Source organism: Budorcas taxicolor, chromosome 15, assembly GCF_023091745.1.
Source record: "Budorcas taxicolor isolate Tak-1 chromosome 15, Takin1.1, whole genome shotgun sequence".
In the NCBI taxonomy this organism is placed as follows: domain Eukaryota; kingdom Metazoa; phylum Chordata; class Mammalia; order Artiodactyla; family Bovidae; genus Budorcas; species Budorcas taxicolor.
Window position 1 is genome coordinate 79,997,752 of NC_068924.1, and position 71,560 is coordinate 80,069,311.

Sequence of the window (71,560 nt, forward strand, 5' to 3'; positions counted from 1 at the left end):
TAGAAAGTGCAAGAACACAGTTATGAGATGTTCTTGCTGTGGAATTAAACCCGAACCTGACCAAGACTCTTGATCTAACTGCGAGCTTACAGAAAGTTCAGGTGGTAGAGAACAGGTTAAACAACATGTAGGCTTTGGAAAAACAAATTAAATTCAGAATATGGGAAAATCTACAGGACAAACAACCCAATTTTCTTCAACACATAAATGGTGATAAAAAGAGAAAAAAAATGATGGAGCTCTTGTTTGAATTTTTATCCAATCAAATCAACTATAAAGAGATGCTTGTAAGTAAATTGAATGCTAAATAGACATTCTAAAACAGCCAGAAACTGCTAATTACTTTATCTGTGTTCACTGCACTAAGTATATAAGAATATTTTATTTAATTTTTTATATGTATATTTTACAGATTTGTTTACTCATCTTTTGGCTGCTCTGGGTCTTTGCTGATGTGCCTGGACTTTTTTCCAGTGGTGGCGAGCGGGAGGCTGCTCTGCAGCTGTGGTGCAGGGGCTGCTCCTCGTGGTGGCTTCTCGTTGCAGATCTGGGCCCTAGAGTGCAGGCTAGCAACATTTGTGCACGTCTCCTATCTTGATGGACATACTTGTTTCAAGGGTTTCCTGAATGTTTCCAGTGAAATTGTAACAACAATGATAAAAATTTGTTGATTATTTACCAAGAATCAGACACTGTGTTCAGTAGTTTATATGAATTCTTTAATTTGTCCTTAAAGCAAGTCAGTAGGATGTGTGCTGTATCTCTTCAGATTCTACAGATGCTAATCTATAAATCTGTAAAGATTCTGGTTTTAAATACAATTTTAACACTGGAACATGGAAAAGTGGCTGATTCCATTTTGGGGAAAAGCAGTTCTTCGTAAGACTTAACTAATTTTTTAATTATTTTTAGTGTTAGAGATTTTCATGCTGGAAAGCAAGAAAATACTTAAACATTAATAAGATCATGTCAAATGAACACAGCAGTTGACCTATAAGGGAAACCCCTGGCCAAAGTTATAATCTGAGTGTGAAAAGAAGACTAATGCTTGTAAAATACAGAAATGCATTCATCTGAAGAAACACAAGCTGGAATCAAGATTGCCGGGAGAAATATCAATCACCTCAGATATGCAGATGACACCACCCTTATGGCAGAAAGTGAAGAGGAACTAAAAAGCCTCTTGATGAAATTGGAAGTGGAGAGTGAAAAAGTTGGCTTAAAGCTCAACATTCAGAAAACGAAGATCATGGCATCCGGTCCCATCACTTCATGGGAAATAGATGGGGAAACAGTGGAAACAGTGTCAGACTTTATTTTGGGGGGCTCCATAATCACTGCAGATGGTGACTGCAGCCATGAAATTTAGAGACGCTTACTCCTTGGAAGAAAAGTTATTACCAACCCAGATAACATTCAAAAGCAGAGACATTACTTTGCCGACTAAGGCCCGTCTAGTCAAGGCTATGGTTTTTCCTGTGGTCATGTATGGATGTGAGAGTTGGACTGTGAAGAAGGCTGAGCGCCGAAGAATTGATGCTTTTGAACTGTGGTATTGGAGAAGAGTCTTGAGAGTCCCTTGGACTGCAAGGAGATCCAACCAGTCCATCCTGAAGGAGATCAGTCCTGGGTGTTCTTTGGAAGGACTAATGCTGAAGCTGAAACTCCAATACTTTGGCCATCTCATGCAAAGAGTTGACTGATTGGAAAAGACCCTGATGCTGGGAGGGGTTGGGGGCAGGAGGAGAAGGGGACGACAGAGGATGAGATGACTGAATGGCATCACTGACTCAATGGACGTGAATCTGAGTGAACTCCGGGAGTTGGTGATGGACAGGGAGGCCTGGTGTGCTGCGATTCATGGGGTTGCAAAGAGTCAGACACGACTGAGCAACTGAACTGAACTGAACTGAACCCACAATAATACACAGAAAATTGCAGAAAGAAAATTAATAGAAATGAGTCTAAAACAAGTTGATGAGTATTATTGATTATTCTTATCAAAGGATAATCTGAAAGCTTCTAATGCTTAATAATGCTTTAAAAATTATATGTTGGAAGAATTTCAAACTTATTAAAGTTGAAGAATTGTAAAATGAATACCAGGTACTCTTTACCTAGAGTCACATTATTAAAGTTTGGAACATTTTCAGATTTCACCCTTTAATTTTTAAATATGTCGTGTATCTTATAGGTACAAGGGTGTTTTCTCATATAACCACAAAAAGAGGAGAGAAACTTTATTAGACTTTATCTTTTAGAGGAGTCTTGGATGGAGTCTAAGAATTCTCAAATAATGCCAATGATGCTATTTTGGGGACCACACTTTAAGTGACTAAAATAAGTGTGTGCACACACAGTTGAGGCAAATTATGGACAAAAGGACACAAAAGACCACAAACACCCAACTGCTACTGCTTCAGAGCTGGGAGCAAAAAGAGTACTGAGCATGCGTGTATGTGTGCATGCATGTACTGAGTATGTGTGCATGTGTGTGAGTAGAGGCCCTAACCTCCAATTGCAGAGCCGAATTTCAAGCTTAGACGGACCAGCGGAAGTAGGTTCTTGATCAGGTGATCACCCTCGTGCAGGTGCTATTTGCTGCCGGCTCTGGTGCTCAGGCTGTTGTGGGGCTGGGGCAGGAAGCTCTCCCCCGAGCCCATCCCGACCAGATGGAACAGCTCGGCACACCAGCAACCAGACTCTTCCATGAGACAACGGTCTGGCCCGCACAGAGCTGGGCATCCTGAAGGGAGGTGCCAAGGTCACGAGGACCAGCAGAAACCTGCGCTGTGCCACCCTGCCCTCAGCTGCATCCTCAATAGATCCCCGCCTTGCTGGGTCTGGCTGTGCCCACTGTCCTCTCCCCAAACTCACTCACGCTGTCCCTGTCACAAGCCGCTGAGCTTTGTACAATTTAATTTGTACAATTAAACACAGCACAGCATCTCTTTATTGTCTGAGGGCTTCTGGTGGCTTTAAGAAGCTCAGCTTTCAGAAACAACATTGAATCATTTTCTCTGGAGTGACCGTAGAGAGTGGGCAGGCTAACAGATACGTCTTTTTCTTAGTAAGGCTCCCTGCTATATCACGCATATGGGTGTTTAGCGTAATGTCTCATGTATCCTTGCGTGTAACGTGTTTCATGTAGCTGTCAAGCAGGAAGAAGAGAGGTGACCGCTGCAGACCTAGCGAGTGGTTTACTTGCTCTTCACTAAGGGAAAAGCCGCCGAAACTCGGGACTAGGTCATAAAGGCCAGGAGGTATTATCCTTCCCTGGACAAAGCGGTGGGGCTCTCCCCACTGCCGCCCCAAGAGTCCCAGGGGAATCCGTTCAGGGCAACATGTGGCTGATGAGCAAGCCTGGCAGGGGTGCCGGGAGTGTGGGGAGCAGAATGTGTGCACCCACCACAGGAGGACCGGCCGCTGCTGGTGTGGAGACCTCTGAGGCAAGCGTGGCACGACGTGAGTGCAGGGCCAGGACTGGGCCTGTTGGCCATTCACACGGCCTCCCCGGGGCCCCAAGCACACACGCCTTCACAGGGACCGCAGCCACACGCCTTCACAGCGATCGCAGCCACACGCCTTCACAGGGATCACACCCACACGCCTTCACGGTGATCGCAGCCGCAGTTTATTCTCCCCTCCACCGCTCTGCCCCCCTGTCACGTCCTCAGGCCTCCCCACCCCGGTTCCCGCTCAGGGCCGGTCACAGAGGCTCACAGTTCCACTGGTTCCAGTCGCAGGGCATGGGCACGTGGTTGAGGCTCTGACTCATCTTCTGCATGATCTGGTTCTTGGGGTCCACGTGAGAGTACACGGGGAAGCCCCGCTTGAGCAGACACTGGGCCTGCTGGTAGATGGCGTGGGTGACAAGCCCCTGGGCCCGGTACTCAGGCAGGGTGCCTGCCATCCGCATCTCTCCCGTCTGGTCCATCAGGGACCAGGACACAGGGGTCCCCTCAGGCCCCAGCAGGCAGAAGTTGGGGAAGCTCTGGATACAGCGCTCAATGAACCTCAGGCTCCTCTCGTTGCCGCCGAAAAGCCAGAATCTGTTCACCAAAGCCGCATGGCTAGGATCTGCAGACGAGAGCTTAAACGTTTCTGGGTCTCTGTGGGTGTTCCAAGAGAAAAGCACAGTCTGTGAGCTTAGAGGTTTGCATCTGTCCCCACCTCTATTATCCCGAGAGACAGAGGAGGCGGAGGGGAGAGGGCACAGAGTCCTGGACTGTGGCTGAGCTTGTGAGGATGGGGGATGAGAAAGAGGCTGGTGCTGCTGGACTGCGTGAGCTAGAAAGGCAAGACGGGTGAGAGAGGGCAGCGAAGGCCTGCCTGGCTTGCTCCACAGGAGACGACCTGGTGGCCTGTTTTCAGCAGGAGAGAGACATGGCTTGTATTACATTTTTTAAAAAGCTTATTCTGGCTGCTTTGAAGAAGATGGATTGTGGGGAGCTAGGGTAAAAGCAGGCAGAGAAGGCTGGACGCTACTTGCGTGATGAGAGGTGTAAGTGGTGCAGGGTAGCTGCTATCAAACTCACACGGCCTTGGGTTTACCATCTCCGACTGGTAAGTTCTTTACATCCAGCAGGGATGGAGTCAGCTCCTTTATTGTCTCAGATGCCATATAGAGAATGTTTTTTGATCGCTTGACTTTGAAGGATTTCGTGGCTGCAAGATTTTGTATTACTTCATTCAGGCTGGACTGTGTACCTAGATGGGATTATAAGGAGACATGCCATGATTTAAGTCCATTCTAAGGAAAAGCTCTCTGGTGGAGTAGGAGTATCTGAGGGTTTACAGACAGAGAACTTTGGGGATGGGCTTGGGGCTGCTTCCCTGGTGGCTCCCCAAGTAAAGAATCCGCCTGCAATGCCAGAGACCCGGATTCAATCCCAGGGTTGGGAAGATCCCCTGGAGAAAGGGATGGCAACCCACTTCAGCATTCTTGCCTAGAGAATTCCACTGACAGAGGAGCCTGAAAATCTACAGTCCATAGGGTCACAGAGAGTTGGACAGGTCTGAGCCCCTCACGCTTTGGTGTTGCTGCTGTGTGACTGGGGTTATGTAGTCAAGATCTGTACAATTTTCCTTGTTTTACAAAATTGAAAACATGTCTAGGAATTCATTCAGTCATGGTCATACCAAGACCTAAGTTTCCTGGGCTACATAACCATGTGGTTCTGATGACCGAAGAAGGTGAGCTATCATCGTTATAGTTGCCACCATCTATGGAGAACTTACTGTGTTTCCAGTATGGTAGATGATTACAGAGATGATTGCAGGAATGGTCCTCACTTTGCCCACATGTCCTTGTGTCCATTCCTTGGAATAGTCCCCCTCCTGCACTGTATCTGACCTTGACCATATGACTGGATTTCACCAGTTGGGAAAGAGTATATTGCTGCAGGGAGGGGCTCAAAAATGCTTGCACAGTGTGGCTCACCATCTCTTTGCATTTGGGGCAGGAGGAGAAGGGGACGACAGAGGATGAGATGGCTGGATGGCATCACCAACTTGATGGAAGTGAGTTTGAGTGAACTCCGGGAGTTGGTGATGGACAGGGAGGCCTAGCATGCTGCGATTCATGGGGTCGCAAAGAGTCGGACACAGTTGAGCAACTGAACTGAACTGAACTGAACTGAGATCAACACCGCATAAATAGGCCGAGGCTAGCTCGCTGAGGACGTGTGCGCCTACAGTGGTATGACCACAAAGTAGCCAGCCCTGACAGTCAGGCCATCATTCAGACATACATGAGGCCATGCCAGAGAAACCAGCCCATGGCCCAACCATCAGCTGACTGCAGTTGCATATGTAAACCCAGAGGAGACCAACAGAACAACTGCCTTGCCAAGCCCAGCCCACCTGCAGTGAAATGAACTGAAACATCCGGGCATTGTACTCAGCAATTCCTGGTCAAGATTTCACTGAATCTTTTCAACACTGCTGTGTTTTGGGTCCTTCATTGGAAGGACTGATGCTGAAGCTGAAACTCCAGTACTTTGGCCACCTGATGCGAAGAACTGACTTGTTTGAAAAGACCCTGATGCTGGGAAATATTGAAGGTGGGAAGAGAAGGGGACGGCAGAGGATAACATAGTTGGATGGCATCATTGGCTCAGTGGACATGAGTTTGAGCAAGCTCTGGGAGTTGGTGATGGACAAGGAGGCCTAGCGTGCTGCAGTCTATGGGGTCACAAAGAGTCGGACACAACTGAGCAACTGAACTGAACTGATCCTTCTCAATTCTATATGCATAAATCATGATCTCAGATAATGTCTCTGGCTAGGATCACGTAGCAAAGTCACAGGCAAATGCCATGCTAGGCGGTCTGACTCTGGAGGGGGTGCTCATGACCATGACACCTGTTCTCTGTGACCTGAGAGGTGAGCTAAGAACGGAAGTCTCTGGGGCAAGCTCTGCTCTGATACCCAACCACCCTAAGGCACCCTGGTTATGTCTGCAAGTGAAGTGAAAGTCACTCAGTCATGTCTGACTCTTTGTGACCCCATGGACTGTATAGATTCTCCAGGCCAGAATACTGGAGTGGGTAGCCGTTCCCTTCTCCAAGGTATCTTCTCAACCCAGGGATTGAATCCAGGTCTCCTGCATTGCAGGGGGATTCTTTCCTGGCTGAGCCACAGGAAAGTCCCTGGGGCAAGCTCTGCTCTGATACCCAACCATCCTAAGACATTCGGCTTATGTCAGCAAAGTGTGGCACAAATCCTTGGCTATCCGGGGACTATGTACAGTCCTCTATAGAAGCCCATACAAGCTTGGAGGGTGTTTCTTCCCCTTTACATGTACAGTTGTAGCTGAACAACAACAACAAAAGTGTTGACAGTAGGCTGAGGGTCTGGAGCTTGGAGAAAGGACAGATGACAAGAAGAAATTGCTAGGATGGAGATGGGAGCCCATTCCTGTTACTTACTTTGGATCTGCAAATGCTGTTTCCAGTTGATGACTTCTGGTAAGTCAAGGAATTCCTGACAATTCTTAAGATCTTCAGAGTAAACATGGTAAGTATTAGTGTAGTGATCAAGGTCATCTTTCATGTCCTGTTATCATAAAGAAATGGGGGACAAAATAAATTTCTTAGTTTTCATAGTTTTAATACTATTTCCCTAAAATCTACTAAACTGTGGTATTTTTAAGTACTAAAATATTGTTGTCTGTATTTGTGCATTACAAATTTTTCTGAATCATTTAAGCTATGAGGTATAAGCTAGAAACTATTCATGTATTCAACTTATGATGAAAAACTGAAGAATCTTATATACATTGTGTCAAAATTTCCACTCAAACAAAGGCACAACTATCTAGAAACCACTTTTCTATATTTTCATTTCCTCAACAGGGATAAAAACAATTGACAAGGAAAAGTTTCTGTTGCAAGAATAAATTTTTCTTATTTCAAATACTGATTGATTATACCAACTAGAGGATGACAATATTAAATTTAGATATTGATAATTCTGGGTTGAAATTTCTATCTATACTTAATTAGGACAAAGAAGATGAAAACCTATTAGAAATGCTTACTTACAATATTACTCTAGTTGAATAAACTGTAATTACAGAAAAACAATGAAATCACTTATGTAGAGAAATCCTGTCAAATTATTTTAAAAAAGGGTGAGATTATTTGGAAGAAAAAGTCACAGAAAAACATAACAGCTAGTGCAGAATTATAGAATTTAAAAAATGTTTGGAATATGTTTCACAAAAATACATTCACAACTCAGCAATTACACCATTAACAAATTTTGTTTCTTAATATCCCACTGAAGATAAAAGATTAAATAATTTTATTTTAGTTCAGTTTTTATCAATATAAACTTATTCATTAACTATGTTTTTTTTTCCGGTTTTTAAACAACATTATTTTCAGGAAAAGTATATTTATGTATTTATAAAGCTATAATTTTACTGGATATTTTTAATGAACTTAGAATGTTTTGTCTTTGAAATGTATGAACTATTTATATTACTACTTTTTAATATTTTTCCAAAATGCATACAGAAATTCTAAGTTTGCTTTTATTATCACTTGTCTTGTTTTATACCTTCCTATTTTTGTCCTTGCCACTTTCTCTGGTTAGAATGTTCTCCATTCTTTTTTGACCTAACAAAGATGTATTTATCAACCAAATCCAGTTCCGATGAAACATCCATTCAGAGGTGTCTCCCACCTGATTCTGTAACTTCCATCTTCAACCTCCATAGCTCATCAGTTTTCACCAGTGATTTCTTTGTATGCTGTACATTTTCTGTTCTTGTACACTTAATGCTAAATTATGATTTATTTATCTATCTATGTTTCCCTCCAGACTCTGAGGTTCTCGAGGAGAGGGACCTGTTCACTATCACTGCGTTTCATCTCTGTATCTCCAGTGTTCACCACACTGCCAGGCACATGCTAGGCACACAGCAAAGATAAACATAAGACATTCATTCTGCCCTTGGCCCCTTACCTGCTCCTGAGGGCGGATAACCACTGTCCTAAAATCAGGCCACTTGTCCACCAAGGCCTTTAGGTTGAATGGGTTTCCATGGTTCATGTGCATGACAGTCCCATAAACCTGTAGTTTGCAGAGAAAGTGAGGGGGTCAGCTTACCAGGAAGGGATGGCAAAGAACTTTCTTTGATCAGGACAAGGCTTATTTCTATGAATCATGAAATTTTATAGTGGAAAAAAGACAAATAGGGCATCTATGTCAAAAATCTCCACATGAAACCTTTTTCTTTTTTAACGTGAAATGAGAACTTTTTCTTCCCATCTAATATAAATCAAATTGCCAACATCTATTGGATCATAGAAGAAGCAAGAGAATTGCAGAAAAACATCTAATTCTGCTTCATTGATTACACTAAAGCCTTTGACTATGTGGATCACAACAAACTGGAAAATTCTTCGAGAGATGGGAATAGCAGACCACCTTACCTGCCTCCTGAGAAACCTGTATGCAGATCAAGAAGCAACAGTTAGAACCGGACATGGAACAACAGACTTGTTCCAAATTGAGAAAGGAGTACATCAAGGCTGTGTATTGTTGCCCTGCTTATTTAGCTCATATGCAGAGTACATCATGCGAAATGCCAGGCTGGATAAAGCACAAGCTGGAATCAATATTTCCAGAAGTATCAATAATCTCAGATATGCAGATGACACCATCCTTATGGCAGAAAGTGAAGAAGAACTAAAGAGCCTCTTGATGAAAGTGAAAGAGGAGAGTGAAAATGCTGTTTTAAAACCCAGCAGTCAAAAAACGAAGATCATGGCATCTGGTCCCATCACTTCATAGCAAATAGATGGGGAAACAACGAAAGCAGTGGCAGATTTTCTTTTCTTGGGCTCTGAAATCACTGTGGATGGTGGCTGCAGCCATAAACTTAAAAGATCGTTCTTTGGAAGAAAAGCTATGACATATGTAGACAGCATATTAAAAAGTAAAAACATCACTTTGCTGACAAAGGTCTGTCTAGTCAAAGCTATGGTTTCTCCAATAGTCATGTATGGTTGTGAGAGTTGGACCACAAAGAAGGTTGAGCACCAAAGAACTGATGCTTTCAAAGTGTGGTGCTGGAGAAGACTCTTGAGAGTCACTTGACCAGCAAGAAGATCAAACCAGTCAATCCTAAAGGAAATCAACCCCAAATATTCACTGGAAGGACTGATGCTAAAGCTGGAGCTTCAATACTTTGGCCACCTGATGTGAAGAGCTACTCGTTGAAAAAGACCCTGATGCTGGGAAAGATTGAGGGCAGGAGGAGAAGGGGTCAATAGAGGATGAGATGGTTGGATGGCATCACTGACTCAGTGGAGGTGAGTTTGAGCCATCTCTGGGAGATAGTGAAGTACAGGGAAGCCCGGTGTGCTACAGTCCATGGGCACCCAAAGAGTCGGACACGACTGAGCAACAGAACAACAACAAGTATAAACCATACATGCATATGGCAAAATATTTGGACAAATGAAGTTAGTGATCTTAAGAACATCACTTTTTTTTTTTTGGTAGGATTTATTGTTATCCTTTCCTAGACTGTCTTCTAGTCATACCCATGTGCTATGCTTAGTCACTCAGTCATGTTTAGCTCTTTGCCACCTCATTGACTCTTGACACCTCCTGTTTGACTCTTTGCCACCTGCCAGGCTCTTCTGTCCATGGGATTCTCCAGGCAAGAATAGTGGAGTGGGTTTCCATGCCCTCCTCCAGGGGATCTTGCCAACCCAAGGATCAAATCCAGGTCTCTCACAATGCAGGTGGATTCTTTACCATCTGAGCCACCAGAGAACTTCATGGACATACACAGTTTTACAAACATAAAATGATCAGATACATGATCTTTTCCCCCACTGAATAAATCGTGAAAGTACTTCTATGTTCATAAATATAAAAAATTTTAAATTATGTTCTAATTGCTGCAGAGGATTCCATTATACGGAATCAATACCACAGTTCATTTGTACCTTTGCCTGTTAAAGGTCATTTCAGCTGGTTTCAAATTTTCATTTTAACAGATAGTTCTTCAAAGAGCATGCCTGCACAGATATCTTTGCATGGGCACCTGCTATTTCCTTACATTATTCAGAAGGTAATTGCTAGTTGAAAGGTTATGGACATGTTTAAAACTCTTTCACATGTCTTCATAACCCCTTGGAAAGGCAATTTTCTCCCACCAATAAGCAAAGGCTACAGCAAAACGCTCAAGAGAATGGACTGTGGAATCCGGTGGCCTGAGTCCAGTCTTGGAATCCCAACCCCACCGTGTTGCACAGGCTGTTGAGAGCGAGGGAAAAGCAAGGAGAGAATGCATGAGGGCACCCATGGATCTTAAACACTCTAGTTGTTTGGGGGTTGGGGAATGCAGCAGTGAATAAATTCTACCATGGGCCTCGTGACTCGTGTGGACATGAAACCTCTGCAGATACCAGCATGGAAACTGCCAGAGACCAGAGGTGAAAAAAAAAAAAAGTTATCCAGTTGAACGACTTCTACCATGGTTAATGATGAGCAAAGAATTTTCAACATCTTTCCCTCCTACCACTCTCCACCTCACATGAACTATTGATGTTAGATCGTGGAGAAAGAGGAGCAAAGTCTATGTTGACTGATATTACCCAAATTTATTGTTTTCAGCCATGAATGGACATTGAGCGGGGTCTGACAAAATACAGGTGTTTTTACACCTCAGCATTTGGGGGCTGTAACACTATTTTATGTGCTGTGTTTAGTCGCTCAGTCATGTCTGACTCTCTGCAGCCCCATGGACGGCAGCCCACCAGGCTCCTCTGTCCATGGGATTCTCCAGGCAAGAATACTGGAGTGGGTTGTCACTTCCTACCCTAGAGGATCTTCCCAACCCAGGGATCGAACCTGCATCTCTTGCATCTCCTGCATTAGCAGCAGGATTTTTTTACCTCTAGCACCACCTGGGAAGTCTGTAAAACCATTTTATATTAATATATGATTCATTACAAGATCTGAAAATATGTGTAACTGTTACTCTTTCTTATTCCTCTGGCTGAATTAATTAAAACATTTTTTTTCTATTGAACTCAGAACATAGTGAGTCAGGCAACTACTTTAAATGGACTCAACTGGAGTTGACACACACAATAAAATGTACTGAATATCCGACACTTAGAAGGACATATGGACATTACCTGAACTGAGACTCAAGCATTGAGTTCCAGGTTATAGTTCCATTAAAAGGACCTGGCAAATAACTACTGTAGATTTGAACTAGGGTAAAATGTGCATCTCTAATAGACAACAAATGCTATTTCTTCATGAAAGCTGGGGACCCAAGAGGACCACCTTTTCTTAACACAGAGATGCTCCAAATCAGGGCCCTTAGGACCCACCAAGAGTTTTCTCGAAATGTTTGGAGTCCACTTAACCTGAGGAGAAAGTTTTAGGCTGAAGAATATTAAAAAATTGCTACTCACCATAAAAAATATCTTAAGCAAATGTTCTTAAAATGTATAACTGATGTTATCTCTAAGAAAAATTGACTGTTTCTCTGAGAGTTTGCCTGGATCTTGAGGATTTATCAAGGGAAAGAAGTTCTCTAAAACTAGGTAACAGATTCGTATTTAGTTGGATCCACTGAAGGGGGTGGTTTTTTAGTTTTAAATTAGTTGATCTGGAGTCATTTTCAGACAGTAATTTAAAGACAGGGTGAGTTGTTTCACTCGTCTATTTCTCTCTTTTTCAATATTTATGTGGCTGCCCCAGGTCTGAGTTGCAGCATGCCCATCTCTAGTTGCTGCCTGTGCCCCTTTCGCTTGGCACGTGCGATCCAGTTCCCTGGCCAGGGATCGGAACTGGGCCCCCTGCCTTGGAGTGTGGTGTCTGAACCACCGGACCACTAGGGAGTACCCCCATTAGTCTATTTCTAATAAATGAAGCCATATGATCTAGAAATAAAATACTGCTAACATTTTCCACCTTTATACTGAAAGAAGAAGCAGAAAAATCTATTAGAGAGTGAGGGGGTGAAAAATGCATTTACCTAATCTCAACTGTATGCATCTTGTAGGAGTGTCTGACAAAACAGTAGAAATCGAGTTTCTAATTCGGCTTAAAAACAAAAAATATCTCAGGGAAAAACGATTGTTACACACACACACACACACACACACACACACGTTGTTGCTGTTGTGCAGTCACTCAGTCGTGTCTGACTCTTTGCAACCCCATGGACCACAGCACGGCAGACCTCCCTGTCCTTCATGATGGCCCAGAGTTTGCTCAAACTCCCGACAGACACATGGTTGCATTTAAATTCCCCTGGAACGGACACCATCCCTTTCATTGCTAACGAATAGCACAGGCGAGGACCTCAGCCAATCAGTAGAGCTGCTACGGAGCAGTTCTGGGAGGGGGCATTTATGAGTATTCCCTATTTAATCCTAACGTTTCTGATCAATTGTACTAGGTGAACAGAGATCCTCAGTGTCAGCCTGACTATCAAAATAGTCTGATGTGCAGTATGTTCAGAGAAACTTGGAAATTGAAGTCAAATAGAAATTGATTCATTGGTAATTTCAAAGGAGGCTCGTGATCTGGCAACAGTTCCTTTAGGGAGAAAAAGTTAAAAATTAACATACAGTCTCAGTCTTAGCTAATTTTGTAGGAGAGCTCTGGGCAAATTCCCAGTGCTATTATGGAATGTTTCTTGAAAAGGAGCAAGGGAACACTTTTTGATTCAACTTGGAGAAAAAAGCCGTGTTAGGTCTCAGGCATTCCTACGTTCATACCATAGCACTACAGCTCACTATCTGGGGTACCAGGCAAGTCACTTCACCAAGGCTCCATCTTCACAGCAGTGACGTGGGCATAACAGCGAACATCTTCCAGAGAGGTTATGCACACTAAACCGGAGGAAACATGCTCTAAGGCCTGGCACAGAATAGGCACTCAGCAAACACTAGTCTCTCTTCTTCATTCGCAGGAACTTCCTAGGCCTCACTCCTCAAGGGGAAAACGCCCCAAGAATTTGCCATTCTCACCTTTAAGGACACAGGAAGGCTCTTCCTCAAGGATTTCTCCAGCATCTGCAGCATCTGGGCGCCTTGCAACAGGAACATTGTGCAAGACACCTAAGCCTAGAGAGACAACCGGGAAACAGCCATGAGTGAGAGGAGCTGGAGGAGATTCAGGAGCAAGAGTAGCAAGTTCTATGCTGATTGCCAGAGCCCTCTTCGGTATCTCTTTTATTTCTCACATGTATACACTGTATAGTCTAATCATCTCTAGTTATAAACCAACATATGCATATTGATATAGAAAAACCACGCAAATACATAGTCCCATTTTCAATACCTAAAAATGAAATGTCTATTTTGATCTGTGTGTCAAAGAACTGGCTCATTCATTCACATTGTATTTGTTTTTTAAAATTTTTTGTTGGCGTATCGCTGATTTACAATGTTGTGATAATTTCTACTGGACGGCGATCCCTGTTTATTTCTTACTTCAGACAGAACAATCACTCCCTTTTCTCGGCTCTAGTAAGTGCTTTTGCATACCTGCAGTACAAAACTTGTTACTCTGGGCTAGAGTTTACTTTTCCAGACTGTATTCTCCTCTGGGGCAGGAACCTCATCTTATTTATTATCCTGTCTGTTACGTTTCTTGCACTCAGTTCAGTTCAGTCGCTCAGTTGTGTCCGACTTTTTGCGACCCCATGGACCGCAGCACGCCAGGCCTCCCTGTCCATCACCGACTCCCAGAGTTTACTCAAACTCACGTCCATTGAGTTGGTGATGCCATCCGACCATCTCATCCTCTGTCATCTGGAACATAACATGCCCTCAGTAAGTGGGTGATGAGGATGATTTGATGCAAGAAATGCTGTACTTACCTGTTTAGTAACTCCGCCTTCCAGAGACATAGATAGAGGTTGATTAATCCAATCAACACATATGTACTGAGTAGGTAATATATGCTGGACATGGGAAAGGTTTCCAGTTGTTTTGTACCAAGGTATGTCTTGAAGAAAAGTCCAGACCCTTGTTGTGTATTGGAGGATTTTTTTTTTTTAATTTATTTATCTATTTAATTTTTGTTTTACTGGGTCTTCGTTGCTGTTCAGGCTTTCCTCTAGTTGCAGCGAGCCAGAGCTGTTCTCAAGTTGCAGTGAACGAGTTTCTCCCTGCGGTTCGCGGGCTTCTCCCTGCAGTTCTCGAGTTTCTCCCTGAGGTGAGCGAGTTTCTCACTGAGGTGCGCAGGTTTCTCACTGAGGTGCGCAGGTTTCTCCCTGAGGTGCGAGGTGCGCGAGTTTCTCCCTGCGGTGCGCGAGTTTCTCACTGAGGTGCACGAGTTTCTCACTGTGGTGCGTGAGTTTCTCCCTGAGGTGAGCGAGTTTCTCACTGAGGTGCATAGGTTTCTCACTGCAGTGCGCGAGTTTCTCACTGAGGTGCGCAGGTTTCTCCCTGAGGTGCGAGGTGCGCGAGATTCTCCCTGAGGTGCGCGAGTTTCTCACTGAGGTGCACGGGCTCCTTGCAGTGCGCGAGTTTCTCCCTGAGGTGCGAGGTGCACGAGTTTCTCACTGAGGTGCATGGGTTTCTCACTGCAGTGTGCGAGTTTCTGACTGAGATGCGCGAGTTTCTCCCTGAGGTGCACAAGTTTCTCACTGAGGTGTGCGAGTTTCTCACTGAGGTGTGCGAGTTTCTCCCTGAGGTGCGCGAGTTTCTCACTGAGGTGCGCGGGCTCCTTGCAGTGCGCGAGTTTCTTCCCGGGGTGCGCGAGTTTCTCACTGAGGTGCGTGAGTTTCTCCCTGCGGTGTGCAGGTTTCTCCCCACAGTGCGCGAGTCTCTCACTGAGGTGTGCGAGTTTCTCCCTGAGGTGCGCGAGTTTCTCACTGAGGTGCGCGGGCTCCTTGCAGTGCGCGAGTTTCTTCCCGGGGTGCGCGAGTTTCTCACTGAGGTGCGTGAGTTTCTCCCTGCGGTGTGCAGGTTTCTCCCCACAGTGCGCGAGTCTCTCACTGAGGTGCGCGAGTTTCTCACTGTGGTGTGCGAGTTTCTCCCTGAGGTGCGCAGGTTTCTCCCCTCCGTGCTCGAGTTTCTCCCCGCAGTGCGCGGTTTTCTCATTGCAGTGCGTGAGTTTCTGCCCGCAGTGCACGGGCTTCTCCCCGCAGTGGAGTCTCTTGTGGCAGAGCATGGTTTCTGGGCGCGTGAGCGCCAGAGCACAGGCTCAATAGCGGTGGTCACAGGCTTGGTTGCTCCATGGCACGTGGGATCTTCCAGGAACAGGGGTAACACCCGTGTCACCTGCATTGGCAGGCAGAATCTTTTTACTGAGTCACCAGAGAAGTCCTATTTGAAGGTCTTAGGACTGTAAAAAGGGTAGCATTCCTGAAGGCTAATCTTACCTTTTATCTCGAGGCAACTCACAAGGAAGTTACCTGAGTATAAAATGGCCCCTGTGGGGTGAGGTCCGAATAGCCACCGTGAAAAAGTCTACGAATAGTAAATGTTGGAGAGGGTGTAGAGAAAAGCGAACCCTCCTCCACTGTTGGTAGGGATGTAAATGGATGCAGTCACTATGGAAAACAGTATGGAGAGTCTTCAAAAAACTGAAAATAGGGTTGCCCTTTGATCCAGCAGTCCCACTTGTGGGCATATAGTCAGACAAAATTATAACTCAGGAAGATACATGCACCTCTGTTCACAGCAGCCCTGTTTATACAAGCCAAGACATGAAAACACCCTGAACGTCCATCGAGAGATGAATCGAAGGAAGATACAATATGATATATGTACACATGCACACGCATATATGTATATATATATATATATATATATATATATACACACACAGTGGAATAGCATTCAGTCATAAAACAGAACGAAATAATACCATTTGCTGCAACATGGACAGATCTAGAAACTATCATGCTAAGAAAGTCAAAAAGAGAAAGATAAACACTGTGTGATATCACCCGGAAGTGAAATCTAGAATGTGACATGAGGGAAGATACGTGTGCATCGGAAACTGACTCACAGACATGGAGAACTGACCTGCGGTTGTCAAGGGGGGATGGTGGTCGGGAAGAGAAGGATTGGGAGTGTGGGGTTAGCAGATGTGAGCTATTACATACAGGATGTCAGGGTCAAAAACAAAGTTCTACCATACAGCACAGGGCACTATACTCAACATCCTGTGATAAACTATAGTGGAGAGGAATGTGAAAAGGAATATATAAAAATATATATGTATTCAATATGTATAACTGGATAATTTTGCTGTACAGCAGAAATTAACACATTAGAAATCAACTATACTTCAATAAAGTTTTTAAACTAGCTGTGGGGTGTAATATCACCATATTTCCTGAAAAGCATAGACTTTAGAACCATCCTTCAAGGATGCACACAGGAACCAACAACCATGCTTGGTGGGTAGACTGAAAACAACTGAGCGCGAGATTTATAAATCAAGTAGACTGCAAGCAACCGAGACAGGAATCTGGACAGACTACAGGGCTTTGGACACGCTCACCGTGAGCAGCAGAACTGGGTAACAGGCAGTGTCCTGGGGAGTGAAATCCGAACTTTTGATGTAGTTATTCCCAGAAGAAGAAATTAAGCCAAAGAAAACAAAAGGAAGAAAAAATGCTCTCAGCAGAAACTGATTAAGCTACATCATCATGAGCAAGGACTGAACAAAAGTGCAGTGTGCAGCCACTGAGAAAGGAAATGTAAACTGACACACCTCCACGATAGTCACCTCATTCTTCACACATAGGGACAGGTGAGAGACAGTTAAAATAAAATGAGAAAATGTAGGCCATAAAGCAGCTCAGACACCACATACGCAGGCATAAATTCAACAGAGAACGCAAAAGAATGGATTGTGGTAGTAGCAGTATAAGTGAATTCTTTAAAGCAAGTTTATCACAGCAGATCTGTTCTGTATTCTTGTCCTTACTCATCTGCTCATTTCCTCTCTGACATGAAGTACAACTTTCTTATCATTCAAGGAGACAAAATGCTGCCTATCTTAAAATATGACCAGAAGGATTAAACAGGGTGATATTGAGAGTGTCGTCTTCACATATTAAGGGCTCCATTTACCCACACACTTCTGGGAAATGCCCAGATCTTTCCTCATTCCTTTATTAGTTCAGATCTGGAAAATGCAAGATTTTTTTCATGGTGCCTAACAAGTTGCGTTTTCCAGAATACGTGCCAGATACACTTTTCTTAAGTTGAAGCTATTCCTTTTCCTTATATTTATCATCGTATTCTGAGCATAGACAATATGAGCACTTTGATTTGTCTTACGTAAGTGGAGAAGATGTCACAGAGCAATGATTATCCTTTTTTTTTGGAACGGGTGCTTACCTGGAATGCTGTCTTCACACAAGCTTTGCAGGAACACCTGAAGAGGAGCACTCTGTAGATGATGAAATTTCTCTTAGATGCAGTCAGTTTGGTGGTGTCTTGCTGAGTGCCTTTAGGGATGTTTTCTGCAGAGATTGCTAAGTGGAGGCTTGCGATGTGGACCTTGCACTAAGGCAAACAGGTAGGAGCTGGTGTTCGTGAAACCCAGCCCTTGCTGTCTGGGTCTCGTGTTGCAGAAACGGGTCTGAGAGGTTGGGAGGCTGCCAGTGTGCACGTGAACTCCTCTTTATGAAACACCAGGCTGCTCTTTGCCCACAGGCCCTGTGGTTACTCTGAAATCCAAGCTGCACGAAACCAATAGGCCAGACCCCAGGTCACACTTGGTAGACAGTACCACCCTCCTCCCCTTCCCGGTCTCTGTTGTTCCTGCTGTTTAGTTGCTAACTCATGTCCAACTCTTTTGCAACCCCATGGACTGTAGCCTGCGAGGCTCTTCTGTCCAGGCAAGAAACTGGAATAGGTTGCCATTCCCTTTGTCAGGGGATCTTCCCCACCCAGGGATCAAACCTGCGTCTCCTGCACTGGCAGGTGGCTTCTTTACCGCGGAACCACCAGGGAAGCACTTCGCATTCTCAGGCACCTGCAATGAGTAAGATATTAGGAACGATAGGGCTCCAGTGGGATTTGCATAATTTATCTCTCTTTTTACATATAGTTCCGCCCATGGCAAAGGCCATGCGGTTAAGGGGCTGGACAGGCAAAGGCAAGTCGGGCCTTAAGGGAGCCTCGCTGGATCTGCTCGTGCATCTGCCCCAAAACCAGAGTCTGCCTGCCTTACTGCACTGTGCTTTCACCCATACTTCTGACATTATACAGGGGGCTCTCCCCCACCACCTCTCTCTGAGAAGGAGTTAACTTAGGACTCCAGTTAATAAATCTCCTGGGCATGAAAAGGATGTTTCAGCCCAAAAACCTCTCTGCTGGCAGACTAGCTTGTGTGACAGAATTATCCACACTCTTGCTACTACGTACATGATTGTTTACAACCTCTCAACCATAAACAGCACAGAGAGTTTGGAGTATTTTGATACTCTTAGTTAGTATAGAGTTTTTCTAAAGATAAAAATAAAGTTGGTGAAGAGTTTCATTGCTGAGTCAATGATTGCCGCCAGGCCTCCATATCCTTAGGCACCTGGGAGCATGTTAATCGATGTAATTGGAATGTAGAAAAAGAAATATCATAGTTTTGATGTTAGCAATACTAGACTTTTGAGTTGATGAATTTTCTCTTTGTTATAGATCATTGTACTCTTCTTTCTTTCTTATAAATCATTGTGTCCTTCCTATGTAAGAATGTAACTTTATCACTATCTTAAGACTAAGTAGATCTTAAGGGGAAACAAGTTTTCTGATTGACTAAACCTTTATCAATAGAAAGAAAGATGGGGCCATAAAATGTTAATCGGTCTTCAGACCAGAGGATATTGTAAACAAATGTAAGACCCTTGTAAGAACAAAGATATGCTGAGAACACTGTCTTTAGATAAGGGTCAGAGCAGCTGATGCTGTGTGACACTGTTTCTTACATTTATCTCTATGTATAACTAAAAGTATAAAAGCCGACCTGGAAAATAAAGAAACAGACCAGTTCCTGGAAAGACTGGTTTCCCGCGTGTGGTCTTTTCTTGTTCTCTTCTTTTCTGGCTGAATTCCCATCTGGAGCGCGGAGGCTCGCCAAGCCTACTAATTTTGCCTGGGCTTCTAAGATCTGAACGGGGGGGAGGGGCACTTTGTGTCCCCACTCCTTCGGGAGACCGGGAAGACGCCTATGAGCTATGTAAGTGGTGCAAACTCCTTGTCTTGGAGTTTTATTGGTTTTCTGCGTAAACCAAGTTATTCAGCCTCTTTTCTCCACTTATTTTCCTACTACACTATTTCTTTCTAATCTCCCTCCATATCTTTAATTAAACAATTAATTCCTCAGACGTCGACGCTGTCCCCACTTTGAACTACCCTGGATCCACCGGGGCTGGACTCCCGCAATGCAGAGCAGATAATTTGCAAGAATCCTAAAGCTGTAGGATCCTCCTTTTCTTAGGATGAGCTGTGTTCTCTTCCCTGTCCATTCTGAGGCTACAGTGAAACATCCCCACAATGGTTCAACTTGGGCCTGAGTTTCACTTTTATCAAAAAGGAAACTAAGGGTCAGTGTGGCTGAGTTAGATAGAATTTCAGCCCAGCGCCTTTCACTCCAAAGTGCCCTGGATCCCACACGAACACTTGTCCTGCCATCCTCAGAAAGGAAAGTCGGTTCATAGAGAAGATAGTCCACTGGGTGAAGCAACTAGGCAAGGATGTTTGACTTTGTCTGGGTCCTGGTCCTTGTCACTCTTATCCTTGTTTACAAGTTAGTGAACAGTTTCTTTATGGAAGGAAGGAGTCACTCTGATCAGAGGAGCAGGGACGAGGGTGATTCATGTCTAGAAAGCTGGAAAAGCCTGTATGCTCCTTCAGTCCATAGACCAGCACAGCATAAGTTTACACATGGTTACCTCTGCCTTCCTAGAATATTATTGCTCCATCTTGTATCCTAGGGTTGAAGTTTACTAAATTATTCATTACTCTTCCTCCAAGGTTAAAGGCTGTTGAAGCGCTTTTGTCTCAGAATGGCCGTCATCAAAAAGTCTACAAATAACAAATGTTGGAGAGAATGTGGAGAAAAAGGAGCCCTCCTACATTTTGGTGGGAATGTAAATTGGTGCAGACACCATGGAGGATGGTATGGAGGTTCCTTAAAAAAACTAATGGAGGGACCATATGGTCCTGCAATCCCACTCTTGGTCATATATATGGACAAAACAAAACCTCTAATTCAGAAGGATACGTTCACCTCAGTGTTCGTAGCAGCACTACATACAATATCCAGGACATAGAATCAACCTAAATGTCCACTGACAGATGAAATGAAAAAGACATGGAATGGGTATATATATAATGTGGAGTGTATATACATACATACATACATACATACATATAATGTGGAGTATGTATATACATACATATGCATATAATGTGGAACACACATATATGGAGTATCACTCAGCCATAAAAGGAACGAAATAATACCATTCACGGCAACATGAATGGACCTAGAGATTATCATGGTAAGTGGAGTCAGCCAGACAGAGAAAGACCAGCACAATATGATATTGCTTGTATGTGGAATCTAATAAAAATGATACAATACAAATGCACTTATTTATAAAACACTCTCCAAACCTAGACACACCAACTCAAAGCTAATAAACAGCTCAGTCCCCCCTTGTGCGAAACACAGAGGCCAGTTGACAGGGCCCTGGACACCAGGGGAGGATGAGACCAGCATATCGTAGCCAACGGGGAGACACATGGTGCCGGGGTCCAGCCCTGCTGGATCCAGGGAATTCGAAGGTGGGGATGGCGTCGGCATCGGCGTCCTTGGAAAAATATACATATTTAATTACAGATATATAGAGAGATTGGAAACGGATAGTGTAGTAGGAAAATTAGTGGAGAAAAAGATGCTGAATAACTTGGTTTACGTGGAATAGCATCCATGCTCCAGATGGGAATTCAGCCAGAAAAACGGGGAGCAAGAAAGAATCGACATGGGGGAATCAGCCTTTCCGGAAACTGATCCGATTTCTTTATTTTGGGGTTTGCTTATATACCTTTTGTTACACATAGGGATGAATACAGAGTCACGTGGGGGTCAGCAGTCCTGACCTTTATCAAAATCAGGTGCTTCACATAAATGTATTTAAAAAAGGTCTTAGGGATATTACATCATCTTCTGGCCTTGAGACCTGCTGACATTTTATGATCCTTTCTTTCTGATAACCAAAAAACTTATTTTTTCCAAGGGTATTTTTTCTTAAACCAGGCACCACCCTCCAAATAAAGTTGCATTCCTATAGGGTGAGGGTGTAGTGAGTTACAATCAAGAAAGGAATTTATTTAACCCAAGGTTAACATGTTTAATCTTAAAGGTTAATACTTATTTCTCCTATATGCTAGTTATATTCGTTATAAGGGCAGGGAACATGGAGATTTAGCAGCAAACATCAACCCAACAAATGAAAATCCTTTCACCAATGTTCCCCTTAAGATGTATTTAGTCTTAAGATAGTGATAAAGTTACATTTTTACATAGCAAGGGCACAGTGATTTATAACAAAGTACAGTGATCTATTACAAAAGAGAAAATTCATTAACTCAAAAAGTCTAGTATTGCTAACCTTAAAAACTACTATATTTCCTTTTCTATATTCCAAATACATTGATTAATATATTCCCAGGTGCCTAAGGATATGGAGGCCTGGCGGCAATCATTGACTCAACAATGAGAAAAGCCCTACGCTAATTAAGACTCTCAAAATACTCCAAAACTCTCTGTGCTGTTTATGGTTGAGAGGTAGTAAACAATCATGTGCAATCATGTGTAGTAGCAGCAGTATGGATAATCCTGTCACACAAGCTAGTCTGTCAGCAGAGAGGTTTGACCTGAAACACCCTTGTCACACCCAGGGTGGGGAATTAGCAGCAATTATTGGCACAACAAATGAAAAACCCTTCACCAATATAATTCCTAACCACCCCACTATACTAATAATTTCCAACTCCCCAAACGAATTTGCCTTTAGTAAGTCTGAAACATCTCGTGCCTCTCATATCGGGAGGCTGTAAACAATCACATGTGGCCAGATGAACCTATACAGGCGGGCTAGATAACCTTCAGAGGAGTCCGTAAGCTGAAACACTCTTGTCACACCCAGGAATTTTTATTGCCTTGGAGCTGCACGTTTACTCCTTCTCCGAGAGAAACGGTTATGGGGGAGAACCCCCGTAAAGTCAGAGGTGTAGGTGAGAGCATAAAACAGAGTCTGGTTTTGGGGTAGATGCTTGGGAACAGGGGGTTTCCTGAGGCTTGATCACGCCTTTGCGTATGCCAAGCCTCCTTCCTCATGACCTTTGCCATGGGTGGAGTTCCTCACGCTGGCCCCCGGCAACATGGCACCTTCATGCCATCACCTCCCAACCGGGCAGCACAGCACTTCAGGCTGGGAGGAAGACCCCAGGTCCCAGCTTGTCCCTGGGGAGAGAAGAGAGCTGGACCACAGAGCCAGGGGTCCGACTTTGCAGCTTGCCTGAGTCTGAGAATCAAAAGGAAAGAGCCCTGTGTTTGGAACCACTGAGGACAAGGCGCTGGTCTGAGCTGGTGCACACCCCCCACCCATGGTTTGAGCTGTCCCTGCCACACCACCCCACAGCATAACGCCAAACAGGCATACCAAAACCCTCGAATTCCAGCTTTTCCCAAAAGCAAAACTAAGATGTGTTCCCAGGGATGGAGAGAAATCCAGCCACTTGCGTGTTGGTAGGAATGCAAAACGGCACAGACACTATGAAAAGCAATACAGCAGTCTCTCAAAAACGTAAAACTAGCGCTGTCACATGATCCAGCAATTCTGCTTCTGAGCACACAGACAACAGAGCTGAGCTCAAGGGCTGGAATAGCCGTCCTCACTCCGATGTTCGTTACAACATTATTGACAATAGCCAAGATAGGGAAGCAACCTAAATGTCAGAATGATGGATAAAGAAAGTGTTGTACATACCTACAGTGGAACATTAGTCAGCCTCAAAAAAGGAGGAAATGCAGCAATATATGACAAGGTGGATGAGACTTGAGGACTTTATGCTGAGCGCAATAAGCTAGTCCCAGAAGGACATGACTCCACTTACATGAGGTATCTAGAGTAATGCTGCTCATGGAAACAAAAAGTAGAGTGGTAGGAGGAGAGGGAAACAGGATGAGCTGCTTATCATTGAGTATAAAGTATCCACTGTGGAGGATGAAAAATTCTAGAGGCCTGCTCTATGATACTGTGTTCACAGATAACAACACTGACCCATACACTGAAATATTTGTTAAGATCTCATACTATTTTTCAACTACAGTAAAATAAATACATACAATTTAAAAGTAAGAGGACAAAGCAGTCAGAAACACAAAAGGCATATTTCATTGAGGGAACGGCAAGAATTGCTGTTGGCTTCTTATCGCTACAAAGTTAAGAGAGCACGGCATTGACAACATGAAAAAGCCTCCGGGAAAAACACTGAAAAAAATTCTGCATTCAGTGAAAATGTCCTTCAAAGCAAGCAGTTAATGTAACTTATGACCAGAATCTGTGCTGTTTTACGTTCTCAGTACTCAGGAAACTCCAGTGATGTGACGATGATCACAGACGTGATATAGAAACCCTGTCTTAGATCAGCACTTTCAATTTATCTTCCTGAAACGAGGAAGTGCTTCTTCCTCAATGTATCGGCTTGGAGAATATTTTTTCTACCACTGATACATCCCCAGGATCTTTCTTCTCGGATAATCATACCCGTGTTACACTAATTCATTAGAGCATTTTGTTGTTTGAAGGTTTGTGCTCTGCTGTGCTTAGTTGCTCAGTTGTGTCCGAGTCTTTGCGACCCCCTGGACTGTAGCCTGCCAGGCTCCTCCGTCCATGGCATTTTCCAGGCAAGAATACTGGAGTGGGCTGCCGTTTCCCCTCTAGGGGATCTTCCCGACCCAGGGGTTGGCAGGTGGGTTCTTCACCACTGAGCCCCCAGGGAAGCCCCGTATACCCTCTAAATGGAGATACATTCGACAGTGCTGGGAACTGTAGTGCCCCGCTGGAGCAGGGAGCTGATTCGCCCTTTATTGATTGTGGGCACTGTCCTCACTAGCCATATATGTTACGAGAAACTTACGAACCTGTAAAATAAACCAGACAGAAACAGGAATACTGCCAGATGGTATCACTTAGACATTTTTTTAACGTTTCTTCAAAGCATTAACTTTATTTTTTTAATTTATTTCTTAATTGGAGGAAAATTGCCTTACAACGTTGTGTTGGTTTCTGCCATACAATAGCATAAATCAGCCATAATATACATATATCACCTCCCTCTTTACACATGGGGTCTTAAAAAGAAAAAACGTTGAACTCATACAAGCACAGAACAGTGTGGTGCGTGCCAGGGTTGGAATGTGGAGGAAGCAGGAAGGTGTGCAGGACCCAAAGGGAAGTCCGTGGGTGAGCAGTGAGCAGGGACTCTGGGGTCCTGTTGACTGTTCACCACTCTCCCACCCCAAACAGCCCACGCTGCTTCCCCGCTGATGACGCTTCATTCTTCCTTCCCGCCCAGCCCTCTGCCTCTCTGGCCACGTGTCCAGCCCACCCGGCACTGTCTTGAGGGGAGGTCCACTTCACAGCGGCTCACAGTTCCACTGGTTCCACCCACAGGGGATGGCGATGTGATGCAGGTTGTGGCTGATTCTCTGAACGATTTTGTTGGCTTTGTCTGTGTGGTTATACGCGGGGATGCCAAGCTGGTCCAGAGCCCGGGTGTGGACAGCCAGCATGTGGGAGATGAGCCCGTGGCCACGGTACTCGGGCATCGTGGCCCCCATCCGGATCTCTCCCGTCTGGTCCATCAGGGACCAGGAGGCGGGGGTCCCCTCGGGCCCCAGCAGGCAGAAGGTGGGGAAGGTCCGGATACAGCGCTCGATGAACCTCTGGCTCCTCTCGTTGCCACCAAAATGCCAGAATTTATTCACCAAAGCGGCATGGGTAGGATCCATGGATGAGAGCTTAAACATCTCCTCATTACTATTGAGAAGAAGGAAAAAACAAAAAACAAAACTCGTAAGTCACACATGCTATGAAGTATTGCACATATTGTTTGCCCCTAAATGGTCTTCAGATGATGCATTTGAGAGCGCAGGGAAAGGTACAGATTCTGCAAAGAGGCTACCCAGATTCATAATTCAAAAGCTGTGTGATTTCAAACAGGCAACATACTGTCTCCTTCCTTTATAAAGTGAGTCTATCAATCGTACCTTCTCAAAAACTTATATAAGAGCAATTACACCATAAGGACCCAGGACTTGTGCCTACCCGCAGTCAGTTCAGTTCAGTTCAAGCGCTCAGTTGTGTCCGACTCTTTGTGACCCCATGAGTCACAGCACACCAGGCCTCCCTGTCCATCACCAACTCCCAGAGTTCACTCAAACTCATGTCCATCAAGTCAGTGATGCCATCCAGCCATCTAATCCTCGGTCATCCCCTTCTCCTCCTGCCCACAATCCTTCCAAGCATCAAAGTCTTTTCCAATGAGTCAACTCTTCACATGAGGTGTCCAAAGTACTGGAGTTTCAGCTTTAGCATCATTCCTTCCAAAGAAATCCCAGGGTTGATCTCCTTCAGAATGGACTGGTTGGATCTCCTTGCAGTCCAAGGGGCTCTCAAGAGTCTTCTCCAACACTACAGTTCAAAAGCATCAATTCTTCAGCGCTCAACCTTCTTCACAGTCCAACTCTCACATCCAAACGTGACCACTGGAAAAACCATACACTTGACTAGATGGACTTTGCTGGCAAAGTAATGTCTCTATTTTTCAATATACTGTCTAGACTGCTCATAACTTTCCTTCCAAGGAGTAAGCGTCTTTTAATTTCATGGCTGCAATCACCATCTGCAGGAATTTTGGAGCCCCCCAAAATAAAGTCTGACACTGTTTCCACTGTTTCCCCATCTATCTGCCATGAAGTGATGGGACCAGATGCCATGATCTTCGTTTTCTGAATGTTGAGCTTTAAGCCAACTTTTTCGCTCTCCTCTTTCACTTTCATCAAGAGGCTTTTGAGTTCCTCTTCACTTTCTGCCATAAGGGTGATGTCATCTGCATATCTGAGGTTATTGATATTTCTCCCAGCAATCTTGATTCCAGCGTGTGCTTCTTCCAGCCCAGCATTTCTCATGATGTACTCTGTGTATAAGTTAAATAAGCAGTGTGACAATATACAGCCTTGACGTACTCCTTTTCCTATTTGGAACCAGTCTATTGTTCCATGTCCAGTTCTAACTGCTGCTTCCTGACCTGCATACAGGTTTCTCAAGATGCAGGTCAGGTGTTCTGGTATTCCCATCTCTCTCAGAATTTTCCACAGTTTATTGTGATCCACACAGTCAAAGGCTTTGGCATAGTCAATAGAGCAGAAATAGATGTTTTTCTGGAACTCTCTTGCTTTTTCCATGATCCAGCAGATGTTGGCAATTTGAACTCTGGTTCCTCTGCCTTTTCTAAAACAAGCTTGAACATCAGGAAGTTCACGGTTCACATACTGCTGAAGCGTGGCTTGGAGAATTTTGAGCATTACTTTACTAGCATGTGAGATGAGTGCAATTGTGTGGTAGTTTGAGCATTCTTTGGCATTGCCTTTCTTTGGGATTGGAATGAAAACTCATCTTTTCCAGCCCTGTGGCCACTGCTGAGTTTTCCAAATTTGCTGGCATATTGAGTGCAGCACTTTCACAGCATCATCTTTCAGGATTTGAAATAGCTCAACTTGGATGCCATCACCTCCACTAGCTTCATTTGTAGTGATGCTTTCTAAGGCCCCCTTGACTTCACATTCCAGGATGTTTGGCTCTAGATGAGTGACCACACCATCGTGATTATCTGTGTCGTGAAGCTCTTTTTTGTACAGTTCTTCTGTGTATTCTTGCCACCTCTCCTTAATATCTTCTGCTTCTGTTAGGTCCAGACCATTTCTGTCCTTTATCAAGCCCATCTTTGCATGAAATGTTCCCCTGGTATCTCTAACTTTCTTGAAGAGATCTCTAGTCTTTCCCATTCTGTTGTTTTCCTCTATTTCTTTGCACTGATCGCTGAAGAAGGCTTTCTTATCTCTCTTTGCTATTCTTTGGAACTCTACATTCAGATGCTTATATCTTTCCTTTTCTCCTTTGCCTTTCGTTTCTCTTCTTTTCACAGCTATTTGTAAAGCCTCCTCAGACAGCCATTGTGCTTTTTTGCATTTCTTTTCCATGGGGATGGTCTTGATCCCTGTCTCCTGTACAGTGTCACAAACCTCTGTCCATAGTTCATCAGGCACTCTATCTATCAGATCTAGTCCCTTAAATCTATTTCTCACTTCCACTGTACAATCATAAGGGATTTGATTTAGGTCATACCTGAATGGTCTAGCGGTTTTCCCTACTTTCTTCAATTTGAGTCTGAATTTGGTAAAAAGGAGTTCATGATCTGAGCCACAGTCAGCTCCTGGTTGTTTTTGCTGACTGTATAGAGCTTATCCATCTTTGGCAGCAAAGAATATAATCAATCTGATTTTGGTGTTGACTATCTGGTGATGTCCATGTGTAGAGTCTTCCCTTGTGTTGTTGGAAGAGAGTATTTGTTATGACCAGTGCATTTTCTTGGCAAAACTCTATTATCCTTTTCCCTGCTTCATTCCGTATTCCAAGGCCAAATTTGCCTGTTACTCCAGTAAGAAGTATCTGAAAGTTAAGTATGGTTGCTGTCGGCAAAGCAGTGACTCAGTATTTAATGAGGGAATTGATAAGGCACCGTTTAACCGATAATAAAACTAGGTAAACAGAAGATAGATGAGTGCTCCAAAGCACATGCTAGCAACTGTGTGTAAAACCAGAGCTTAGGGATCATGGAATCATAGAATGTTGCTGTCAGAGGGTCCTTGGCCACTATGGGAACTGAAGTGCAGAGAAAGGGAGTGATGTGGAGTGCAGACAGCCCCTGAGGCACAGAAGACTGAGCTTGATGTCGTCTTCAGGCTGTGAAGGGGCTTTGGAAGGGGTCTCGAGATGGGGGACTAGGGCATCTGTACTCAAGCCCATCACACCCTTAATTCTCCACGTGACCCGAGCAAGCTATTTCATCATCCAAGCTTGTTTCTGTCAGGAAAATAGGGATAATATCTCCTATCTTGTGTACCTCTGGGGTGGACAACAGAATCAAGTGAGACTGTAGATGTGGAGGCGTTTTCAGGTGTACTATGGGGTTGTTGCTCAGTTGCCGAGTCATGTCCAACGCCTTCATGCCTCCACGGACTGTAGCATGCCAGGCTCCTCTGTCCTCCACCGTCTCCTGGAGTTTGGTCAAATTCAAGCCCATTAAGTCAGCGATGCTGTCTAACCATCTCATCCTCTGCCGCCCCTACACCCCTTCATGAATCACAGCCTTGTCATGGCGAAGGGGCTTATGTAACTCAATGAACCTATGAACCATGCTGTGCAGAACCAACCAAAACAGATGGGCCATAGCAAAGAGTTCCAATATAACATGATCCACTAGAGAAGGAAATGGCAACCCACTCCAGTATTCTTGCCTGGAGAACTCCATGGGCAGTGATGTATGATACTGTGAGTAAAGCTTTTCCAGTCATTTTAACACACAGAGGAACATAGGACTGGGCATCTCTGAAGAAATGGCATTTGAGAGTATGAATGACAATAAAGAGGCAAGTATATGAAGATCAGAGGGAAGACAAGGTGCAAATGCAATGGCCCAAAGCCAGGCGTGGGTATGTGAGATCAAGCTGCATAGAGCGGGTCAGAGCTGCTGGTGGGAGTAAGCAAGAGCAACAGGATAAAGTCCAAGAGGTGATGAGTCCCAGGTCTCATAAGACCTTGGAAGTTCATAAAGGAGTTTGACTTTGATTTTATTTTCATGGGCTCCAAAATCACTACAAATGGTAACTGCAGCCACACACACACAAAAAATCTTTCTCATTGGAGGAAAAGCTATGACAAACCTAGAAAGCATATTAAAAAACATCGATAACGACTTTCCTCACAAAAGTCCATCTAGTCAAGGCTATGGTTTTTCCAGTAGTCGTATATGGATGTGAGAGTTGGACTGTAAAGAAAGCTGAGTGCCAAAGAATTAATGCTTTTGAACTGTGGGGTTGCAGAACACTCTTGAGAGCCCCTTGGACTGCAAGGAGATCCCAACCAGTCCATCCTAAAGGAAATCACTCCTGAATATTCATTGGAAGGACTGATGCTGAAACTCCAATACTTTGACCACTTAATGTGAGGAGCTGACTCATTGGAAAAGACTCTGATGATGGGAAAGATTGAGGGCAGGGGGAGAAGGGGTCGACAGAGGATGAAATGGTTAGATAGCAGCAATGGACATGAGTTTGAGCAAACTCCTGGAGATGGTGAAGGACAGGGAAGCCTGGCGTGCTGTAGTCTGTGGAGTTGCAAAAAGTCAGACACGATTTAGCAACTGAACAGCAACAGCAAGCTGAGAAACCTCAATGGAACGGCTTTTCGACAGGTGAATGGATGTGATCCACGTTCCACTGTAAAAGCATCACTCTGGAAATGCGTTGCGGGGAGCCAAGAGTGACTGCAGGGAGAGAAGTCGGGAGGCTGCTGCAACAGTGAAAGAGCGTCTTTTTCAAACTCACATGGCTTTGGGTGCGCCGTATCCAACAGGTAAGTTCTTTGTCTCTAGCAGGGAAGGAAGAAGTTTCCTCGCTGTCTCAGGCATCACATAGAGAATGCACTGTGTGTGCTCGACCTTAACAAATTTAGTGGCTGCAAGACTCTGTATCACCTCATTCAGACTGGACTGTGAACCTAGAGAGTAGTTAGGGAGAAGTAAGTGCCCTTGTAGGTGCTTCCGGAAGCTTCCCAACAGACACATCCAGGATCGAAAGTCAGCAACTTAGATTCTGGTGTTGCAAGCGACCATGTGACCTTGGCCACATCACTGCCTCAACCTGTTTGCACTTACCCAATACAGAGATAACGCTAGAAATACTGTGGAATCAAGGACACGTGGCATTTAAAAAATCATAGCCAAACTTGGGCTTCCTTGGTAGTCCAGTGGTTAAGAATGTGCCTACCAATGCAGAGGTCATGGGTTCAGTCCCTGATCTGGGCAGATGCCTCGGAGGGACTAAGCCTGTGTGCTGCGGCTTCTGAAGCCCACTCTCTTAGAACCTGTGGTCCACAGCAAGATGAGCCACGGCAATGGAAGCCCACACAGCGCCACCAAGAGCAGCCCCTACTGGCTGCAACTAGAGAAAGCCTGTGGGCAGCAACAAAGACCCAGCACAGCCAAAATAAATAAAAAAAAAACACACAGTAGCTAACCTTGCATGTATACGGGTGGCATGCCCTGGTATTGGTCTAATATCACATTTAATCCTGACATTAACCTTATGTATTGCATACATGCTCAGTCATGTGCAACTCTTTGCAACCACATGGACCACAGCCTGCCAGGCTCCCCTGTTCATGGGATTGTCCAGGCAAGAATACTGGAGTGGGTTGCCTCCTCCAGGGGGATCTTCCCAACCCAGGGATCGAACCCACGTCTCCTGCATCGGCAGGCAGATTCTTTACCACTGTGCCCCCTGGGAAGCCCAGCCACAAGTTTCCGGTGCTTCTATTATCTTCATTGTTGATACGTGAGGGGACTGAATAATAGATACGTTACACTACTTGCTCAAGACCACGAAGCAAATAGTAGGCAGAACAGGGATGTCACCCAAGGGAGCCTGATTCCAACAGTGACAGGTTTTCCTGTGACTGGGGACATGCTCTATGGCACAAGGACTTGTCATTCCAATTGTGGCTCAGTGGCAAAGAATCCACCTGCCAGTGCAGGAGACACAAGAGCCGCAGGTTAGATCCCTGGGTCAGGAGGATCCCCTGGAGAAGGAAATGCAACCCGCTCCAGTATTCTTGCCCGGAAAATCTCATGGACAGAGGAGGCTGGCGGGCTGCAGGCCCTGAGATTGCAGAGTTGGACACGGTTTAGGAACTAAACAACAAACTACAAGAAGGCCAGAGGGGAGCTCTGCTCTCATACCCAGTTACCCTAAGGGATCTTCAGTACGTCTGCAAAATATATCAGGAATCCTCATCTAACAAGAACTTACGTTACTCACATTTTCTTAAAAGAACCCTATAGTTTGCAATGTTTGAATTCCACTCCACTGAAGAGATGGTGTTAGCTGACATAGGGAGTGACCATCAAGCTGAGTGTCTGGGGTCTAGTAGGAAATACTGATTGTAGGGGATGTACTCAGGATAAAGAGATGCTCCAGGTGTAGATATGAGCAGTCCCCTCAGTGGGTAGATCCCAGATCCCTTACGTACCTTGGATCTGCAAATGCTGTTTCCAGTTGATGACATCTGATGTGGCAAGGGACTCTTGACAGCTGTTGAGATCCTTAGAATAGATTTGGTAGGTATTGGTGTAATGATCAAAGTCATCTGCCATCTCCTGTGTGGTTGGGTAATATAAATAAATCAAACTGATGATCCCCAGTGATTGGAATACTTGTTTGGTATTTCATGATACAGTGCTATTTTACAAACTATACATCGCTATTCTTCTTGGTGTGCTATCATCATTTCCGAATCATTTTCACCATACGACTAAGTCAGGGATTTAATGAATGATTCCACTTACTAGTAAGAAAAACTTGATGAAGGTATTTTTCTGTTGCATAACAATTTCAAATCAACCAAACACTTACCAGTTTAGAATGTATTCTTCAGTGATTCTACAATCCTCAGGAGAAAGAACGAAATTTAAAGACAATCTTCTGTTGCAAGAGTAAATGTTACTCTGTTTCAAAGAGTCTCAGAACAAATGGATTATGAGGACAATATTGAAGGACGCAGGTAATGTTGCATTAGAATTCTCACACTGATAAAGCTGTGCAGAATGGAGACCCAGGATGCCTTAAGAATGTAAACTGCAACACACTGTTTAAAAAATAATTCATATTTCCAAAAAAGCTAAAACACAAAATTTGCTCAAAAAGGTTGTCTCAAAATTAACAAATAAAAGATGATGAGATTATTTTGAAGCTGAAGGAAGAAATCAAAGAACAACTACCCAACAAGGGCAGAATAGCTGGAAATTGTTGCCCAGAAATGCCTTTCCCATTAATACCACCAACAATCTGTTTTTTAAAGATTGCATTAAAAAGTGAGTATTATTCCCTTTTTAGATTTCAATAACGAAAGTATCTTTACTTTTGTATTCTGTTTAATTTGGTACTTAAAAAAATCACTATACATTTAAATTTTACTTTCAAATAATTCATCAAATGATACTATACGGTTACTTATTTTTGCATGTGGGAATTTTTATACTTTATTTTCAATATGCTTATAACATATTTATATTTGAGACAGATTAACAACTTAGTTTGAGTGATTTTTAAAAGTCCAGTACTGAAAATATATTCCCAAATACAAGCATCATAATTAGTTATTTTTATTTCACTAACGTTATCATCAGAGAAGGAAATGGCAACCCACTCCAGCGTTCTTGCCTGGAGAATCCCATGGACAGAGAAGCCTGGTGGGCTGCCGTCCAAGGGGTCGCAGAGAGTCGGACATGACCGAAGCAGCTTCGCACACAACATTATCATATTTACCTTCACACATGTTGGGGTGTTCCTTTCTCTGCTTAGAATGCAACCTCTGTTCTTGTCAACCTGTCAAAAACCTACTATTCTTCAAAATTCCCTTTTGGCAAAACGTCTTCCGTGGACGCTCTCTGGCCCTTGCCCCTGTCCTGACGTCGACAGTCTGACTGTCTCTTGGCCAGCGCTGCTCCTGAATCTCGCGTATTCACCGTACCTTGTCACACCTCCCTGTCTTTGCTTTGCTTGTCTGTTTCCCTCCAGACTCTGAGGTTCTTGGGCACGAGGGCACACACACTGTCACTGCGCTTCGCTTCTGTATCCACAGGGTCTACCCCACTGCCAGGCACGCAGTGGGCGCAGAGCGAATACAAACACAGATGCACGTTCATTCTGCCCCTGGCCCCTTACCTGCTCGTGAGGGCGGATAACCACGGTCTTAAAATCAGGCCACTTGTCCACCAGGGCCTTTAGATTGAATGGGTTTCCCTGGTTCATGTGGAAGACGGTCCCGTAAACCTGCCGTATCCCGAGAAAGTGAGAGGGTCAGCTTATCAGGAAGGGGTGGTGAAGCACCGTATTTGATTAGGACAAGGCTTATTTCTATGAAACCAGGTTAAGTACCTAATAGGGCCTTTATTTCGGTCTTCAGGTTCTACTTTATGACTCCAAATGGAAATAGACTTCGGGGTCAAACAATGAGAACATTATATTGTGTGTGTTAGTCGCTCAGTTGTGTCCAACTGTTTGTGACCCCAGGGACTGTAGCCTGCCAGGCTCCTCTGTCCACAGGATTCTCCAGGCAAGAATACTGGAGTGGGTTGCCATTTCCTTCCCCAGGGGATCTTCCCAACCCAGGAATCGAACCCAGATCTCCTGCCTTGAAGGCAGATTCTTTACTGTCTGAGCCACCAGGGAAGATAAAAAATATTAGTATATTTTAAAATCCAGATAAATAACATGAATAAATTAAAATAATCTACTAACACACTGTAGAACTTAGTGTTATATCTTTCCATTTTATTCCATTTATTTACACACACACATAGATTTCAGGGTTCCCTGATAGCTCAGTCAGGGAAACTAAAGAAACTGCCTGCAATGCAAGAGACCCGGGCTCAATCCCTGGGTCGGGAAAATCCCCTGGAGAAGAGAATGGCAACCCACTCCAGTATTCTTGCCCAGAAAATTCCATGGACAGAGAAGCCTGGTGGGCTACAGTCCACGAGGTCACAAAGAGTCGGACACGACTGAGTGGCTAACACACACGCACACAGTTCTTAAACATGAAATTAATTACCTAATACATATTAATTTAACATATGTTCCCCCACTCACATACACACACACACTATACTATGAGCATATTTCCACATCAATAAGCACAAATCTATATAATCATTTTTAATGGTGGCATAATATCCATTATATGAAAGGGCTACTTCAATTTTACTATGTCTTATTGCTGGCCATTTCAGCGTTTTCTAATTTTTAACAGTTTATTTTTCAGTGAACATTGCTTTTGCATAAATCTTTGCAAATATGTCTGATATTACAAATTCTAGAAGGGGAATTTCTGGGTCAAACATCAACTGTTGTTTAAATATTTTATTGTTCTTGCACACATCTCTGAATCACCTTCCATAAAGGTTAAATGAATTCCCATCTATGTAAAAAGTAGAGACAGCATAGTGTTAACAACACAAGCTTTGGTGGCCAACGTCCAAGGGCAACTTCTTATGCAATTTTTTAAATCTTTGCAACCACCTGTTCAAACATTGGTGCCTTCAAAACATTGAAGAGGCTGAGAAAGAGATTGTCTAAACTGGAATGACCCACGTGGTTGTGGGGAGAGGAAAAACAGCAATCCACACCAGGGTGCACCTTAGGACCTAGATGCATTGAAACAACATGCCTTACAGAAGGCGTGGAAGAATGCCAAAGACCAGGGCCAGAGGATGGAATGGGGACTATTTCAATGACAAAGGACCACCTCTCACCCTGCGCTTCCCTACTCTTGGCATGAAATGTTCATGTCAGACTAAGGCGAAAGAGGAGGAGGCAAACTTAGACTTTGCTTTTCAAACTTTGACTTTACTGAGTTTTTATAAATTAAATTTCTGCCATTAGCAGAAATTTAGCTCAATATAGAAATTAAGTGCAGTTTTAAGGAAAATAAAATACACATTTTTCCACATGACGTTTGGAACCAGTGGCATTTATATACACATTTCTGTGCCCATGATCGTGTCATTTAACCGGAACATAGTGACTCAGGCAGCCACTACAAATGGAAGGGACTGAAGCTAACAGGTGAGATTAAACCCACTTAGTTTCCTCTGCTTGGAAGATAGGTGGGCAGTCTTCCAGGCTGTGATACCCAGATTTTTCTCTCACCTGAGACTTATTAGCAACTAGTCAATGAGTTTTAGGTCATACATTTGTAACAAGAATAAATTTTACAAATATCCTAGATTTCTGCTTATGGGGGAAAATCTATGTCATCAAAGAATCAGGTGAGTAGAGAGGAAAAGAACCTCATTAAAACTGAGGATCTCATATTGAGAATTACTTTGCCTTACAGTAGAGTTGGGCTAAGACTAGTCATGCCGAGGATTTTCTCCAAAAAGCTGGGATCCACTTAACACAAAAAGTAAAGAACAATTCAAACCCCAGACATAGAGCATGAAAGAAAACAATTTAACTTGGAAAAAGTTTCAAAGTAGACACTTAAGATAAAAATAACTCAGGCACCTAACTGATTTAGCTCCTCCTCCTCCTAAAAAAATACTTTTGAGGTTATGTCTAATACGTGGGGTACTTCCTGATATTTGGTAAGTGTTTAAGAAGTATTGGCTATTAATTTTATCATATCTTATTTAACCCTCCAAATATCTCTGCAAGGTAATGATAACCCTGCTTAGGGCTTTCCTGGTGTTTCAGATGGTGAAACATCTGCCTGCAAAGTGGGAGACCTGGGTTTGATCCCTGGGTCGGGAAGATTCCTTGGAGAAGGAAATGGCAACCCACTCCAGTATTCTTGCCTTCAAAATCCCATGGACAGGCTACAGTCCATGGTCTCAGAGTCAGACACGACTGAGTGACTCACACTCACACAACCCTGTTCAAGGTTGAGGAGTGTCTGCCAAGAGTATTTACTTTCTGGTTTTACTGATTTTACATGCAAGAGCACTGAGATTTTCGCAGTGTTACCCAGAAAACAATGAATTTGTGGGATCAAAGTCTTCTGACTCCTGAACTTGTTCCTCTCAAGAGCTCTCCACCCTACCCCTCAGTGTAGCGTGCCTCTGGGCTACACTAAGCGCCCGTGGCCCAGCCTACACGTGACCCCTAAACAAGGTGTCAGGGCACCAAGTAGAAGTTACATTCGGCGCTTTGCCACCCCATGGACATGGGGTTATCCAGGTCAGAACACTGGTGTGGGGAGCCGTTGCCTTCTCCAGGGGATCTTCCCAACCCAGGGATGGAACCCAGGTCTCCCGTATTGCAGGTGGATTCTTTACCAGCTGAGCCACAGGGAAGCTCCCCCCAACCCCCCAGCCAAAAAAAGATATAATATGATGGATTATTGTAATGTAATATAATAAAGGATATAATGTGATGCTATTCCTTTCAGGTTTCCCATCATTATGATCAGTATCAGTTCAGTTCGGTCTTTCAGTCATGTCCGACTCTTTGTGACCCCATGAATCGCAGCACGCCAGGCCTCCCTGTCCATCACCAACTCCCAGAGTTCACTCAGACCCATGTCCATTGAGTCAGTGATGCCATCCAGCCATCTCATCCTCAGTCGTCCCCTTCGCCTCCTGCCCCCAATCCCTCCCAGCATCGGAGTCTTTTCCAATGAGTCAACTCTTCGCATGAGGTGGCCAAAGTACTGGAGTTTCAGCTTTAGCATCATTCCTTCCAAAGAAATCCCAGGGCTGATTCCTTCAGAATGGACTGGTTGGATCTCCTTGCAGTCCAAGAGACTCTCAAGAGTCTTCTCCAACACTACAGTTCAAAAGCATCAATTCTTCGGTGCTCAGCCTTCTTCACAGTCCAACTCTCACATCCATACATGACTACTGGAAAAACTATAGCCTTGACTAGACGGACCTTAGTCGGCAAAGTAATGTCTCTGCTTTTGAATATGCTATCTAGGTTGCTCATAACTTTTCTTCCAAGGAGTAAGCGTCTTTTAATTTCATGGCTGCAGTCACCATCTGCAGGGATTTTGGAGCCCCCCAAAATAAAGTCTGACACTGTTTCCACTCTTTCCCCATCTATTTCCCATGAAGTGATGGGACCAGATGCCATGATCTTCGTTTTCTGAATGTTGAGCTTTAGGCCAACTTTTTCTCTCTCCACTTTCACTTTCATCAAGAGGCTTTTTAGTTCCTCTTCACTTTCTGCCATAAGGGTGGTGTCATCTGCATATCTGAGGTGATTGATATTTGTCCCGGCAATCTTGATTCCAGCTTGTGTTTCTTCCAGTCCAGCATTTCTCATGATGTACTCTGCATAGAAGTTAAATAAGCAGGGTGACAACATACAGCCTTGACGTACTCCTTTTCCTGTTTGGAACCTGTCTGTTGTTCCATGTCCAGTTCTAACTGCTGCTTCCTGACCTGCATACAGATTTCTCAAGAGGCAGGTCAGGTGGTCTTGTATTACCATCTCTTTCAGAATTTTCCACAGTTTATTGTGATCCAGGTATAGATTTTTCCAGTACAGGAAAAACAACCTTTTTTTTATCAGGTTGAAGAAGTTCCCTCCTATTTCTAGTTTGCGAGAGTTTTATTTTTATCAGAAATATTACATTCTGTCAAACATTTTTCCACATCTATTGAGAGAAGATCTATGCTTTTCTCCAGCCTGTTGATAACAGTGAATTGAACAGCTTGATTTTTGAATGTTGAATCTGCCTTGCCTTTCCAAGATGAACTTCCCTTGGTTATGATGTATTATCCTTCTGATATGTTGATGGATTTGACTTGATATTATTTTGTTAATGGATATCTCTGTTCACAAAGAATATTGTTCTATAGTTTTCTTTTTGGTATCAGGGTAATTCTGGACTCATAAAATGATTTGGGAAGTGTTTTCTTCTCTGCTCTATTCTGCAAGGGTTTTTGTGGAAGTGATATTTTTTCCTTACGTGTTTGGTAGAAATTGCCACTGACAATATGTGAGCATGAAATTTTCTTTGTTGGAAGGTTTTAAACTACAAAATCAATTTCTCCAATAGATACAGGGCAGTTCAGGTTGCATATTTCTTCTTCAGCAACCTTTGGTAATTCATGCTTTTCACAGAATATAGAAAGTAAAACTTATGGACTTAGTATTGAAAATTATTTTCACTGGAAGTGCCAAGTCTTAACTACTGGACTGCCAGAGAAGTCCCTCGACTGTTATTCTTTTTTAGTATAAGCACTTAATGCTATCTGTTTCTCAGTTATCAACTGCTTTAGTTGCATCCCAAAGCTTTTCATACATTGTATTTTTATTTTCATTCAACTAAAATGTTTCCTAATTTTCCTTGTAATTTCAAATCTGACTTGTTTAGAAGTGTGTTGTATACTTTTAGAAATTCAAGTATTTTCCAGATATCTTTCAGGGTTTTTTTGTTTGTTTGTTTTTTGAGTTTAATTCTATATTGCTCAAGCACATACTTGCTATATTTCAATTCTTCTGAAAGTTTTAGAAATATGGTCTATTTTGCTAAATATTCCATGTACACTTGAAAATAGTATGTACCCTGCCATGGTTGTGGGAGTAAAGCGAAGTGAAGTCGCTCAGTTGTGTCCAACTCTGTGTGACCCCATGGCCTGTAGCCTACCAGGCTCCTCTGTCCATGGGATTTTCCAGGCAAGAGTACTGGAGTGGATTGCCATTTCCTTCTCCAGGAGATCTTCCCAACTCAGGGATCAAACCCAGGTCTCCTGCATGGTTATGGGAAGTATTCTATAAATGTCAGTTTATTCAAGTTGGTTCATAGTATGTCATATACAATAAGTTCCTATATGTATTTATAGGTTTTCTGCCTATTCTACAAATTACTGAGAGAGAAGTGTTGAACTCTCTATACCTGTGTGTTTCCCTGATTCTTCTTTCAGTTTTATCAGTTTTTGTCTCATGGACTTAGAGCCTCGGTTGCTAGGTGCATACATTTCAGGTTTTCTTGTATCTTCTTGGTGAATTGATTCCTTTATCATAGTGCAGTGGCATCTTTATCTCTAGTAATAGCCCACTCCCTCTGTAATATATATTATTGCAAGAAAAACACTTCCACTTCTCTATGGCACAAGATAATTCCTTAAACATAATTTCTGTCTCATTCGAAGTTAAACATAATCCTTGGGGTTTGACAAAAAACAGAAGTTGACAGATTATTAATTACATAGAAGAAACATAATGGATAGCTTTTCATCGGGCACTTGATTGTTTGCTAAGAATAAACATTGACTTTGGCAATTCTGGAAGAAAGAAAGACTTCCAGAATTACATAACATGAGTTGAAAGGGCACGAGGGAAAGCTTTGGCATCACCACACAACAAAGATCATGATGGGTTCAAACCACAGCACTGCCACTCACTACTGGCACGGTCTTGGTCAGGTCATATGACCGGGCCTCCCTTTCCTCTTTGGTTCTACAGACATGATATAGCTGCCTTGCAGACAGGTGACGTAATCCAAACGAGCAGCCAGGTGGGTGAGCTTGGCACAGAGTCGGTGCTCAGGGAGCCCTTGTTCTCTTTCCCACCTTCCCTCAAGCTGTCCCTAGCCCCTTTCCCCTTAAGAACGTTGCACTCTCACCTTTAAGGACTCAGGGAGACTCTTCCTCAAGGATTTCTCTAACATCTGCAGCAGTTGTGGGCCGTGTAAGTGGAACATCTTGGCAGGTCTCTTAATCTAAGAGAGGGTCGACAGACAAGGAATGAGAAGTGCCGGAAGACACACAAAGACGCCTGTTTCCTGAGAAACAGCAACGGTTAAAAAACAAAACAGAACAAAAATCCCACCACTCCCTTCATGTTTCTGTGTCTTCCTGCAAGGAACTGCCCTTCTCCTGTTGGGCTTAAGACTCACCATGACCCTCACGTTATCTGTGACAAGGCCAGGTACTAATCCTTCAAATTGCCCATCTTCAACAGCTCATACAAGTCAACGTAAAAAAAACCTTCAAACAAAAAGCCAAACAACCCCATTCAAAGGGCATAAGAACTGGATTCTTTCTGACTCTGTTTACTCTCCCTTCCTACATGGTTAGGTGGATGGTTTATCCCTGCTGAACAATGGCAACAAAGTGTTCTAACGGCTTAACAAAGGTTATTGGCTTGACAAATCATTAATCCGTCTTCTCTCCTGTACACTGTCCTCTGCACCGTGATCCACCCTTAGCCCAAGCCGACACTGGCATTCAGAATGATCTTCCATGAAATTTTGCTGACTCCTTTCCATGAAATAACCCTTTTCTGCCTCACCTTTCAGATCTTTGTAGATCTTACCATCTGAGAGTTCTTCTGTCGAAATAATACCCTATTTCAGCACTCCTTTTCTCTCTTGAAATAATCCTTTCAAATAAAATCTCTCCTTACCAAAGTCTGGCTTTGATTTTTTATTTAATGGTATTTTGGTATCATTTCATTATAATTTAAATAGACTTTTGTGACTAGCCTGGAAACCTAAGTATTGATTTATTCACCTATGCAGTCATTCACTTATTCAATCACCCAATGAGTGTTAATATTTATTGAGAATTTAATGTATTCAACAAATGAGGTGTCACCTCAGCTAGGCTGAACTATATTTCCCAGAAATCCCTTCCCTTTATGTTTCCACTTAGAGTGGACCACAGAGATTCTCTGGTAGCTCAGCTGATAAAGAATCCGCCTGCAATACAGGAGACCACAGTTTGATTCCTGGGTTGGGAAGATCCCCTGGAGAAGGGATAGGCTACCCACTCTAGTATTCTTGCCTGGAGAATCCCCATAGACAGAGATGCCTGGCGGGCTACAGTCCATGGGGTCACAAAGAGCTGGACACAACTGAGCGACTAAGCACAGCACCTTGGAGAGATTCCTATGGAAAGCCTGGTTGTTGCTGTTCAGTTGCTCAGTTGTGACCGACTGTTTGTGACCCAATGGACTGCAGTACACCAAGTTTCCCTGTTCATCACCATCTCTTGGAGTTTGCTCAAACTCATGCCCATTGAGTCGGTGATGCCATCCAACCATCTCATCCTCTGCTGCCTCCTTCTCCTTCTGCCCTCAATATTTCCCACTGGAAAACCCGGAGAGCAGAATTAAAGCAGTGGGCATTTTGCAGCTAACCTCAGGGATTCCCAGGTGGCTCAGTGATAAAGAATCCACCTGCTAATGCAGGAGACTCCGGAGATGTTGGTTTGATTCCTGGGTCAGGAAGATCCTTTGGAGGAGGAAATAGCAACCCACTCCAGTATTTCTGCAGGAAAATTCCACAGACAGAGGAGCCTGGCAGGTTGCACAAAGTTGGACGTGGCACAGTAACTCAAGATTTAAGGTAGTAGCTGGGCTGGAAGAGCGTCTCCGTCCCCTGGGTCTACCCTCAGCCTGTCTGTCCCCGGGCACAGGGGAATGCTAACCCCTTAATGGCTTGCACATACTTTCTCCTATTCCATAGGCTGTTCATTTTGTTGACTCTTTTGCTGTGGAGAAACTTCTTAGTTTGATATAGCCCCACATGTTTACTTTCTGCTTTCAGTACTTGAGCTTTCGTTGTCATATCCAAAAAGAATCATTGCCAAGACCACGGCCAAGGTTTCCCCCTCATGTTTTCTTCTAGGAATTTTATGATTTCATGATACATTTAAGCCTTTAATCCATTCTAGGTTAATTTTCTGAAGTGGCCTTTGCATCTTGATGTAGCTGCTGTGGGCAGTCACTGAGGCTGGTAGGAATCACTCAAGTCCTGTAAATATATGTTTTCTTTACTATAAGGTGAAGTGTGCTAGTCTCCTCTGTTGCCCTTCTTTTCCACACAGGACCACAGAATATTTCTCTAATTCAGTATCTGATTTAACAACTCTGGACTGTCTTTATTTTATTTAGGCCCTAATTCCAGAAGACCTTCACAATCCAGCTTTTGTTCCCATTTCAAAGTCTTACTCAAATTTCCCTTTTCTCTTTATTGACTCCTGTTAGTTCCTCAATCCAAACAGAACAGATCACTCTCTTTTCTGTACTCCCCCAAGATTACGTACACATTTCAATCAAAACTTGTTACCGCACATCAGTTTGCCCTCTGGATTATCAGCCCTCTAGGCAGGGCCTTAAGTCATTTATTCTATTATTCTCAATGCTTATTACACCATCGGGCACACAGTAAGAACTCAGTGTTTGTTGATTTAATGTATGGCACGCTTGCATAAACACAATCATCCCTTTAGTCACTCTGCTCACCAAGGGAAGAGACTCGTTCTTTCATTCCACAGGTGTCAGCAGAAGAACCAACTACATTCTGGGCTTGGGCATTCCTACCAGATGTTTCTTGGGAAAAAAAGCTCAGACCAGAATAGAAGTGCCCGTGCCATGCTTTGGAGAATATCAAGAGAGTAGAAGTGCCTCATTCCTAAACATTAATCAGACAGCACGTGTGTGCTAAGCTGCTTCAGCCTGTCTGACTCTTGCAACCCTTAAGGACTCCTCTGTCCATGCGATTCTCTTAGCAAGAAGACTGGAGTGGGCTGCCATGCCCCTCCTCCAGGGGGTCCGACCCACGGACTGAACGCCTGTCTCTTGTGTCTCCTGCAGTAGCAAGCGGGCTCTTTACCATTAGTGCCACCTGGGAAGCCCATTCAGACATTAGCTAGGAGCATTTCACAAAAAGATTGCATAAGAATAAGAAAAGTTGAATTTGATGCCAGATTACTGGGGATAGAATATTAAAGTCTTGACAAGTACATTTGGGACTTTTTGCACTTGTATATATGCACACACGCACACACAAAATGAACACAAATGTAATGTTCAATAAATGCAGTTGACTAACACTGAGGACATTCATTTTAGGGGGTTGCCAGCCTTGACAACAGCCAAAGTCCTGTGAAGCACTGTTTGAAACCTTTGACAAGTCCACTCCAGTCCTTGGAATTTATCCAAAGAAAAACAGCTCAAATGAAGAAAAATACTCTGAAAAAGTTTGAAAGCAATACAATATTAACTCACAGGGATGTACAGGACACAATCTCAGTGTCCCGCTATAAATATAATTCATGTAAATATAATCTATCATTATTTTGCCACTCTAAAACCCATTTTAACGTGAAGGTTCTATGTTGCCATATGAGAGAGTCTTCAAGATGAACATGGAAAGGATGGACATGACACTGGAAAAATAACTAGAGGCCTTTTTGTGTGCATATTTACAGAAATCACAGACAATAAAAATTTAGAAGGAAACACCAAATTATATAGGAGCATTGTAACTGAGATTTTAAAAATTACATTTTTTTTATGGTTTTAAGTTAACATTAATCTCATCTGGATTGTAGTCTGTTGACTACAGTCTACCTCATCTTTTGGAAACTTTAAGAAGGGCACTTAATTTCCCCGGCCATCATTTACCCAAAGGGGGGAAAAAAGCTGACTACCATATGGCATTACTAGGGAACTGAATAAGATCACGTTTGCATAGTATGTCTACAAACTGTTGCATAAATATCACCCAAACCCACACACTTCTTCCCAGAAGCTGTTACCTTTTCTGGCATGCTAGCTATTAACAGGAAGCTCCCAGATCATGCCACATTTATGTATCAATTCAGAACAAAAGCCCATCCTTATCCGGGGAAAAGTTCTTACAGAATCAGGACACTACCCCGTATATAGTACATGCCTGATACAGATTTCTCAAAGGGAACCACTACCTTTTCGCTTGGCATCACTCTCAGCACTCAGAAATTCTTATCCACTTCCAGCAGCAGCGTTTTGGTTCATCTGCTTCAGTGAGGAGACAGGGCCGAGGCCTCCCAGAGCAGTGACCCTCCTTGGCTCTCACCTGCGACACTGTCTTCCCCCTCAGTCTCTGCGGAGATCCCCCCCAGAAACAAGAGGCAGAAAACCATTCCAGAGATGACACGTATCTTCTGGCTACTGTGGTCTTGAGAAGTGTGCCTATTGGTCTTGCCCCCCAGCCTGCTGAGCTGAGACGCTTAACTGAACCCGCACACCAAGCTGCGCTTCAGCAGCTGCATGTGGGCAGTCCCTCCTCCCAGGTCCCGTGTTTGGCAGAGTGCCCCGCTGAGGCTCATTTTTTTCCAGAGGTCTGAGCTGCTCTCTGATCCCACAGGCCCTTCCAGTCCTCCCAGTCCTCAGAAACTCTGAGCTGTGAGATCCCAGAGGCAGGGTCTCTGCAGGCAGCACCTGCCGCACTCTCTCCATTTTCATGAATGCCCGCCGCAAAAGCGAGAGACAGCGACTGTTTGCACTTGATGTAGAGAATCAGAGCTCTCTTTTTAACCCTAAGAAATTACTTACTTGGAAAGAATATAGGGCCTAGAAAGTACCCCCACAGACTGTGGCTCAGATCATGAACTCCTTATTACCAAATTCAGACTCAAATTGAAGAAAGTAGGGAAAACCGCTAGACCATTTAGGTATGACCTAAATCAAATCCCTTATGATTATACAGTGGAACAGAGAAATAGATTTAAGGGCCTAGATCGGATAAATAGAGTGCCCGATGAACTATGGAATGAGGTTTGTGACACTGTACAGGAGACAGGGATCAAGACCATCCCCATGGAAAAGACATGCAAAAAAGCAAAATGGCTCTCTGGGGAGGCCTTAGAAATAGCTGTGAAAAGAAGAGAAGTGAAAAGCAAAGGAGAAAAGGAAAGATATAAGCATCTGAATGCAGAGTTCCAAAGAATAACAAGAAGAGATAAGAAAGCCTTACTCAGCGATCAGTGCAAAGAAATAGAGGAAATAAACAGAATGGGAGAGACTAGAGATCTCTTCAAGAAAGTTAGAGATACCAAGGGAACATTTCATTCAAAGATGGGCTCGATAAAGGACAGAAATGGTATGGACCTAACAGAAGCAGAAGAGATTAAGAAGAGGTGGCAAGAATACACAGAAGAACTGTACAAAAAAGAGCTTCATGACCCAGATAATCACGATGTTGTGGTCACTCATCTAGAGCCAGACATCCTGGAATGTGAAGTCAAGGGGGCCTTAGAAAGCATCACTACGAGCAAAGCTAGTGGAGGTGATGGAATTCCAGTTGAGCTGTTTCAAATCCTGAAATGTGATGCTGTGAAAGTGCTGCACTCAATATGCCAGCAAATTTGGAAAACTCAGCAGTGGCCACAGGACTGGAAAAGGTCAGTTTTCATTCCAATGCCAAAGAATGCTCACACTACCGCACAATTGCACTCATCTCACATGCTAGTAAAGTAATGCTCAAAATTCTCCAAGCCAGGCCTCAGCAATACATGAACCATGAACTTCCAGATGTTCAAGCTTATTTTAGAAAAGGCAGAGGAACCAGAGATCAAATTGCCAACATCCGCTGGATCATGGAAAAAGCAAGAGAGTTCCAGAAAAACATCTATTTCTGCTTTATTGGCTATGCCAAAGCCTTTGACTGTGTGGATCACAATAAACTGTGGAAAATTCTGAAAGAGATGGGAATACCAGACCACCTGACCTGCCTCTTGAGAAACCTGTATGCAGGTCAGGAAGCAACAGTTAGAACTGGACATGGAATAACAGACTGGTTCCAAGTAGGAAAAGGAGTACGTCAAGGCTGTATACTGTCACCTGGCTTATTTAACTTATATGCAGAGTACATCATGAGAAACGCTGGACTGGAAGAAACACAAGCTGGAATCAAGATTGCCGGGACAAATATCAATCACCTCAGATATGCAGATGACACCACCCTTACGGCGGAAAGTGAAGAGGAACTCAAAAGCCTCTTGATGAAAGTGAAAGAGGAGAGCGAAAAAGTTGGCTTAAAGCTCAACATTCAGAAAACGAAGATCATGGCATCTGGTCCTATCACTTCATGGGAAATAGATGGGGAAAGAGTGGAAACAGTGTCAGACTTTATTTTGGGGGGCTCCAAAATCCCTGCAGATGGTGACTGCAGCCATGAAATTAAAAGACGCTTACTCCTTGGAAGAAAAGTTATGAGCAACCTAGATAGTATATTCAAAAGCAGAGACATTACTTGGCCGACTAAGGTCCGTCTAGTCAAGGCTATGGTTTTTCCAGTGGTCATGTATGGATGTGAGAGTTGGACTGTGAAGAAGCCTGAGCACCGAAGAATTGATGCTTTTGAACTGTGGTGTTGGAGAAGACTCTTGAGGGTCCCTTGGACTGCACGGAGATCCAACCAGTCCATTCTGAAGGAGATCAGCCCTGGGATTTCTTTGGAAGAAATGATGCTAAAGTTGAAACTCCAGTTTTGGCCACTTTATGCGAAGAGTTGACTCATTGGAAAAGACTCTGATGCTGGGAGGGATTGGGGGCAGGAGGAGAAGGGGATGACTGAGGATGAGATGGTTGGATGGCATCACTGACTTGATGGATGCGAATCTGAGTGAACTCTGGGAGTTGGTGATGGACAGGGAGGCCTGGCGTGCTGCGATTCATGGGGTTGCAAAGAGTCAGGCACGACTGAGCGACTGAACTGAACTGACAGTCATTCACAGGTGGGTCTGGTCACGATGCTTCCTGTGAGCTTAACAAACATATTTTAGCTTGCAGCTCATTATCTGGGAGGCAGAGATAATAGGGAATTACGCAAATTATATGTAATGCCCCATCTCTCATTCGCAGAGATACAGTTTAAGCTTAAATGTAGTACTGCTTTAGTGATTAACTTGTAATAGAATACAAAGATTCTTCCCTGTTAGGTTTCTCCACTGTCAAGGTCCATTCCACAAACTTGTGGGGCAAAGGATTAAGACCACTCTGGCTATTTCCTGCCAAATGGAGAGATGAATATTTCTTAGAATCTTTAGTCAGCAGTAAAAATCCTCTTTCTTTTTTAATCTACAGCTGTTTGAATCTGATAAAACCCTTTAGCACTTTGTCCCACCAGTGTTACCATCTCTAGGGATGACTTTCCAACTCTTGAAACAAGGCATGTTAGCACTTGGTTCCATCATGTTGTCACTGTTCTAGCCAGAAATTGCACGGATGCTACTGTGTCACGGTTGGAGTCAATTTTCTTCATGCAGGTGCTGACTTTCTTAACGAAGTCCTCATCTCTCCTGGCTGTAAAGTGGTTCAGTGGGATCTGTCATTACGTCCAGCAACTGGACGTATCACACTGAGAGTGGAAGCCAGAAGGGCATGCCCAAGGGTCTGTCCATTCTTGGAGATACCTCCTTCAAATTCACTGGTAGCGACAGCAATCAGGTCAGCAGCATCAGTCTCAGATGGCCGATGATCACATTTTTGATAAGGTCTCTGTGTCCTGGGGCATCAGTGATGGTACTCGCTGGTCTCAAGTGTCCGCAGGGAGATATCAATGGTGATAGTATGCTTGCGTTCAGCTTTCGATTTGTTCAGGACCCAGGCATCCACTTCAGAGACTTTCTGTCCAAGTGGGATATGCTTTCACCCACACTGAAAAAAATGTCCACAAATATTAGTGGCTATCTTTTCACAGACTCAGGAGGGAGTGTGGTTGGTGAAGTGGGGAAGACCTCTGTCTCCTTTTCTGGGGTTCTCATGAGCACCATCTGTATAGGCTTAAAGTGCAGTCTGGTGTGACTCTGACACCAAGCTGTCTGGGTGAAAAACTTCAGGACGAGCTCTATCACCAGAAGGTTCATCAGCTCATCCCACACCATTTTATCCTGGGCTCCTATGGGGAATTAGGCACCTCAAGTCCAAGGGAGCCCCGGGCCTTGTCCTTCATCACCATGATCATCTCTACCATGTGAGAGGCTCTCATCTGTTCTCATTTTTCTGCTTATGTCTTGGCCTGGCTCAATCATTTATTCGTGTTGCCTCTCTTGCCGTAAGGGCATTATCCCTTCCTCAACAGTGCCTTGCCTGTCTCCAGCTTACTTGCCCATCAGATGCTCAATGCTGCCCCCAGGAGAGCGGCATTTTGCCTTTTGCATCTTTCTTCTGCTGTGTTCCCTGTGGAACACTTTATAAGCAACACCAACCAATTGAGAAGTGTTCATTCTAAATGTAATACCTAATCTTTGCAACTTTCTCCTGATCGAGGTATTTTGCTCAAAAAAATATCAGATTTCCGTTCTAACATTTTCAGGGGCTTCTGGGTCTGCATTAGTATGGCATCTGTGTGTCTCAGTCACTCAGTCGTGTCTGACTCTCTATGACCCGTGGGCTGTAGCCCACCAGGATCTTCTGTCCTCGGGCGTCTCCAGGTAAGAATATTGGAGTGGGTTGCCACTTCTTTCTCCAGGGGATCTTCCTGACCCAGGGATCAAACCTGCGTCTCCTGCATTGGCAGGCAGATTCTTTACTGTCTGAGCCACCAGGGAAGCCCTGTAATCTTAACAAATCCTTTCTAAAATTTCAGAGAGGTCTTCATTGTTTTGCTGAATTTCTTCAATATTGTTCAAACTCTTTAGCTTTGGTTTCCCTTTTCAACAGCCATGGTTACTGCCAAGCATTAACTGCCAAGGTGTTGAGGATCCTCCCTATAAGGATGGCTGTGATCTCACCACTTACAGATGCCTGAGAAACCCAGCAGGCTGGCCATTTGCATTTAGCCCTCTGTATAACATTCACGGGGTTCTCAAGAATACTGAAGTGATTTTCCATTGCCTTCTCCAGTGGACCACGTTTTGTCAGAGCTCTCCACCACGTTGAAAGTGAAACAGGAGAGTGAAAAAGTTGGCTCCAAAATCACTGCAGATGGTGAGTGCAGCCAGGAAATTAAAAGACGCTTACTCCTTGGAAGAAAAGTTATGACCAACCTAGATAGCATATTGAAAAGCAGAGACATTACTTTGCCAAAAAAGGTCTGTCTAATCAAGGCTATGGTTTTTCCAGTAGTCATGTATGGATGTGAGAGTTGGACTGTGAAGAAGGCTGAGTGCCAAAGAATTGATGCTTTTGAACTGTGGTGTTGGAGAAGCCTCTTGAGGGTCCCTTGGACTTCAAGGAGATCCAACCAGTCCATCCTAAAGGAGATCAGTCTGAGGTATTCATTGGAAGGACTGATGCTGAAGCTGAAACTCCAGTACTTTGGCCACCTCATATGAAGTGTTAAATCATTGGAAAAGACCCTGATGTCAGGAGGGATTGGGGGCAGGAGGAGAAGGGGATGACAGAGGATGAGATGGCTGGATGGCATCACCGACTCGATGGACATGAGTTTGAGTGAACTCCAAGACTTGGTGATGGACTGGGAGGCCTGGTGTGCTGTGATTTATGGGGTCGCAAGGAGTCGGACCAGACTGAGTGACTGAACTGAACTGAACTGAACTGAACTGAACTGAACTGAACTAGGTTGGTCATAGCTTTTCTTCCAAGGAGCAAGTGTCTTTTAATTTCATGGCTGCAGTCACCATCTGCAGGGATTTTGGAGCACAAGAAAATAAAGTCTGTCACTGTTTCCACTGTTCCCCTATCTATTTCCCATGAATCGATGGGACCAGATGCCATGATTAATTTTCTGAATATTGAGCTTTAAGCCAACTTTTTCACTCTCTCTTTCACTTTCATCAAGAGGCTTTTTAGTTCCTCTTCACTTTCTGCCATAAGGGTGATGTCATCTGCATATCAGAGGTTATTGATATTTCTCCCAGCAATCTTGATTCCAGCGTGTGCTTCTTCCAGCCCAGCATTTCTCATGATGTACTCTGTATATAAGTTAAATAAGCAGGGTGACAATATACAGCCTTGACATGCTCCTTTTCCTATTTGGAACCAGTCTGTTGTTCCATGTCCAGTTATAACTGTTGCTTCCTGATGTCATACAGGTTTCTCAAGAGGCAGCACAGGTGGTCTGATATTCCCATATCTTTCAAAAATTTCCACAAGAAATACCTGGAGTAACAGGCAAATTTGTCCTTGGAGTACGGAATTAAACAGGGAAGAGGCTAATAGAGTTTTGTGAAAAGAATGCACTGGTCATAGCAAACAGCTTCTTCCAACAACACAAGAGAAGACATCACCAGATGGTCAACACCGAAATCAGATTGATTATATTCTTTGCTGCCAAAGATGGAGAAGCTCTATACAGTCAGCAAAAACAAGACTGGGAGCTGACTGTGGCTCAGATCATGAACTCCTTATTACCAAATTCAGACTTAAATTGAAGAAAGTGGGGAAAACCATGAGACCATTCAGGTATGACCTAAATCAAATCCCTTATGATTATACAGTGGAAGTGAGAAATAGATTTAAGGGACTAGATCTGATAGATAGAGTGCCTGATGAACTATGGACAGAGGTTTGTGACACTGTACAGGAGACAGGGATCAAGACCATCCCCATGGAAAAGACATGCAAAAAAGAAAAATGGCTGTCTGGGGAGGTCTTACAGATAGCTGTGAAAAGAAGAGAAGTGAAAAAGGCAAAGGAGAAAAGGAAAGATATAAGCATCTGAATGCAGAGTTCCAAAGAATAGCAAAGAGAGATAAGAAAGCCTTCCTCAGTGATCAATGCAAAGAAATAGAGGAAAACAACAGAATGGGAAAGACTAGAGATCTCTTCAAAAAAAATTAGAGATACCAAGGGAACATTTCATACAAATATGGGCTTGATAAAGGACAGAAATGGTATGGACCTAACAGAAGCAGAAGATATTAAGAAGAGGTGGCAAGAATACACAGAAGAACTGTACAAAAAAGGTCTTCATGACCCAGATAATCACGATGGTGTGGTCACTCATCTAGAGCCAAACATCCTGGAATGTGAAGTCAAGGGGGCCTTAGAAAGCATCACTATGAACAAAGCTAGTGGAGGTGATGGAATTCCAGTGGAGCTATTTCAAATCCTGAAAGATGATGCTGTGAAAGTGCTGCACTCAATGTGTCAGCAAATTTGGAAAACTCAGCAGTGGCCACAGGACTGGAAAAGTTCAGTTTTCATTCCAATCCCAAAGAAAGGCAATGCCAAAGAATGCTCACACTACCACACAATTGCACTCATCTCACACACTAGTAAAGTAAAGCTCAAAATTCTTGAAGTCAGACTTCAGCAATGCCTGAACCGTGAACTTCCTGATGTTCAAGCTGGTTTTAGAAAAGGCAGAGGAACCAGAGATCAAATTGCCAACATCCACTGGATCATGAAAAAAGCAAGAGAGTTCCAGAAAATCATCTATTTCAGCTTTATTGAGTATGCCAAAGCCTTTGACTGTGTGGATCAAACTAGACAGCATATTAAAAAGCAGAGACATTACTTTACTGACAAAGGTCTCTCTAGTCAAAGCTATGGTTTTTCAGTAGTCATGTATGGATGTGAGAGTTGGACTATAAAGAAAGCTGAGTGCCGAAGAATTGATGTTTTTGAACTGTGGTGTTGGAGAAGACTCTCAAGAGTCCCCTGGGCTGCAAGGAGTTGCAACCAGTCCATCCTAAAGGATATCAGTCCTGAGTGTTCATTGGAAGGACTGACGTTGAAGCTGAAATTCCAGTACTTTGGCCACCTGATGTGAAGAACTAACTCATTGGAAAAGACCCTGATGCTGGGAGAGATTGAAGGCAGGAGAAGGTGACGACAGAGGATGATATGGTTGGATTGCATCACCGACTCAATGGACGTGAGTTTGAGTAAGCTCTTGGGGTTGCTGATGGACAGGGAAGCCCAGCGTGCTGCAGTCCATGGTGTCACAAAGAGTTGGACACGACTGAACGACTGAACTGATAAGATAACAGCCCTTGGAGAAGGAAATGGCACCCCACTCCAGTATTCTTGCCTGGAGAATCCTGTGGTCAGAGGAGCCTGGTAGGCTATAGTCCATGTGGCTGCAGAGAGCCAGACCCGACTGAAGTGACGCAGCACGCACGCCTGAGATAGCCATGGAGACAGTCCTGCCCTAGGGGTGGCTCTTGGCCCAAGCTGGCTGCCCTGTTGGGTCTTAGATGGCAATGCCAGGCCAAGTCCTGTGCCCCAGAAACTAACACAGGATTTTCTAAGCGATCCGTAGAAGGGGGGGAAGTCCTGAGCCCTGGTGTCGGGAACTGGGGCAGGGTAGGAAGGGAAGGTGGTGGAAGGGGTGGGTGTACTAGTGGCGCAGCAGGAGTGGCTGAGACATCTAGTTCAGCCCCAGGAGTTAAGGTTTGAAGCTCCGTATCCTCAGTCTCATTCCCTTCGTTTTCTCTCTTTCCCTGATGTAACAGCCCACAGGCTTGCACGTAAAGGGTCTCATTCTTCCTTGCTTCTTCACAAAAGAGCCGCAGGGGAAGCTCTGTAAGGCTGTAAATAGCCATTGGTCCTTTCTAACCATTAAAAGGACACACTTTTGCTTTGGCACCAAGCAACCGGGCGGAATTCTAGGATGGGGGCTTTTGGTGATTTTAAGAACCAAGTGGAACCTTTCTCTTTTCCCTGGGAGTATGCCACTCTTGGACGGGAGGAGCTTTCCCCCCCCTGTTCCTTTCCTCCATTTGACATCAGTAAAAGTTTTGAATATCACAAAATTGATTTGGCTGTAAATGGAGAAAAAATCCCTGTTGCCTAGTCATGAAGTCGCGTCTGAGTCTCTCGCAGCCCCAGGAACTGTAGCCGGCCATGCTCCTCTGTCCACGGGATTCTCCAGGGGCAAGAACACTGGAGCGGGTTGCCACGCCTCCTCCAGGGCATCTTCCCAAACCAGGGACTGAACCTGCACCTCCTGCGCTGGCAGCCGGATTCCTCACCCCTGAGCCACCCAAGAAGCCCTGGAGCAACAGCACCAAACAAAAAGAGACGAAAACCCTTAAAGGACAAACAGAAAATCCTAGATACATCTTCGAGTCTGGTCTTGTGGTTTTACATATACCAACCACACCGGAGAGCACAAACTATGTAGTTAACACGGCCAGGTGGACAGTACATGGTAACAGGGCCCCGTGCTGACCCCACCTCAAACCCCTCTTGGAGACCCTAACACATGCTGTGGCCGTGCCTTGTTACAATAAAATATCCCCCTTTCAGTCAGGGGTTCATGGCCCTCATTAGATCGCTTACCCAAAGTGTGCCCAGGGGAATCTTCTTCACGGGTAGTGAAACATTCCCCTCTTTTAAAGCCAAATTCAAGACCACAAAACACAAATGGCACACAAATGCTAGCCTCAGAGAAAAAAACGAAAACAGAGACTGGTTCACAAACGGGGTAAAGTTCAGCAACTCTTTCCTCTTCCCCACAGGGCACGCCTCCTCAAATACAAAACCACTGACTCATTCTGGAGAAAAAGCCCCTACAGAGAGGAAATAAAGCTTCGGGGGGTGCACACTGGGACAGCCTACCCCACTGCAGGCCGTTTGTCCTCTCCCCTATGTTGATTCCTTCCTCCAACTGCCAAGCGCTGGGTCAGCCAGTGCCACCTTGGGGAATTGTGAAGCAACAACTGGCATCCGCAGCTGCTTAGAGTCTCACCCAGAAACCTCCCAGGGTGGCGAGGGGGCCGGGGCATCTGGCCACAGGCAGCAAGGCCCCTGGCTGGCTCCCCAGGGTTTGTTACCTAAGCCAAGCTCACACTGCTTGCCGTGTTGTAGCCGTGAGTTCCGGGAACACTCGCTCAGGACGATGCCGAGTGGAGTGCGGTCTATTACAGCGGCAGGCCCGAGGCAGAGTCTCCTCCTAGCCAAGGACCCCAACCGGTTTCTGTGAAAACCTTATATACCCTAAGTGTACATGCCCAAACCCACCTCCCCAAACTCCCTGAAACTAGTCTGAACAAAGGAAAAGAAAGATACAATCAGTTAACCGGTATACCTTAAGCCTAGGGAGTTAACACTGGACAGTTATCAATAGGCCTGTGGTCATACCCCAATAAGCATAATAGAATGTATGATTCTATTTGGTCACACAGATCATTAGGGTATTCTTTTAGGCGATGGACAGTCTAGGTACGAGCCCTGGGGCTCTTCCTTCCTGGCGCCTGGTTTTCCAGTTGGTATGTTGTTTCCATAGATCCTGGGTGTATAACTCACAGTCCACAGCCCGGCCCAGGATGGAGTCCTGCTTTCAGGATGGAGGCCTGTTCTGTTTCCTCCTTCATTAGCACTGTATGCCAACAAATCGAGAAACAAGTTGTTGGGACAAGGAAGAATGACTTTATTCAGAAAGCCAGCAGACCAGAAAGATGATGGACTCAGGCCCCGAAGAATCCTCTTTTCTGAGTTAGGATTCAGGCTGTTTTCATGCTGAAAGGGAAGGGAGTCAAGTCAACCATTTCCTGGTTCCAATCTGACTCAGAAGGGATGTGTTCCTTCCTTCCTGCAGCCACTCACAGGTGGGCCTAGTCGGGGATGTTTCCTGTGAGCTAAACAAAAGTATTTTAGTTTAACACTCCTTATCTTGGAGGCAGGGTTCCCAGAGATGGGCCATTACGTATAATTAAGCTTACACGCAACATCCCTTTAGTGGTTAACTTGCAGAATACAAACGTTCTTCCCCAGCACAATAGAATGACATTTTAAAAATGCTGAAAGCCTGAAATTTCATATCAAACGAAATATCCTTGCAAAACACAAGCAAAAAAAAGTTTCAGATAAACAAGGCATATCTGCCCTACAAGAAAAAAATGGTCTGTAAACCAAAAGGAAATTAAATTCAATGATATTTTGGAACTGCAGTTAGAGAGACTATTGACAATATAAGTGGTTTAAAGCTATGTTTCTTTCTTTTCTTAAATTCTTTACAAACAATTGACTATTTTAAATTCAAATATAGTAACTGTTCGGGGCTTCCTTTGTGACTCAGAGGCAAAAGAATCCACCTGACAAAGCAGAAGACACAGGTTTGATTCCTGAGTCGGGCAGAGCCCTTGGAGTAGGAATGGCAACCCACTCCAGTGCGCTTGCCTGGAGAGTCACGTGAACAGAGAAGCCAGCAGGCTACAGTCCACGGGGTCACCAAAGGGTCGGACACGACTCAGAGACTGAACAGTAAGAACATAATAACTGTGCAGCAGTTACAGTAAACGCAGATGATGCTTTAACAATAGCACAAAAGGGGCAAATGGAATTGTTTTACCTTCGATATGAAATGGGATAACATTAATTAAAGACAAAATGTTGTGGAGAAGTGAAGTGACAGCATGGAGTCAGTCAGGCCCTCCTGGCCCACTGTCTCATGGCCTCATGCTGCATGTCTATGCTCTGTGAACAGTGATACTGCTCACCCTGGGGGCACCAGGCCACAGGCCACTCTTGTCTGTCTTAGTGTATTAGTAGTCTTTGAAGCAGAGAAGGCGATGGCACCCACTCCAGTGCTCTTGCCTGGAAAGTCTCATGGATGGAGGAGCCTGGTGGGCTGCAATCCATGGGGTCGCTAAGAGTCGGACACGACTGAGCGACTTCACTTTCACTTTTCGCTTTTCACTTTCATGCATTGGAGAAGGAAATGGCAACCCACTCCATTGTTCTTGCCTGGAGAATCCCAGGGACAGGGGAGCTTGATGGGCTGCTGTCTATGGGGTCGCACAGAGTCGGACATGACTGAAGTGACTTAGCAGCAGCAGTAGCGGTCTTTGAAGATTCGCTGCTGCTGCTGCTGCTGCTGCTTCCTGGGGAGAATAAATGTGTCTGCAGTCCCCACAGCTCCTTGAGTCTTCTTCCAGCTTCCCTGATCTGCAGTTCCATTCAGCCACTCAGCCGACTCTTTGTGACCCCATGGACTACAGCATGCCAGGCTTCCCTGTTCATCACCAACTCCCAGAGTTTACTCAAACTCATGTCTGTTGAGTCACTAATGCCATCCAACCATCTCATCCTCCATCATCCCCTTCTCCTCCCACCTTCAATCTTTCCCAGCATCAGGGTCTTTTCCAATGAGTCAGCTCTTTGCATCAGGTGGCCAAAGTATTGGAGTTTCAGCTTCACCATCAGTCCTTCCAGGGGACACCCAGGACTGATCTCCTTTACGATGGACTGGTTGGATCTCCTTGCAGTCAAAGGGGTTCTGAAGAGTCTTCTCCAACACCACAGTTCAAAAGCATCAATTCTTCCATGCTCAGCTTTCTTTATAGTCCAACTCTCACATCCACACACGACTACTGGAAAAACCATAACCTTGACGAGACAGCCCTTTGTTGACAAAGTAATGTCTCTGCTTTTTAATATGCTGTCTAGGTTGGTCATAACTTTTCTTTCAAGGAGTAAGTGCCTTTTAATCTCACGGCTGCAGTCATCATCTGCAGTGATTTTGGAGCCTCAAAAAATAAAGTCAGCCACTGTTTGCACTGTTTGCCCATCTATTTGCCATGAAGTGATGGGACCGGATGTCATGATCTTCGTTTTCTGAATGTTGAGCTTTAAGCCAACTTTTTCACTCTCCTCTTACACTTTCATCAAGAGGCTCTTTAGTTCTTCTTCACTTTCTGCCATAAGGGTGGTGTCATCTGCATATTTGAGGTTATTAATATTTCTCCCAGCATTTGGCATGGACCAAATGTCTTATGGACTTCTTGGATAGGACCAAATACCCTGCAAGGGCAATGACAGGTGTCCTTGTAAGAGGGACACAGAAGGAGATTAGAATACATAAGAGGAGACTATGTAAAGATGATGGAAGTAGGGAGAAAAAGTAAAGTGAGTTTGGATCGCAAGCCTAGGGATGTGGGAAACTTCTTCAGGCTCAAAAGGCAAGGACATAGATTCTCCCCTAAAGACTCCAGAAGCTGGCTTTGCCAACACTTTTATTTTTATCCCATAAGACCCATTTAGGGCTTCCCTGGTAGCTCAGAAAACAAAGACTCCTCCTGCAATGGAGGAGATTGGGTTTGATCCCTGGGTCAGGAAGATCCCCTGGAGAAGGAAATGGCCATCCACTCCAGTATTCCGGCCTGGAGGATTCTATGGACAGAGGAACCTGGAGGGCTACAGTCCATGGGGTCACAAAGCGTTGGACACGACTGAGCAACTAATGTTTTCACGCTTTCACTTTCAAGACCCATTTTAAGTTTCTGACTACCAGAAACATAAGGTAATAATTGTTGCTTTAAGTCACTAAGTTTTAAAAATAGTTTTTATTGCAATATAGTTGATTTACATGGTTTACAATTTGGGGTTAGTTTCAGGTGTACAGCAAGGTGACTCTGTTATATGTTTACGTATATCCACTCTCCTTAGATTCTTCTCCCATGCAGGCCATCACAAAGTGTCAAGTAGAGTTCCCTGGCTCTACAGTAGATCCTTACTAGTTATCTATTTCACATATAGCAGTGTGTGTATGTCAGCCCCAATCTCCCAATTTATCTTTCTCCTCCCTTATCCCCTGCTGACGATAAGTTTGCTTTCTGTATCTGTGACTCTATTTGTTTGCTAGATAAGTTCATTTGTATCCCTTTTTAAGATTTCACATATACATATATCATGTGATATTTGTTTTTCTGTGTCTGACTTACTTCAGTCAGTGTGACAACCTTTAGATCCATCCAGTTTGTTGCAAACGGCATTGTTTTCCTTTTCATGGCTGAGCGATACTCTGGTGTGCATTCTTACCACATCTTCTTCATCCACTCCTCTGCTGATGGACATTTAGACGGCTCCCATGTCTTGGCTACTGTGAATAGTGCTGTAGTGAACACTGGGGTGCATGTGTGTCTTTTAAATTATTGTTTTCTCGGGATATATGTCCAGGAGAGGGATTGGTGGATCATATGGTAGATCACGTCACTGGGTCATCAGTCACTAAATTTGTGGTGATTTGTTACAACAACAGTAGGAAACTGATACAGCATAGATCTAAAATCTTACTGAAAATATGAAGTTAGGCTATACAACTCAACTTAACCAAGTTTCCGTGATAAAAAGCTTGTCAGAAAACCAAACTTTCACTGATGGCCACATAATTTAATTCAGTATAGTGCCTCAAAGCACTTTTGAGGGCACCCAAGACCAACAGCAGTGACGCTGAAGCATTTTGAAAGATCTTTTGGGAACCTTTGTAGGAAGAAGAGAAGAACACCAGAGAAGAGACTTTCAAAGGAGACATTTTATTCTCAAATTAGAAGCATGAAAAAGCAAAATTCTTCCCTGAAAGAAGCCTTCTTCAAAGAAGAAAATAGGAAATGTTAGCACTAATGATTGACACTGGGTAATTTCAACTCTGAGACATTTCTCACCGTAAAGGAAAAGCATGACAGCAAGGAGCCAAGCTTCTAATGTTTTGGAATATACAAGAGAAAAAAGATAAAACTATTACAGAAGTGTGGCCTGAGCAGTGCCTGAGCCCCAGATAAGTGGATGGTTTTTGCTGCTCGTGTAGACTACATTTGTTTGCACTGATTTTTTTTCCCCAAAAAGGAACACTTGAAATGGACAGTAGCACCATCAATATTTCTTCGGGGTGCATTTCCACTGGTGCCAGCCACAAAGAGCATTCCTGAACCCAAAACTGAGCAATACCTGTTGAGTTTTTTCTTTATCTTCTGCCACGTGGATATAAAATGGCATTTTTTTGGAAAAAAAATATGCTATGCTGTGACAACCCATTTGCCACATGTGGCCTTGGCCTCGGTATTTGGGGAAAGTGTAACCCATTCTTATCTCACAGGACTGTTCTGTCAGAAACCAAGAGATGGGGTTCCCTTCTGCACTCAGAATACCAAATCCCGCAAAATTCTGGAGACAGCGTTCAATATATTTCAAGCTCTTCTCATTTTTTCCCAACTCCCAGTGCTCATTCACAAGCTTTGCATGCGAGACATCCAAGAAGATGCTCTGAAAGGTTTCTTTCCTGTCAAGAAAAAAATGTACATTTATTCAGCCAACATTTAGAAAGCATCAGGATGGCAGAAAACGTGACACTTCCCTTTCCTTAAGGATCCACAGCCCAGAGGAAGAAATAGATGTACCCTTCACACACACACACACACACACACACACACACACACACACAACTATTTATATGCCTGCTTAAAAATGTTCCCAAATAATTGAAAGGGAGAAAATCCTCAGTCATTTATGGTACATTTAACAGCAGAGAGTCGGCTAGATATAGTATAGCATATCTCAAAAAGCCCAACCAAACACCCCAACAAAGGAGAATAACAGTATATGTTCCTAAAAGAACAAGGACTATTAGCCGTGCAACCTTCCATGTGGCTGAATTTTCTTTTAAGTTTCTTGTATAAAAAATGCAGGATTGAGAGGTACAAGCTACGATGTATAAAAGGGATAGGCTACAAGGATATACAGTGCAAGGACACATATTCATTATGTTGAGATGACTTTTAAATGAAATATAGCCTAAAAAAATATGGAGCCTCTATACTGTACACCTGAAACTAATATGATGTAAATCAACTAAACTTCCATTTAAAAATTTAGATTTCAAATTATACTTCACAAAATATCTAAATACACAAGATAATGTTTCTTCCAACAGATAGTTCAACAAAATGTACATCATAGGGAGATGAGAGCCATGTTGATCTTATGGCTTCATGTGTCCTAAAACCCATCACCACATACCACTAGAGAAGTACAAAAATGCAGTTTCAGGAGCAGAAACATAGGAAAAAAGGATATTGGATTTTTTTTGTGTGTGGTAATAATCAGGATTTTAGCCCTGATTCTATTATTGGACAAGTTACCTGAGACTGCGTTTTCTCATCTGCAAAATCAGAATAACATCTTCTGTGGGAAGGAGTGGTTGGCGCAGAAGGAAGATCTCAAAGAAGTTTTACCCCTTCTCAAGGAGGAAGAGTTTCCAGGAACTTGTCAGTTTCAAAGTCATTTCACATTTTCCATTGGGTGGGGTCACAGGGGCTCTCAACTGTCTACACATAGGTGAGGCTTTCTCTCTGTCATCCTCAAACTGATTCTGGTCCTACTTCCTCAAAGATCTCCAGCATCCTCACATGACTTCCTCCTATGCTACAGTTAAACCCAGAGGGGCAAGACATCCAAATATATATTTGGGTTTAGAGGAAATAAAGAACCGCCTTAGGACAGACACTTCATTCCAGATGTCCAGTTATAATGTCAAGTATTATGTAATCCCTATCTACCATTTTTCTCCATGCAAACGTTTCTTATATGATTCTCACGGGAACACAGTTGAGCCAGAGCAGGGTTCAAATATTATTGACTCTCCTGGCTAAATCAATTCTACGTGTTTAGTGTATATTTAGATTTTATTTATCTTTTGATGTAGTGATATAATTATTAAGCATAAATGGATGTCAGTGGAAAATAATTGTTTCCTTTTTCTCTGATTCCTTATCACACAGTTACCTTCTCCAGAGGCAACTAGTGGTGTGGTACATTTGTGTAACTTTCCAGAGGCATTGCTTGGAACTTTAGATGTGCTCTGCTGTGATGACACACTGTCTACACGATTCTGTGCATCTTAGTTGTTGCTGATGTTGTTGCTTCACTAAGAATATGTTTTTGTTGTTGCTGTTGCTTCAGAATATATTTTTGGAATTGTTTCCTTCTTAGTTCACAGAGGGCTGCTTCATTCTTGTTAACAGCTGTATACTATTCCAGCGTTTGGACTGTACCATAGTAAATCTATCCATGTCCCTACTGAAGGATGGGTTTTATAATATGCTATGCTATCATATGTTCATACATCATGCACACCAACCAATTTGGTAAAATCTTCCATTTAATGCACGTATTGTTTTACCGAGGCACTTCAATTCTAGGAGTTCAGTTTTCAGTAATACTGAACACAATACAACTTGTGTGATGATCTATTTGTGAAGACATTTATTGTAGAATTTTTGTTATCAGGAAGAACTGGAGAGAAATCAAGTGTGTAAATACAGGCACACAGAATTGCACATCTCCCTCTTGTGGTAATCTATGCAGCTGTCAAAATAAATGAAGGGTGCCTGTATGAGCTTACGTGAAAGATGTGTGTAACACATTGCTGGGTGAAAAGAGTGAATTGCAGTGTAGTCATGCATCTGGTGTAGAGAAAAAACGAACAAAACGACTCACACATGCAGAGTTCTAAAAGCAATGCTAAGAGTATCTACACATGGACAGAAATCCAAGTGGGCAAGCCTTCACTTTTTACTTTGCATATTTGTGTCCCTTGCATAGGGCTTCCCTGGTGGATCAGTGGTAAAGAATTTTGCAATGCAGGAGATGCAGGTTTGATCCCTGGGTTGGGAAGATCCTTTGGAGAAGGAAATGGCAACCCACTCCAATTTTCTTTCCTGGGAAACCAATGGACAGAGGAGCCTGGCAGGCTACAGTCCATTGGGGTTGCAAAAGAGTCAAGTACAACTTGGCGGCTACACACACACACACACACACACACACACACACACACACACACACACGGACTTTGCATAGTATGAAGTATTTTTTTTTTTTTTTGGTCAAAAAATGAATAGTTTCAGTAAAAGTTTTTCAATTCCACCATGATGTCCAATATTCTTCTGGGAGCACTCTTGTGAGATCTAAGGAAGTTGAAAAGAACCTACTCTAACGAAGTTCCTGCCCAAGTTCAGCAAACATCACCTAACACAGTTCCCTTTCTCACCTGTGCAGCTCTGAACACCATGATTATTTAGCCTCAGATCCTACATTTACAAGTCCGGCCCATAGTGCAACTGAACTATTCTATCAGAAATTTCAGAAGCAAAAGGTAAAAATCTCACCTTTTATCTTCAAGCACTTTAGGAGTTTTTAATAAGTTCATCAAATCCATCTTGTCACCACTCGATGCCTCGAGTGTTGGTTTTTCAAACACAAAAAGCATGGTTCTCAGATAATCCACCTGCGCTGATTTTGAAGCTGCAACTTTTTGTAATGCCTCACCCAAGCTTTCTTGACAACCTGTGGAGAGGAGAAAAGCAAGCATCATTTCACCCCCTTTCATATCTACTATAAATTAAATGAGACATCTTTGGCTTTAATTTAGACCAGTCACCTTGGATCTGGAAGGCTTGTTCCCAGTTGATGACCTGCGGGCACGCTAGGACTTCCTCTAACTTGTCAGGAGCTTTGGTGAAGATGTGGTAAGTGTTGGTATAATGATCCAGGTCATCCTTCATCTCCTGATGTAACAAATACCAATCACATTTACACAGTGATGTCGTCCACAAAATGCTCTGCCTGTGTCCCGAGTGCTAGAGACTAATTTGCTGGATGGACTTTGGTGCTGTTGTGTGAGAGAGGTGCAGACATTTCCGTGGACTCCCCTGTAGAAGAAGCCACTGGAAGGGGCTCCTTCCTGGTGGTGCCCTGGAGTCAGCCGCCCTTGGGGCACCGGGCAAGCAGTCCCAGTGTCTGAGATGGTAAGTGCAGCCGAAAGAGTGCGTGTTCAAGGCCCCAAAGAGTGGGGAAGCACACAGAACAGGGCTGGGGACCAGGCTCCTGGTCTGTGAGAAGGTGACGCCTCGGCTAATTCTGAAAGTGAATTCCCAGGCGGCGCTAGTGGCAAAGAACCCTCCTGCTGGTGCAGGAGGCATAAGAGATGCGGGTTCAATCCCTGGGTTGGGAAGATCCCCGGGAGGAGGGCATTGCACCCCACTCCAGTATTCTGGCCTGGAGAATCCCATGGACAGGGGAGCCTGGCTCCCCCCCGGGGGCCGCTGCAGGCAACGCTGCATTCTAGCACTCCTGTATGGATAAGGAGGGTGTTAAGGTATCGCTACTCTGGGAAGGATGGGATTCGCGACTCATACTCCCCTGAAAGATGAAGACGCTCTTATGAAACAAACATGGCCTCTACTGTTTCACAACCCTCTGACATCATCATTTTTGTCAACTTCTTCTGTGTTAGGAAAGCAGCGGTCTTAGACCTCACACTCAGCACTGCTCAAAGTACTGTCGGGTTGCGGTTATCGAGTCATAAGGAAAGCAGAACACTTCCTGACCGTTTGCAACCGCAGGCATCTAGGATGAGGAGGATGCCTCTCATCGGAGTCTCGACAGGAGAGAGCTGACTGAATGGAATTCTAGAGCAACTTCCAGGTCCCGGACTATTGGCTCTGAGGTCCACTCCTGCGCTTCGTCTCGCCATCCTGCCCTCTCCTCCAAGCAACCCTTCCCAAATCTGCATGAATCAGGTGTGTCAAGATCCTCCCCCCAACCCCTGCCGGCCCCTGGCTGCAGCCCCTCGTCCCCATCCTGAGGGTGAGCGGCCTGACCCTCAGGAGCCAGGGGCCTCACCTCCTTCTGAGGCCGTATGACGACTGTCTGATACTCTGGCCAGGCGTCCACCAGCACCTCCAGGTTGAACGGGTTTTTATTTCTAATGTGGAAAAGGGTGCCATACACCTACAAAGCAGAAACAAAACATGAGAGGATGAAGTTTCTCTTTGAGACAGGGTCTTGCCGGTGGCACGGAAGTAAAAGCAGGAGTTAGAAGGACTTGATGGGGGACTTCCCTCATGGTCCAGGGGCTATGACCCCCAGCCCCCAGTGCAGGGGACCCAGGTTCGATCCCTGATCAGGGAACTGGATCCCACATGGTGCAGCTAAGGGCTCACATGCTGCGGCGAGAGATCCATGCACTGCAACTGAGGCCTGGTGCAGCCACAGAAACAAATAAACATTTTTTAAAAGAAGGACTTGAAACGGCAGGACTAGTGTTTCCAGAATGGCACGTTGGACTATTCGTCAAAAGACATACTGCAAACCGGTGCAGGAAGGATCCCCCAAAATCCAAGTTAACAACAAATGAACTGGCTTCTCTAACATGTATTCATGCATTTTTTGAAAAATCCATACTGTTGATATTTTTCCTATTTTAAACACTAATACCACACCATTTATTCAGCATCTGTCTATTATATATTAAATTTGTGTCAAATATGGAGAATTCAAAGGTGGATATGATGTAGCCGCTGCCTTCAAGTTAAGTCTACAAGGGCAAAGAAATACACAGTCTAATCTTAAAAAAGCATGTGTTCTGATAGGTCTGTGCACATGGTCAGGTGGGGTCGCAAAAAGGCAAAGTCACTACCCGTCCAGAAGTGGTGGGAGACTTACAGAAAAACTAACATTTAAATTGGACCATGAAACTTCTGCAAAGTGCACTTTTAGAAGAGGAACTTTTGCTTATGAAAAGAAACCAGTGAGTCCTCTAAGAATAATAAAAGGGAGTATTCACTCCTTTTCCAGTCAGTTTGAGTTAGGAGCATTTACCTTGTAGCAGAGCAGTATTAACATCTAGGTGGTTCACCCAGGGGACAAAGAGGCTGACCATGGGGCTCACTTTGTGGATGCCGGTAGCACTGATAGCTGGAGAAGGTGGAGACCTCAGCAGAGAAATGCAAAGACTGATTTGAATTTTAAGTTAATGTGAAATCTTGGCAGAGAACGTTTTAATAAATAAATGCCTTACGAGTATTTAAAAGATGCTTCCATATTTCAAAATATAAGATGTGTGTTTGACATTGTGTCTGGGAAGGAAGGGCTGGAACCTGGAGCCTTTGGAACCTGCTGTTCCCAGCCTTCGCAGGACTGCTTGATCCTCATAAGCCCAGATGTTGGCCCAAAAGCAAAATTTGAAAGTTATTTTGTAAGCCATTTTGATGTCCTTGACCAATAGCATGCCTGCTAAGAAGCAAGAGGCATTGTTGCCTGGATGAATAGAGGGTGTGTTTCAGGCCTGAGACGTCTGAGTCAAAGAGCTTGATTTTCATTGAGCATTTCTCTGGTGATTTTTCTAGTTATCCCTGATAATTCTGTGTACTGTGTGTGGTGTTTTTTGTTTTTTGTTTTTTTTGAAATGAGGTGTGTCCAGTTTTTAAACCTAACAACTACTTTTGGGGACTTGCCCCCGTCTCTGGGATTTGAATGGGGGCTGTGTCCTGTTTTACTGCCTTTTAAGTTTACATTGAACATGTTCCTCTTCTCTCCTCCACTTGCCCACTGGGGACTCCTCTTTGGCTCCTTAAACTTTGCTGCTTAGAGCAGAAGTCCAGCAGGCAGGTGGTCATACTGCTAGTTCTTTCTGGACCTCTGGCAAAGGGAGTGATCAGTGAAGGCCACCACTCCCTTGGGATCTGCAAGGCTGGGCGTTTTTGGTACCTGCTGTCCACAGCCCTCCACTGTTATCGGAATACTTTGCCAGTGCACCAATCTCTTTGGAGATAAAAATGTTAGCGTGTTACTAAATGTTAATTTTCTTTTGCAGAAAATAGAGTACCATGTCTGAATTAATTATTAATATTTAAAATATTTCATTCCTTAACCCCCTCATTTGCTTTGCTCACAGCCGATTCAGTTCCTTTGTTTGGCAGAATTCTGCGATGTGTGTGTCACCCACTGTTGAGACTGTTCAGCTCCTGATATATGTGTATTGATTTGTTTCTGGTGGTAGCTTGTCCTGAAATGTGTGTAGCAAGCAGGTATTTTATGATAAAATTGTGTAGTGCATGCTCTGTGTGGAATTCAGAGGAAAACCCAGATTCAGTGATTAACAATGCCAAAAAATGCAAGTAACTAGCCATTGTTCAAATAACAGTGGTGCTGTTTCTCTTTTGTGGCCTTTTAGACTTTTGTTGCCCTAAAATTCCATTTTGTTGGGAACCCATTTCCCACCTGGTCTTTCTTGACAGGGTTTTTTTCTATTTTTAAACAGTTTCTAAATAAAATTCTGTATTTTTAATAAATAAATAAATTGGACCATGAAAAACAAATGAACCTGGTGAAGTAAAGAGAAGAGGAAGACAAGCAATTTCCGTTAGGAGAAGGAGCGTGATTGGAGGCTTGAAGGTGTTGAGATTTGATCCCACCTGCTGAACTGTGAGAGGTCAGTGATCGTAACACATAGTACATCTTCCATGTTGGGAAATGAAGAGACATTTTTGATAAACGTTTGTATATCCAGTTAAGGAGTATGGGCTTTAATGCTTTGGACATGAACCACCACTAGCATTTTAAAGCAAGGGAGTGATATGATCATATGCGTGTCAGATAGATACTCTGGTTACCAAGTTGCAGGTGACCAATAGCTTGGGACAGTTAAGGAAGTCCACTATACATAGCAGCAGAATCGATTCAAAAGATATTGTAGGGTCTTTCCTGGTGGTCTAGTGGCTCAGACCCTGAGCTCCCAGCGTGGCGGGGAGCAGGCTCGACCCTGCATGCCGCAGCTAAGACCCAGTGCAGATAAATGAGCAAAAATCGATTTTAAAATGATATTGTGCATGTATGGCTCAGTCCCTATGCTGTTCGCCTGAAACTGCCACGACATCGCTAATCAGCGATACCCCAATACAAAATAAAAAGGTTTCTTAAAAGATACTGAAGAATCCCCAGGGAAGTAAAGGAGGTGATTGGACGTGGGTGTTAAGTTAGTCCCAGGCAGGAGGAATCTTGGACTTGCACCTCCATCTGCCCTGGAAAGTCCTGAGCCCGAGTCTGTCTTCACACCTTAGTCCTCTCTGCCCCCATCTCCCCCTACTCCCTTACCTTCAAGGACTCAGGGATGCTCTCTTCCAAGGACTCATACAAAATCTGAAGTTGCTGGGGTTCACGAAGCACAAACATCTTATGTAGCACCCAAGCCCCTTCCCTGAGGAAGACACTCTGAGGAAAGAAACACACCAACAAGAACACCTGGAGATCTGAGACAGGTATCCCGGAAGAGCAAGAAGTCCCCAAGGACAGCCACGCATTGCTCCAGGTACAGTATAGTACCTAAGGTTGTGCCCAAGTACCAACTGGCAAAATCCAGAAACTGGAACTGTATGTTAGCAACCTTGAAAACAGAGAAAACCTTGTATTCAATAATTCCACTTCTAGGAACTCATACCAAGGAGATAATAGCAGACACCTATAAGAATGTAAACATAAGAAAATTTACTGAAACAACATAGTATATAAGGAAGATACACTTAATGAACATTCTTCAGTCTCATACACACAAACATCTGACTGCATATATAATTATATTATATATATGTATATTACATGTACTCGATCAAGGAATATAGAATGCTTGAAGACATTATACAAGAGTAACCATATTTTCTAAAAATTGACAAATACAAGAAATTCCAAGCAATTTTGATGGCTTATAGGAGAGGCAGCAAATTTTTTTAAATCTTGACAATCCTGAAAAATCCAACATCCTGTGTATGTGTGTTCAGTCACGTCCAACTCTTTGTGACCCCATGGACTGCAGCCTGCCAGGCTCCTCTGTCCTTGGAGTTTTCCAGGCAAGAATATTGGAGCAGGTTGCTATTTCCTTCTCCAGGAGATCTTCCCAATCCAGAGATCGAAGCCATATCTCTTGTATCTCCTGCAGTGGCAGGCAGATTCTTTACCACTAGTGCCCCCTGAGAAGCCTTGCATGTGTGTGGGGGAAAAAAGTGAAAGTGTTAGTTGCTAAGTTGTGTCTGACTCTTTGTGACCCCATGGATGGGAGCTCCTCTGTCCATGGAATTCTCCAGGCAAGAAATACTGGAGGGGGTAGTCATTCTCTTCTCCAGGGGATCTTCCCGACCCAGGGATCAAACCCAGGCCTCCTGTACTGCAAGCAAACTCCACTGTCTGGGCCACCAGGGAAGCCCACACGTGCGTATAGCCGAAACAAGACAAACGGAAACGGAATGGCCAAGAACGCGATCGCTGGAGTAGGCAGTCACGTTACTTGAATGTCTCTGAGCTTCAGTTTCTTTGTCTATAAAATAGGCATAATAATAACTCCTTTGTAGGCTGTTTTGAGGATTATGTCATCACAAAATGTATGTGATGTGTTTTGCGAAGTGATAGATGGTATGTGTGTGTGTAAGTATGTGTAAGTGTGTGTGTGTATATATGTGTGAATATATATATATATATATATATATATATATACACACACACTTGAGGGAAAATGAGAAGGTCTTCAAATTCAAGCAAGGGAAAATAGGATTTGAATGGCTTCTGGTGTTCGTTAGTGAAAATACAGACTGGGAATACACACAGGGATTCCCCAGTATTGCTTAAGACCAGGTTCAGATGAAAACCCTCACTGGAAGGGGTAATTATCCACACAGGTGAGCTCAGCACCCAGAGACTAGAGGCAGAAGAGACAGATTGAAACAAACCAGGGTTAGATTTTCCAGGCTTAGACTAGCAAAAAAGATAAGTGGCAAAGTAAATATTTGAGAATGAGATGATGACACTCAACTGAATCTGCGGGATCGAGGTGAGAGAAGGGGTTTCCCTGATGCCTTGGATGGTGAAGAACCCACCTGCAATGCAGGAGATCCGGGTTCGATCCCTGGGCTGGGATGGTTTCCTGGAGCAGAGAAAGGAAAGGCAACCCACGGCAGCATGCTTGCCCGGAGAATCTACATGGACAGAGGAGCTTGGCTGGCTACCGTCCACGGGGTCGCAAAGAGTTGGACACAGCTGAGCAAAACTAACACTTTTACTTTCAGGAGAGAGAAAGAAAGAAGAAAAGTAGGAGACAGGTCCAACCAAGCGGGGGAAGATGTAGAGTACATGATGAATTCGCTTTATGAGGCGAAGAGAACAGCAGTGGCGGTGGCCAGGGGAATACGTTCATAGACTAGGGGGTTGGGATGAGGAATTCGGCTGTTAGAGGTGAGGCTGTCAGAGGTAGCTCAGTTCTGGATAGATGGCTGTAGGCGTCAAGATGACAGAGTAGGAGTCTGGAAGGGACTGGGAGCTGCAGGTGCCAGACCTGTCACCAGAATGTGGCTGGCGTTTGAGGGTCAAGTGCCAAATATATCAATAAACAGAGCGAGGTCTGGCAGAAAGCAGCCTGAAAGGGTAAAGCTTCATCTTAGCCATGTGGCCCGGCATTCAAAGGAAGATGTTTGCTATGCAAGTAACACTTTCAAAGCATGGATTGAAGACCAGGGCCATGCAGACTCTCATCTTTACTCAGGATTCCTATGGGTGCCTGAAGGGTGGCAGGGAAAGGCACGGGTTGATCAGTAGTCTATAATTCAGGGAAAGGATCTGAGAAGCCTGACAGTTCAAACCACTGGCTTTGTACTCAAAATACTTTATTTTCAAAGGACTTTCTAACTCCAGGGACCTATAATTTCCTTGAGAAATTCGTTCTCAGCCCTGGGACACTGGTGAGTGCTCTTCCAAGGTTTGCAGGGGGGAAATGAATGAACAAATACACATTCTCTGGAATCGGGCTTCCCTGGTGCCTCAGCTGGTAAAGAATCCACTTGCAAGGCAGGAGACCCTGGTTTGATTCCTGGGTTGGGAAGATCCCCTGGAGAAGGTATAGGCTACACACTCCAGTATTCTTGGGCTTCCCTGGTGGCTCAGCTGGTAAAGAATCCACCTGCAATGTGGCAGACCCGGGTTCAATCCCTGGGTTGGGAAGATCCCCTGAAGAAGGGAAAGGCAACCCGCTCCAGTATTCTGGCCTGGAGAATCCCACAGACTGTAAAATGAATGAACAAACACACATTCTTTAGAATAGGACCCTAATTAATTGAAAGGTTGAGAAGAGACAAGAGTTTAGCTGTCTAAAACAATTCTGCTTACCTGCAGTTTCTTTGTAGACGTGTGTGCAGAGCACCTTCTGCAGTTGCTCACTGTGACAATGGAGAAATTTCTCTAAAGGCCACAAATAGTCTCACCCACAATAAATCCCAACAGATTCAGATTGTCCCTGTTTAGCATAAAGCTCCAAGTTGCGGATTCTTATTGAGCAAACTGGAGATCCTGTTCGTTTACAGGAACAAAGTCAGCGACTTTGTGCGCCGAAGGAAGACTGGGAACATGTCCCGTACTGAGCAGATTCCACGTTTATAAGTTTCCTGCCACAGCTCCCACATTGGCACTTGTAGCCAATTGGCTAATCCAAAGCAGTAATAATAAGGTAATTTGCAAAAATGACCTAGCTGCAGCAATATTCAAATACATCATTTGGGCAAACAAAAGATGGAAATTTTGGCTTCTTTGTGAAATACTCAGCCTCGAGACTTTAAGCTCTTGTGACCTCAGCACCTCCAGAGGTTGAGATTCCTTGCTTCCAATGCACGTGGCACAGGTTTGATCCTTGGTCAGGGAACTAGAATCCCACAAGCCACATGGCATGGCCAAAGATATATATATATATATATATATATATATATATATATATATATATATATATATATAAAATTAATTTTAAAAGTTAAAATTTAAAAATTCCTAAAGGAATATGATCTACTTTAACATTTTGGAGACCCTGAAATAGAGGAAAGGGATACTAAGTAGTCAAAATCTTACCCATTTTCTGGAATGTTGTGAACCAACTTGAGAAGTTTTAATCATTCAGGAAATGAGAAAGGTAAATGCTATTGTCACACAAACAAGGAAGATGATGTTGAAAGGCAACATCGTCCCTGAGGTCACAAAGCTAGCCAGCATTAATGCCTCGAGCTGAAGCCAAAGGCCAGGATCTGTTACGAAACTATGATTCTTCAGTAAGCGATCCCTCACCCCTGGCTAGGTCATGTCTCCTTACAAACCTACCTCATTCACTTCAGGTGACATATTAAAAACCACTAATGAGGATTTAGAACTCATGATTAATGCAAAGAAATAGAGGAAAACAACAGAATGGGAAAGACTAGAGATCTCTTCAAGAAAACTAGAGATACCAAGGAACATTTCATGCAAAGATGGGCTCGATAAAGGACAGAAATGGTATGGACCTAACAGAAGCAGAAGAGAGTAAGAAGAGGTGGCAAGAATACACGGAAGAACTGTATGAAAAAGAGCTTCACGACCCAGATCATCACGATGGTGTGGTCACTCACCTAGAGCCAGACATCCTGGAATGTGAAGTCAAGGGGGCCTTAGAAAGCATCACTACGAGCAAAGCTAGTGGAGGTGATGGAATTCCAGTTGAACTGTTTCAAATCCTGAAAGATGATGCTGTGAAAGTGCTGCACTCAATATGTCAGCAAATCTGAAAAACTCAGCAGTGGCCACAGGACTGGAAAAGGTCAGTTTTCATTCCAATCCCAAAGAAAGGCAATGCCAAAGTATGCTCAAACTACCGCACAGTTGCACTCATCTCACACGCTAGTAAAGTAATGCTCAAAATTCTCCAAGCCAGGCTTCAGCAGTACGTGAACCGTGAACTTCCAGATGTTCAAGCTCGTTTTAGAAAAGGCAGAGGAATCAGAGATCAAATTGCCAACATTCTCTGGATCATGGAAAAAGCAAGAGAGTTCCAGAAAAACATCTATTTCTGCTTTCTTGACTATGCCAAAGCCTTTGACTGTGTGGATCACAATAAACTGTGGAAAATTCTGAGAGAGATGGGAATACAAGATCACCTGACCTGCCT

At 43.9% G+C, this 71,560-nt stretch overlaps 3 protein-coding genes across 3 annotated transcripts; all 3 read right to left on the reverse strand.

Moving 5' to 3' along the window:
- Positions 1 to 3,709: 3,709 nt before the first annotated feature.
- LOC128060630 (glycine N-acyltransferase) lies at positions 3,710 to 13,598 on the reverse strand. Its single transcript, XM_052653014.1, has 5 exons — positions 13,521 to 13,598; positions 8,476 to 8,583; positions 6,933 to 7,059; positions 4,539 to 4,710; positions 3,710 to 4,112 (listed from the first exon to the last, which is right to left on the reverse strand). Exons 1-5 carry the CDS (start codon positions 13,596 to 13,598, stop codon positions 3,710 to 3,712), a joined length of 888 nt encoding a protein of 295 aa, XP_052508974.1.
- An 11,569-nt stretch (positions 13,599 to 25,167) lies between these two features.
- LOC128060788 (glycine N-phenylacetyltransferase) lies at positions 25,168 to 44,108 on the reverse strand. The gene is made up of 6 exons (XM_052653163.1): positions 44,094 to 44,108; positions 40,004 to 40,099; positions 33,595 to 33,702; positions 31,901 to 32,027; positions 30,199 to 30,370; positions 25,168 to 25,570 (listed from the first exon to the last, which is right to left on the reverse strand). The coding sequence occupies exons 1-6, from the start codon at positions 44,106 to 44,108 to the stop codon at positions 25,168 to 25,170; spliced, it is 921 nt and encodes a 306-aa protein (XP_052509123.1).
- A 14,545-nt stretch (positions 44,109 to 58,653) lies between these two features.
- Positions 58,654 to 66,789, reverse strand: GLYATL2 (glycine-N-acyltransferase like 2). The gene is made up of 5 exons (XM_052653360.1): positions 66,712 to 66,789; positions 63,460 to 63,567; positions 62,216 to 62,342; positions 61,944 to 62,121; positions 58,654 to 59,059 (listed from the first exon to the last, which is right to left on the reverse strand). The coding sequence occupies exons 1-5, from the start codon at positions 66,787 to 66,789 to the stop codon at positions 58,654 to 58,656; spliced, it is 897 nt and encodes a 298-aa protein (XP_052509320.1).
- Between the last annotated feature and the right edge of the window lie 4,771 nt (positions 66,790 to 71,560).

What these genes read in the sequence shown, in the direction of transcription:
- LOC128060630 (XM_052653014.1), bottom strand. Translation starts at nt 13,598, where the DNA reads ATGTTCCTGTTGCAAGGCGCCCAGATGCTGCAGATGCTGGAGAAATCC. An exon ending in GCCTTCCTGTGTCCTTAAAG is followed by an intron (nt 8,584 to 13,520) that starts GTGAGAATGGCA and finishes TGCAAACTACAG; the next exon opens with GTTTATGGGACTGTCATGCA. An exon ending in TTATCCGCCCTCAGGAGCAG is followed by an intron (nt 7,060 to 8,475) that starts GTAAGGGGCCAA and finishes TTATGATAACAG; the next exon opens with GACATGAAAGATGACCTTGA.
- LOC128060788 (XM_052653163.1), bottom strand. An exon ending in GTCTCCCTGAGTCCTTAAAG is followed by an intron (nt 33,703 to 40,003) that starts GTGAGAGTGCAA and finishes GGGATACGGCAG; the next exon opens with GTTTACGGGACCGTCTTCCA. An exon ending in TACGGCGCACCCAAAGCCAT is followed by an intron (nt 25,571 to 30,198) that starts GTGAGTTTGAAA and finishes TCTTCTCAATAG; the next exon opens with TAATGAGGAGATGTTTAAGC.
- GLYATL2 (XM_052653360.1), bottom strand. Translation starts at nt 66,789, where the DNA reads ATGTTTGTGCTTCGTGAACCCCAGCAACTTCAGATTTTGTATGAGTCC. An exon ending in GCATCCCTGAGTCCTTGAAG is followed by an intron (nt 63,568 to 66,711) that starts GTAAGGGAGTAG and finishes TCTGCTTTGTAG; the next exon opens with GTGTATGGCACCCTTTTCCA. An exon ending in TCATACGGCCTCAGAAGGAG is followed by an intron (nt 62,343 to 63,459) that starts GTGAGGCCCCTG and finishes TTGTTACATCAG; the next exon opens with GAGATGAAGGATGACCTGGA.